Source organism: Danio aesculapii, chromosome 7 (assembly GCF_903798145.1).
Source record: "Danio aesculapii chromosome 7, fDanAes4.1, whole genome shotgun sequence".
In the NCBI taxonomy this organism is placed as follows: domain Eukaryota; kingdom Metazoa; phylum Chordata; class Actinopteri; order Cypriniformes; family Danionidae; genus Danio; species Danio aesculapii.
Window position 1 is genome coordinate 28,383,673 of NC_079441.1, and position 72,089 is coordinate 28,455,761.

General features: G+C 35.0%; 3 protein-coding genes across 3 annotated transcripts in view; all 3 read left to right on the plus strand.

The window, feature by feature from the left end:
• Positions 1 to 8,562, plus strand: part of tpma (alpha-tropomyosin) — a 9,476-nt gene extending 914 nt beyond the window's left edge. Inside the window, exons 3-10 of the mRNA XM_056461535.1 lie at positions 2,937 to 3,070; positions 4,168 to 4,285; positions 4,394 to 4,464; positions 4,556 to 4,631; positions 4,713 to 4,775; positions 4,855 to 4,924; positions 6,562 to 6,640; positions 8,356 to 8,562. Of these exons, the coding sequence (XP_056317510.1) occupies positions 2,937 to 3,070; positions 4,168 to 4,285; positions 4,394 to 4,464; positions 4,556 to 4,631; positions 4,713 to 4,775; positions 4,855 to 4,924; positions 6,562 to 6,640; positions 8,356 to 8,359 (615 nt within the window). The 3' untranslated portion in view covers positions 8,360 to 8,562. The remainder of the gene's footprint in view (positions 1 to 2,936; positions 3,071 to 4,167; positions 4,286 to 4,393; positions 4,465 to 4,555; positions 4,632 to 4,712; positions 4,776 to 4,854; positions 4,925 to 6,561; positions 6,641 to 8,355) is intronic.
• A 1,839-nt stretch (positions 8,563 to 10,401) lies between these two features.
• Positions 10,402 to 18,143, plus strand: fbxo22 (F-box protein 22). Its single transcript, XM_056461536.1, has 7 exons — positions 10,402 to 10,559; positions 12,691 to 12,823; positions 13,255 to 13,333; positions 13,409 to 13,510; positions 13,621 to 13,773; positions 14,361 to 14,526; positions 16,023 to 18,143. The coding sequence occupies exons 1-7, from the start codon at positions 10,429 to 10,431 to the stop codon at positions 16,414 to 16,416; spliced, it is 1,158 nt and encodes a 385-aa protein (XP_056317511.1). The 5' UTR covers positions 10,402 to 10,428; the 3' UTR covers positions 16,417 to 18,143.
• A 23,985-nt stretch (positions 18,144 to 42,128) lies between these two features.
• On the plus strand, positions 42,129 to 46,117 carry isl2b (ISL LIM homeobox 2b). The gene is made up of 6 exons (XM_056462832.1): positions 42,129 to 42,287; positions 42,533 to 42,722; positions 43,212 to 43,471; positions 44,208 to 44,491; positions 44,767 to 44,934; positions 45,573 to 46,117. Exons 1-6 carry the CDS (start codon positions 42,230 to 42,232, stop codon positions 45,687 to 45,689), a joined length of 1,077 nt encoding a protein of 358 aa, XP_056318807.1. The 5' UTR covers positions 42,129 to 42,229; the 3' UTR covers positions 45,690 to 46,117.
• The last annotated feature ends 25,972 nt before the right edge of the window (positions 46,118 to 72,089 follow it).

Sequence of the window (72,089 nt, forward strand, 5' to 3'; positions counted from 1 at the left end):
TCTTGCCCACCTTCAAGCGTCTTAATAGGGGTCCGTGTAGAGTTTCACCTCTCCCTCGCTGCACACTCAAGACCATCCGCGATCATCAATCAAGCTAGTTTGATAAATGACAGGCTTCCAAATAGGCTAATTATACTATGAATCTCTTATATTTATTATTTTATAGGTTATAGGATTTTTTTTCACAATGAAACTAATTTTATTTCAATAATACAGATTTTATTTATTTATTATTGTTTGTTATTATTATTTATTAAATATTAATTTTTTATATTTAGGGGATTTATAACACATTATATTTAGGCAGCACCTACAATGCATTATTAACCTGATAACCACCTTTAGAGCATAGACCTGAAAATGAAATGTCCAATTTAAGGTGTCATTGTTTGGTCTGTTTTCAAAGACGAAACTAATTTGCAGATTACTGATATAAAAAGTGGACAAATGTTATAAATGAATAGTAGAAACAAACCACCGAATAAATAATAATAATGACAATAATAATAATAATAATGAAAATATTTTATTGCAATTAACTAATATTTTCTAATTTCATATGAAATACAATATTTTCCAAAACGTTTTATTTGAAACTTGTGAGAAAATGTCCAAAATGTGTCCATGTTTTTGTGTGTTCACATAGTATATGCCAAACTTTTACTATTTTTCTTACAATTAAAATAAAAAGCACTTAAAAAGGACACAACTTTTTGGGTGGTCAAAAATTACAAAAACAATTACTTTTTCAAACTAAATATTATATATTAGACGCACTATTTTTTATTGCAAGTTTGAGTTTACTGTTATGAAAAATACACTTAAAATAATATTTTAATTATATATAAAATATAAACTCTAAGAAATGCTGGGTAATTTAAATCCAAATTGAGAAAAATATAGACTAACCCAAACATTGGCTGAAATATTTTCTATTAATTTAATAAAAAAAATAACCCAGCAGTTGGTTTAGCCCCTGTTACACCCACACCCATGGGTTGAAATAACCCATCGTTTTTAGAGTGTAGCCTAGCATATTAAAAATATATACAGTTGAGGTCAGAACTACTAGCCTCCTTTGATTTTTTTTCTTTTTAAAATATTTCCAAAATGATGTTTAACAGAGCAAGGAAATTTCCTCAGTATATCTGATAATATTTTTTTCTTCTGGGGAAAGTCTTATTTGTTTTATTTTGGCTAGAATAAAATCAGTTTTTGATTTTTTTATGAACCATTTTAAGGTAAAAATTATTAGCTCCTTTAAGCTATTTTTTTGATAGTCTACAGAACAAACCATCATTATACAATAACTTGCCTAATTACCCTATCCTGCCTAGTTAACCTAATTAACCTAGTAAAGACTTTAAATGTCACTTTAAGCTGTATAGAAGTGACTTGAAAAATATCAAGTCAAATATTATTTACTGTCATCATGGCAAAGATACAATAAATCAGTTATTAGAAATGAGTTATTAAAACTATTATGTTTAGAAATGTGTTGGAAAAGTCTAAAGAAATTGGGGAAAAAATAAACAGGGGGGGGCTAATAATTCAAGGGGCTAATAATTCTGACTTCAACTGTATATTTAAAGTCTTGAGAATTGTCCAAAGTGTGTCCATATTTTTGAGTGTTCACATACAAGTGCCAAAACTTTTAGAATGTTTCTTCCCATTCAGATAAAAAGCACATAAAAAGAAAAACTCTTTGGGGGGTCAAAATGAAAAAAAAAAAAAACATATATATATATATATATATATATATATATATATATATATATATATATATATATATATATATATATATATATATATATATATATAAAATAATTAACTTTTTCAAACAAAACAGATGCACTAAACATTGGTTAACTTGCAATATAACTTGAGGCTTTATAATCTTACAGTTGCGTAATTATTACTATAGAACCAAGCTTCATATGTAGTGTGCGAGGGGTCATTAGAAATACAGGCCAGATTCTGCATTGCAGCAACATGTCACACGATGGCGCTGTACGTTCAGGAAAAAAGCACAGTTAACAGGTTGCACAGAATTCAGCGTAAAAGAATGCACATCTATAGGGGCTTAAAAGTGAAAAGAATATACTAAATGATTAGCAAATATTAACACGAATTTAACAACATTAAATTTTATTTTTAATGAGCTTTTAAAATAGATCCATATTAATGCAAGTAGTCCATTATTTGTCCAATAATCATTCTTTCGGTAACGCAAGGAGCGCAACGATATTTCCTTATGTAATTTACAAAATCATGTTAGGTAGGTGGTGTAAAACAATAACACGGCGTGAATCTATTGACTTCCGGTGTTTAGTAAAGCGTTACCAGTCACTGGTTGAGATTCACCGTGAACGATACCAGAGCGTCGCTACGCCCCGCTGTAACCATTTAAATAGACGGTTTAATTCGTGATGGCTAGTACGGCGTATCTAGATGCTGTGAAAAAGAAAATCAGATCCCTGCAAGAACAAGCAGAAGATGCTGAAAGCAGAATACTGAGACTACAGGAGCAGCTCGAGTCCGAGCGCGCGGCCAGGCGATCTGTGAGCTCACCATAATCATTTAAGTGCATTAGCAGCAATAGATCACAGCAAACAGACAGAATGTGCCAGAAAACCATGTATACATTATGTTTAAAAACATTCTCACTGTAAGTAACGCGTAACGGGCGCGTAATACATGGATAACGTGGTGATTTTTTTTTACAGTAGCTCATCATTATTTAATGTTTCCCCTATAATGAAAAGCTGGTATTAGTCAACACATCACATATCACTCGTTTAAGACAATACAAGTTTAATATTATAGTATGAATAGACGAGACAGTCATAAATCTCTCACGAAAGCACCATTTGAGCGTGCATTGCTATGAACACTGGAGGTGTGTTGAGAGCTCATTGCTGGTTGTCTGCGCGCAGGCTGAGGGCGACGTCGCTTCCCTGAACAGACGCATCCAGCTGGTTGAGGAGGAGTTGGATCGCGCTCAGGAGCGTCTGGCCACTGCTCTGCAGAAGCTGGAGGAGGCCGAGAAGGCTGCTGATGAGAGTGAGAGGTGGGTATGGAAACTCACAGGGCATTTCGTATGGCAAGGGCATGCTTTAACCTCCTTCTTCCCCATTAAAGGAGTAGTTCACCCTCAAAAATGAATTTTGACTCACTATTTTATCAGCATCACATGATCTAGTGTTAAGCAAAAAAAGAAGGTATTCTGAAGAATGTTGGAAATGAGTAATTATTAACATCCATAATAGGAAAAAAAACATACAATGGAAGTCAATGTCTTGGTTTCATACATTCTTCAAAGTATCTTTTTTTGTGTGGGTTTAGCAGAATAATTATTTTTAAAAGGATTATGTAGTTGAGGGTGAGTCAACAGTGTCAGAATTATTGTTTTTGGGTAAACTACCCCTTTTATAGAAATATGAGGATGTGAAACAATTCATTGTGTATTTTCTTAAATATATTCCTAGTAGGCTATTATTTTTAACCAAAATGTTTAAACCAAAAATGTCTAAATTTATTTTAAAACCAAGATGGGTAATTTTGTAGCTATAAACTTGACTTAAATATAAAAATTTAGTTTTGTAAGATTAAAAATGTAGTGAAAAATACGTCTTTAGCTAGCTACATCAAAAATATTACAATGTAAATGTTAGAAACAGGATTAGTGGGGTGGCTTAAGGGAAGTTTAGGATCAACAGTATAATTATAAATGTAATTACTTGAATTAGTTACATAAATTAATTTCACACAGGTATTTTTAAGGGATACTTCACCCAAAAAATGAAAATTCTGTCATCATTTACCCCTCCTCCACTTGTTACAAACCTGTTTAAGTTTGTTTCTGCTGTGGAACACAAATGAAGATAGTCTGAAAAATGTAGGAAAAAACAGCCATCGACTTCCATAGTATTTTTTGCTTCTACAATAGATGTCAAAGGCTGTTTTTTCCAACATTCTTCAGACTATCTTCTTTTGTGTTCAACTCTCTAAAAACTCTAGAAGCTATCCCTTTATGTAAAATGAACACAGTTAAGAGCACTGTATCAAATTATAAAAGTGTTAGTATAGTCATTATTTACACTTAGTAAGCCTCATGATATTCCAGAAGCATTTCTAACATCCAAACCCATCTGTTGTGTCTCTCAGAGGCATGAAGGTCATTGAGAACAGGGCCCTGAAGGATGAGGAGAAGATGGAGCTGCAGGAGATCCAGTTGAAGGAGGCCAAGCACATTGCTGAGGAGGCTGATCGCAAGTATGAGGAGGTCAGTTTTCTCTCTCTCTCTTATAAACCATTATACTCTAAATGGATATTTCCAACAAATAACAGTGTCGTAAACAAGTACACTTAAACTCCTTGTGATGGTGTACAGGTGGCCCGTAAGCTGGTGATTGTTGAGGGTGAGCTGGAGCGTACTGAGGAGCGCGCTGAGCTCAATGAGGGGTAAAAACGAACTATTTAACAATATGTTAATCACCTAAAAACCCTGTCCATTATAGTTTTGGCATTCATTTTCTATCTCTCCCTCTTCCAGTAAGTGCTCTGAGCTGGAGGAGGAGTTGAAAACTGTGACCAACAACATGAAGTCTCTGGAGGCCCAGGCTGAGAAGGTGTGAAGGGTCATCTGCGTGTGTTGGTTGTGTGTTTATGGACAGCCTTTTAATCCTGTCTTCTGTCTTTCACCTATACAGTACTCAGCTAAGGAGGACAAATATGAGGAGGAGATCAAGGTCTTGACTGACAAGCTGAAGGAGGTGAGTTCACTGTTATTTGTGTGTGTGTTTGTGGATAGATATACTGTATGAGATGGCCTAACATCTCTCTGTGTTTCAGGCTGAGACTCGTGCTGAGTTCGCTGAGAGATCAGTCGCCAAGCTTGAGAAGACCATTGATGATCTGGAGGGTACGTCAACTCACACCTCATTGGTTTTTATGGTGCTTTTAGACACGGGTTAAAGCAAGCTAATTAGAATCAATGCAACAGTATTCCTATGAAAACGCCACCTTGCAATTGTAGGGCTGCATTTGCGATCTGAGCAGTTTTGAGGGTTTGCATTCCATTTAGAAGAAGTGGTTTGGGGAGAAGTGTCTTTCACACATATAAATGACAGAGAGCCAAATATATATATTTCGAATGCACAATATCGAAATCCTCTAAAATGTTGTAATGATCATTTACAGATCCTTGTAATTAAAAAAAAACCTAGCCTCTGCTTATAATTAATGTTCTATCATGCAAAACATTAACTGAAGTCATATTTGTTTCTGTTTATATTAGAATCAATATTTCACTTATGTTATTAATTGCTGCAATTAGTGTGTTGGCAATATGTTGACATGTATTAGAATTTTCAATTTAATGCTGATTTATTTATTTATTATAAGCTCGGGTTAAGCTAAATATTTTGTCCAGTGCAGATTTTCATTTCAGCTAGCATTCATTTGGAAATTCATGCCATTATAACTTGGCATGAATTTAAAGATGTACTCAATGTCATCCTTGCCTGGTGATCCTGATTTGTCCTCCTGTGTCTATTCGAAGTGCTAATTGGTTTACAAATAGAACCTTATAGAAGCAAGTTCAAGTTCGACTTGGCAGATAGACTCTTTTTATTTTCCCCAAATGCCATAACTCGATTTCAGTGTAAAGAAACAAACTACAAATACTCCAATTACTGTAATTGAGTAGTTTTTCTCAGGAATTGTCATTTACTAAGTCGTTTTAAAAATGTTAAAAATCCTTTTACTTTATTTAGTACATTTTTATTGATGTATTGGTACTTTTACTCCACTATTTTCCTTCAACCTGCAGTCACTACTTTAGTTTTCTTGTCTTTGGGAATTGGCTGAGTAAAAAAATGATTCCTGTCTGATCAAATTGCACAATAAAAAAATGGCTCTATGCTAAACAACCTTAAGACATGGTTGTTTCATAAATGGTGCAAACCGTTTGGAAACATTAAAAGTGTCCAAGATGTCCAAAATCTTTACATAAGATGACCGAGAGACTGTTTAGGCGGCATGTCATTTATAAAAAGATGATGGATGTTTACTGTATGATGATTGACATCGCAAAATGGCCTTAAACAATAACGAAATGCTCTACAGAATGTTACGTTTTCACACACATGCACAAATTGCATGTAAATGCATCAACCTTTCACAGCATAATACTCACTACTCTTGAGTACTACTTACTAAGAGGTCTACTTTTTACTCATACTTTGAGTAATATTTATAACAGATACCTTTACTCGCACTTGTAATGATACGTTTACTTGAGTATAATTTTTCAGTACTCTTTTCACCACTGCTCAATTTTGACCAAAATGTCTGATTGATGCTTATAATTACAAGTTGACAGAAAAGCTCATATCACCAGCTAATTTCATTTCATTTTCTCAGTCCTTTATCTGTCTCTTTTCGCTTACTTGTTGCTGTTCATTCCACCACTGCACTGCTTCCTCTCCCTCATTATCTTGTTTTCTCCATTCTTTTCCATTCCTCTCCACTTGAACACCCTTTAATTGGCTACTTTAGATGAATTGTATGCCCAGAAACTCAAGTACAAAGCCATCAGCGAGGAGCTGGACCACGCTCTCAACGACATGACCTCCATGTAACTATCACCACCTGTTTTTTGTGTGCACGCATTCTTTTGCTTTAATGGCATTCATTTATAGTTTCTCAGTGTGCATATACAAGCACATCTTCAGGTTTGCTGAAGGATTTTAGACTAGATGTAGGATTCTTTTTAAAGCCTGCAACACATACAGCTGAAGTCAGAATTATTAGCCCCCCCTGTTTATTTTTTTCCCCAGTTTCTGTTTAACGGAGAGATTTATTCAACACATTTCTAAACATAATAGTTTTAATAACTCATTTCTAATAACTGATTTATTGTATCTTTGCCATGATGACAGTAAATAATATTTGACTAGATATTTTTCAAGACACTTCTATACAGCTTAAAGTGACATTTAAAGGCTTAACTAGGTTAATTAGGTTAACTACGCAGGATAGGGTAATTAGGCAAGTTATTGTATAACGATGATTTGTTCTGTAGACTATCGAAAAATATAGCTTAAAGGGGCTAATAATTTTAACCTTTAAATGTTTATTAAAAATTAAAAACTGCTTTTTTTCTAGCCAAAATAATAAACTTTTTCAAACAAAGCAGATGCACTAAACATTGGCTAACTTGCAATATAACTTGAGGCTATATAATCTTACAGTTGCGGAGTAATTACTATAGAACCAAGCTTCATATGTAGTGTGCGAGGGGTCATTAGAAATACAGGCCAGATTCTGCATTGCAGCAACATGTCACACGATGGCGCTGTACGTTCAGGAAAAAAGCACAGTTAACAGGTTGCACAGAATTCAGCGTAAAAGAATGCACATCTATAGGGGCTTAAAAGTGAAAAGAATATACTAAATGATTAGCAAATATTAACACGAATTTAACAACATTAAATTTTATTTTTAATGAGCTTTTAAAATAGCTCCCTATTAATGCAAGTAGTCCATTATTTGTCCAATAATCATTCTTTCAGTAACGCAAGGAGCGCAACGATATTTCCTTATGTAATTTACAAAATCATGTTAGGTAGGTGGTGTAAAACAATAACACGGCGTGAATCGATTGACTTCCGGTGTTTAGTAAAGCGTTACCAGTCACTGGTTGAGATTCACCGTGAACGATACCAGAGCGCCGCTACGCCCCGCTGTAACCATTGAGATAGACGGTTTAATTTGTGACATCATTTGCCATGATGACAGTAAATAATATTTGACTAGATATTAATCAAGACACTTCTATACAGCTTAAAGTGACATTTAAAGGCTTAACTAGGTTAATTAGGTTAACTACGCAGGTTAGGGTAATTAGGCAAGTTATTGTATGACAATGATTTGTTCTGTAGACTATCGAAAAATATAGCTTAAAGGGGCTAATAATTTTAACCTTTAAATGTTTATTAAAAATTAAAAACTGCTTTTTTTCTAGCCAAAATAAAACAAATAAGACTTTCTCGAGAAGAAAAAATATTATCAGACATACTGTGAAAATTTTCTTGCTCTGTTGAACATCATTTGGGAAATATTTAAAAAAGAAAAAAATTCAAAGGGGGGCTAATCATTCTGACCTCAACTGTATGAGTTGTTTAGTTAAAGTGAATGCATGAATAATGAGATTAGACACAAACAAACACACACTGTCTATTATTTGCAATGCATGATTACTCCTTTTTTAACTCTTGCATGCACTTTGTTGTTTAATATCAGCATCACTCATTTGTTTCAACTCTTTTTTTTCCTTTCCCCCCCGCACAGTTAAATTTTTTACATCTCATCTTTGGCTCCGGGCACCATCTGAGCGGCATCTCCTTCATTTCCTCCATGTTTCTCTTCTTTTCTTTGTTGCCGCTTTTCTCCATCGCACTATTCTCAGTGGGAATGGAGGACTCAGCTCTTTAGTCCCATCATTTGTACAGAAATTTTTTGCTTTCTGTGAAATAAAATTTCCTCCCATCTCTGTAAGCTCCCCACTCCTTTCTCTCTTTAGTATGTCTTAACCCTTTTGATTTCTTATGTCCTTAATTTATTGTCGAGAAGCTTGAATAAAATCCAAAAAAAAAAAGCTCCATCTCATCACCTCATGTTGCTTCTCTCTTTGACAGTTCACATTCACCTATAATGCTCATAGTCATACCATCAGAATCCACAGTGCGGGTTCTGCTGTAAAACTGAATTCAAAGAAAGATCTCAGCATAACATTTATTAAATAATTTAGGGTAAATGTTTGTGGAACTAACATCTCTCCTATCATCTCTCTTTTCATTTTCACTCTTCTCTTCACTCTTCTTTTCTTTTCTTTATCTTTCTTCTCCAGAACCTCTCTATCAACAGCTCCAGAAAAACCGGGTCCTTTCACATGAGCTCAGTTTAGCGCTGAATGAATTCTAACCTGACTGTAGTAAAAGAGAAACCCAGTACACTAAATATTATGTTATCTCAGTTGTTTGTGGTGCAAATCAGTGATCAGTGAATAATCAATGATGACAGATCGAAAGAATTTAATTCTATTACTGTTTTATTACTGTTAATTATGGAGATCTTGAGCTTTTTTGTGTGTGATGGCTAAAAATATCTGATTAAACGTATGAATTTACAGTTTCACAAAAGTGAGAGGTATTTAAAGCATACATTTGAGATTAAAATATAAACTGACAGTATAATGTTTTCCTTTTAATGGTAAAAGGCCTCAACTTTACAAAATATTTTATAAAGGGGAAAATCTTAACGTAGAAAGTGCCTTCGGCATTACATAAATCATGTTGGATCATTACCAAAGGTAATGTGTTGTAGATAATTGCTATATTTTCAGTAGTAGAACTTCTATAATCAGAAAAAGTTATTAGAACAAGTGGCTTTATCAATAATTATCAACCCAAGCTTATTAAAAATTTCTTCAATTAGTAATATTCAGATACAACAAGCACATCTCAGGTAAATTAAATGTTTACATTCTCTGGAACTGGCCAAATTATGAATATACCTGAATAAAATGTAGTTTATTTCAAAATGTCTTTTGTCTTTTTCACACACACACACACACACAGGGTATATAGGGCTGTACAGTTTACAGTATACTTATAAAAATCAAGTTTACTATAAATAATAATAATAATAATAAAACAGCTATTTTTTTACAAACCTCCTAAAAATGGTAACTGAAATTTACAGGGTTCATACACCTTTTTTTATTTTACCAAAAATCCATGAGTTTTCCAGCATATTCAAGTAAATTTTCATGACCTTATGTTTCATGTAAAGTATACGTATACTTGGTAAGTAATACGTAAAACAATGCATGTTCAAATTTATTACAGTATATCATTAAACACACATCAATTATTTTAAATACATTTTTATATCTATGTAAAATTGATTTAGATAATGCTTTCACAGCACTAATAATGTGAGAGCATATTTTGACCAAAGACAGAAAAGAAGTAAAGACAACTAACGTATATTCTAGCATACAGATATTTGTTCAACTAATTTCCATGACTTTCACAAAACTTTTCCAGGCCTGGAAAATGCCATGTCAAAATTTCATGCCTTTTCCAGGTTTTCCATGACCGTATGAACCCTGAATTTAACCACGATACACTTTTGCTATAATAAGTGTACATTTTGTATCGGAAATAAATGCTGACAATATCGTTAAGCTTCGTTTTGTGTCTATATTTATAGCGCTTTACTGAAAACAAGCATTAAATAATTCAGTAAACCTGTTTCAGTTTTTAGATGTTTTGGCGTTCACTGTGAGACTTTTAAACAACTTCCGGTTCCGCCTCTTCCGAGCGTTGGGTCAAATGTGAGAAGAGAGTACGTGCGAAAATGGAAGGGGATGCGGTCCCTCCAAGCATCTTGGGGGAAAGTAAAGCAGGGTATGTCCTGGGTAACGTTGCAGAGGTCGTGGAGAGGATTTTGACATTTGTGCCCACTAAAAATCTCTTCCGGGTAGCAAGGTAATGCTATTTTGCTAACTGTATATATTTTATCCTGTTAGCTCTGTGCTAATTTGAACACCATTCACTCCATCACTGCCTGAGCGTTATTAGATAAGCACAATTTACAACTCTGGTTTACTATTACATCTTAAACTGTGACTGGACTGTTCCGGTCTTTCTGGTTTCTTGTTTTCCTTCCCAAACAAGATCAGCAGGAACACATCAGCTGTTGCTAAAAAGAAAGTTACTCAAAATGGGTTGATGTGGATTTTCTCTTTCTAAAGCGCAGTCAGATGATCTGTTAATGTTTCTTTTAACAGTTACACATGCAAGCACTCAGAGCTCCAGAATCAACAAATAAGTTTAAAACCTCTGCCTTCATCATTGAATGACTTTAATAATACTTTTATTTATACGTTTAATCTCAAGTTACTTACAAACGAGGAGAACAGTAACTTGGAGGCAAATCACACAAACAAAAGAGCATCGTTTTAAAAACAAATGTACATTTTAACTTTTTTGTAAATGTATTAATCTGCTCCGGTTGAGTCATATATATATATATATATAATATCTAACAACAGGGATGCAATATTTAATAATGAATTCGGTATTCGGTAAAACATAAATACAGTTAAAAAAAAATAATTTCATCCCAAATATTTCTACAATGGACTGATGGTTGATTCAATGATTTGTTCTGTAAACGACTATTCATTTGGTTCCGAAATTTTTGTTCTTTATTAAAAACACTTCACAAATGTACATACCCTGTCATTGTCCTTGTCCTCAGCCCAATTGAACCTACAGCTTTAATAGGTTTGTTATGCTAAAAACTGTTATTTAGAAAAAATTAAGAAATAACAGGTTTAAGTTGTTATCATTTACATCAATTGATTAAAAACATTAAATAATAAATTCTTCAAATAAATGTACAATTGTCCCCATGTTTCAGTCTGTCCTGTCACATTTGCAATAAATTTCACATAAAATGCCTGCAATAGCCTACCGTTTAAGGCTATGACTCAGAAGTGACATCATTTGATGGAGGAGAAGCTGAGAGTGATCAAGGATTTTTTTTGTATAGTTTTTGAGGACGACAAGCTTAAAGGTCAGGTCCTGTCACATTTTTTTTATAAGTGAAAATGTACGTTTCTGGTAGAATGTCCCATTGTTTTTTTTATAAATGAAAATGGATTTATCACAGCAAAGAACTGAATTTATATAAAATGAGTGCTGGAAATACTTGAAAATGCTTGAATTTTGATTTAGTGTTTTCAAGGTTTGAAAATTGCTTAAGTTTAGAATAAAGTGTTTGAAATTTTATAATTGGTACTAAATAGGTAATGGTAATTGACTATTTATACAAAATAAAAGAAATATGTTTTTTCATAAAATGAAAACTCTGGAGTATTTGTTTACTTTTAAGATGTGAGTAAATGACATTTGAGAGTAATGTTGGGCTTGGGGCAAACATGCCATCAAAATTGTTCCTTTGAATACTTTGCTATACTACAGAGGAGGGATGGGACGATATCTGTTTTCAAGGTATACCACGGGTTGAAAAACTCAGGCTTTCAAAACCACCAAAATTGACGGCTATATTATTCCTAACGTTATCTGTACATTTTAAGTTTTTTAGGACAACAGTACCCTCAGCAGAAAAGATATCCAGAGATTTTGTTTTAAATTGCAATGAAATCTGTGTTTTGGAACCTAAAGAAGACAGCAGAAGTGAATGATTCATTTGAATTATTTATCCTGACATGTTCACTGCTTCAAAATATTTGAAAGGTTTCTCAAAATAAAATGTATTGTGTTCAAAGGGGGAAAAGGTTGTTGTTTTTTACCCAGACATTTAAAGAGAACATATTTTAGAGCAGTAATCACAATACCAAGAAACTGATATTTTTGTTGAAGGTTTTCATACTGGTGGAATCTTATACTGGCCCATGTACACTACAGAATACTAAAACAATTGGCATCTGAACTAATATAGCATGTACATGTGTAAGTATGTAATTTGCCACATTTGTAAAGTGCTGGACAAGTTTTAATATGCATGGAAAGTGTATAAATGTGCAAGAATCCTGTATCTCAGTATCAGTTCATATGTAAATATCTGTTTTGTTTTCTTTTCTTTCTGCAGTGTGTGCAGACTATGGAGGAATTGTGCACGCAGAGTGCTGAGGACACAGCAGAGACTGACCTGGCTCTCTGCCTCAGGCTCATCCATATGCAGGGAACATGTTTTGTTTACGACCATGGAAGAAGACTTGGAGGTCTGATCGCTATTGATGCATATTTGTAACGAAAAGAAATTCAAGATATTATAAGTGAAATTTTACAAACTAATTTCGAAAGGAGCTTCTGTAATCATTAGTAAGCCAATCGGATCATTCCAAACTCGCCATTAATAGCCAGACCAGCATTACTACTTCATCTTCATTTTTTGAAGAATCCCCCATCCACCCTATCTCCTTTTTTCACTTTTACCAGGGGGAGCTCTCGAGAACTTCCTGATCTCGTACCCCCACACATGCTTATTGACCAGGCGGGAGCCCTGGGCTCAATTATCTCTGAGCTCAGGGTTCTCTCCCGGGACAGCATGCCAAACCTGCTATTATTATCAAGCAATATCTAAGTGTGAACTCTTGAAACTCTTGTCAATCCAAATCTCATGTTGTTTAAATGTTTGTCTGACTACCGACAGAAAATCTACCTTCTGCCCCAGACTGCTCTCTTAATGGTAGATGGGGACTTCATCTGGCCTTGTACCTACTTAACCGATAGTAAGTTACTTGCTTACATGTATTAAAAAAAAATCACTCATGATAAGGAAAATAACCTTTTTTTAACCAATTCAGCCAGGAGTTGTGATGAAGTGGTGCCAGATCCTGTTGAGAAGCTCAGACGTATACTGCCCAAAAGCTGTGACATATTAGGCATTGTTGCAGCAGGAATTGTTGGTAAGACTCATTGTCTTTCTTTCCATGTTTTTCCGTTACTTATTTGACTTTAGTTTATGGCGATATCTTTGCAAGAGTGTAATTGTTATTTCTTGGGCTGCGCACTATAGTGACCCCCAGTGGTTCCCCCAGCAGCCCCCCACAAGAGCACGAGGCGGGTGAGGCTGGTTTTAGTCTGCTTTTTCCTGCCATGGACGGGGTCACCATCCAGTCATTTCACTTCTGCAAAAAGAGCCTCAGTGACACAGCAATGGAGGAGGCAGGTGAGGGCTTTACATTGGTGGTTTACGGTATAATTGTAAAATGTAGTAAGTGGTGTATTTTTCTGGTCCAAGAGATTTACAGAACAACAATACTGAAGGTTTTTGAAAATCTCATACTTCCCAAAAATGATTAAAACCAATATTATTATGAAACGTTACAGATTTAAAACGTTGTTTTTATTAGAGAATAAATTCTTCTGTTTATAAATGTTTATTCCTGTGATACAAAGCTTAATTTTTAGCAACTATTACTCCAGTCTTTAAAGACCACACGTTCTTTCAAAAACATTTTGTTTGTTTTTTTGCTCTTGAAACATTTAATTTTTATTATTATTTGTGTTGAAAACTGTTGTTGCTTAAGGTTGTAGAAACTGACATTAAAATAAAATAAAATATAAATAATAATGTATTATTTAATTATTTATAAATGTCTTTTTCTTCTGATGAATTTAATGCATTTTAAAGAATTAAAATGCATTTTAAGTGATCATTAATTTCTAAGCTTGTGTTTTTGAATGGTAGTGTAAATAAGCATTAAATTTACTGTATGGTAAGTCATGTAAAAATGCTTTTAATTTGATTTTCAGGGTTGATTAATAATCCTGATCTAAAGGTGGTGCTGATGTTCAACTACAACACCTATAAACCTGGAGGTGGACGCTTTCTTAACAAGCTACTGGAACCTCTTTCCCAAAGTAACATTCTTATAGTCGGAGGACAGGTCGAGAGAGAGTTTACCAATGAGCCAACCTGGTAGGTGAAGAAAGTTAACTGATTTAGATCAGTTATGTTAGTTTCTGTTTATTGTGTGTAAAGGTTTTGATAGTCAAGGTTTTATACTTCCTCTCTTCTTTTCCTCAACTGCACACTATTTGATCTACTGAGCTAAGTTTCATAGTGTGGGTCAAATTTACCTAAAAGGGCAAGTTAGGGTTAGTCTTTAGCTTCATAAAAGCCCAAAAAGGATGAAAAATTATGACTCTACCAACCAAATGCTGCAGCAGAAATTGGGACTTATCAGACCAGACAATATATTTGGTGAACGTGTGTGAATGGGGTATATGCACGCGGACGTTTAATTTTGAATAAGTCAGCCTAGGCACATCTCGTGAACTGTTATACCATTATAAACTCCCCGCTTTTTAAGATCTGGTTTGTGTAAAACCACCGAACTTCACTTTCATTTAAATGGCTTTTTATCTTGTTTTAAGCTTGAACAACTAACTTACTGCACAGGCCTATTTAACCAATTTCTTTATTCAATTACATTATCGATGCCATATCAACCTTTCACTGGTGGCTGAAAAACACTTGCTGTGCATATAGCCTCAGTTTACTGTTCTTAGGTCACAGTAAAGACACTTAAAATCCTCTACTTCTGCTGCTGTAGCTCATCTGCTTCAAGTTTAATGTTTTGTCTGTTTTTCTGCAGACCACAGTTGTAACTTGTTGTTGTTTGAGTTGCATTAGTCTATCAGCTTGAACTACTCTGGCCATTCTCCTCTGACCATTCCACCCACAGATCGGCTGGAAATGATAATTGCTGAAAACACCAGTAAATCGTTAATTTCTGAAATACTCAGAACAGCCTGTTTGGCACCAACAAGCATACCACATTCAAAGTAACTTTCTTCCCTTTTCTGAGCCCAAGTCTGAACTCGGTCATTTCTACATGCTTAAATCCACTGAGTTACTGCCACATGATTGGCATTAAGTGTAAAATCTTCATGGCTGTATCTGTAATCACCCCCTATACCCCCAATTAGTGCACCGTTTGAGGGAGCAGCCATTTGCAGTGGTGTCCAAAACCGTAGGGGACATTCTGAAGTGCACTTAATCGATTCCACTATGCAACGCAATAACAAGTGTACAACCACTGTACAATTTAACAGCTAGAGAATGTCCATAATGTACAGAGAGGGTTTAGGGACCAAATTAATTTTTGTGCCTGACAACAAGATGGCATCCACAGGGGAATCCTATCGTTGTAAGTTTCTAAGTAATGTATTATTTAATCATTTTATTTAATGTATACACAAATAAAAAAGATTGATTTGATATGATTTTATTTTTAATAAACAGCAAAGCACAAACAAAACTGCATCCCTTCTGGTGCACTTGAATTCACACACTCGTTGTCATTCACTTCTGTAACTGGACAATATTTGTAGACGAATGCAGGGTATATGGGGTGATTTCAGATACAGGCCATCAGTGACGTTAACACGCATTCTGCTGTCTGTTTGCAGCTGTTCTGAAGACTCCTTTGGCGCAGTAGGTCTGAGCATCAGCGGCTCCAAGGTCCAGGGTGCGTCAGTTCTAGTGGAGCAGGACGTTAGCACCGCCAAAGGAGCCGAGGCTACTATCCAGCGGCTGAAGGCTGCTAATATCCCCGAGAGAAACACTATGGGCTTTATGTTTGCCTGTGTGGGCCGCGGCCACAACAGCTACAACGAACAGCTGAACGTGGAGGCCGACGCCTTCCGGAAGATCTTCTCTAACGTCCCACTTCTGGGATTCTTCGGCAACGGGGAGATCGGCTGCGACCGCATTGTCAAAGAGAACTACACACTGAGCGAGACCGATGCTGATGGACTACAACACTCTTTTACAACAGTCATGAGTCTAGTGCATTTTGGATAGTAAACTAAGCTGTTTTGAAAGCCCCTAGCCCCTTGGTGTTTCAGGACAGACACTGAATGCTTGTTGAAGGTCAGATCAGGTAAAAATCTCTTAGGTTCTTCTTTGTTTTATTTCTAAAATCAGAATGTCAAATTTTTAGCAGGTCTGTTTAAACGCTTGCCATGACCTTAATGTAGTGGATACAACAGCACTGGCATCAGAAATCAACTGGAGATTAAAAGCTTGTTTACTAGCATGCTAATTTTGATGTTGCTAAAGTGTTCACTTGCGTTTAGTTGGGAAATGCTAAACGGTTAGGAATTAGTTTGAATGGCACGGTGCTAAACCTCGACCTTTGACTTGAGATTTATGTGTAACTCTGTGTAGAGCAGAGCCCAAATCTTTCAACTAATCAGTTTTCTCGTGGGCCGAACAGCTCACTAAAGCCTTATGTATGAGTAGTTTTTATACATTTACAACGCACTTTGAAAAACGAGAAGCTAACTGTGGTAAAATTGGTGAACAGTGCAGCCGTTTATCAGTTTTGGTTTATAACAATGGGCTCAACTCAATTCCTGGAGGGCCGCAGCTCTGCACAGTTTTGCTTCAACCCTATCAAACACAGCTGATCCAATTAATTGAGGTGTTGAAAAGAGTCTTAAACACCTTGATTAGTTGGATCAGCTGTGTTTGATCAGGGTCGGAGCAAAACTGTGCAGAGCTACGGCCCTCCAAGAATTGAGTTTGAGACCTATGCTTTATATTATAAGACTTTGGTATGACTAGGCTACCTTCACTTCTGGTTTTATGTTTAAAAGTGTTCAGGTCAATGTGCTGACCTTTTTTGTTGTATTTTAAGTTTAATCAGTTACATAGTGAGCCACATTCTAAAACCAGTGCTATGAATCTACAGGAAAAGCATTAGCAATGAAAGACTGTAGAGCATAGGTCTCAAACTCGATTCCTGGAAGGCCACAACTCTGCACAGTTTTGCTCCAACCCTAATCAAACACAGCTGATCCAACTGATGAAGGTGTTCATGACTCTTTTGAACACCTCGATTATTTGGATCAGCTCTGTTTGATAGGGTTGGAGCTAATCTGTGCAGAGCTGCGGCCCTCTAGGAATTGAGTTTGAGACCATTGAGGATTAGTTTCTGTTGCTTGGTAAGTAAAGCTTTATCAGCTCATATAAATACAATAAGTAACAAATAAAGACAATTTCTAAGTGCTCAGAGTAATAAAGGACAGACGTCACTGTGTTTTCCCTCCTCTCTCTGTCCCAAAACCTTCTATAAAATCCAGTTCACTTCTTGCAGGCTAGATTTCCATTCCTGTGTTCATCAGTTCAGTCAAGTCAATGGTTAATCAGTCATTCTGTGCTGTAGCTTAAATAAGTGTTGTTCACAGACAAGTGTACTGTTAAAGGGCCGTCTGTCTGCATTGTGGAGATGTTTCTAATGCAATATTTAGAAGTTTGATTCAGCGTTGTTACCAAGTCCTCCTCTGTTTGTTCCTCTCATCATTTGTTCTGATAATACATAATCCTTGGCTTTTATATTGCTTTAGCTAACAGGAAAGTAACTTTTACTACTGTCATGAATGTTTCATGGCTGTGTGTTGTTGTTTTTTTCTTTACTGTTTACATGTGCTAACTGGAAAAAATCAGTCATTCAGTTTGCTCATGTTTCCATTTATGCGACCTGACATGTAAATAATTATGTATATAATAAAACCCAGATAAAGGTTTTGTGTTCCCATTTATTTCAATGGCGAAAAAGAGAACTTTATGTGTCAATATTAAAAAAATATGAATCACCAAAGCTGGAAGAGAAAAATTTGCCACGTTTTGTCTTCTTCAGCAGCTCCAGGTTTCTTCAGATTCGTTTTTGTAATTTAAAGTAATCAGGCATGTTTGGTTGATCATTGAAACTGTTGCTGGCGTCATGGTGGTGCAGTGGGTAGTACGATCGTCTCACAGCAAAAAGGTTGCTAGTTCTCCGGTGCTCTGGTTTCCCCCACTAAAAACATTCGGTATAGGTAATTGAATAAGCTAAATTGGGCGTAGAGTATGTGAATGCAAGAGTGTATGGGTGTTTCACAGTGTTGGGTTGCAGCTGGAAGGGCATCCGCTGCGTAAAACATGTGCTGGATAAGTTGGCTGTTCATTCCGCTGTGGCGACCCTGGATTAATAAAGGGACCAAGCGAAAAGAAAATGAATGAATGAATGAAACTGTAGCTTGATTAGATACTACATTTGAGTTACTGTATGTAAAGTATGAACTGATGATGGTAAAGAGCAGAGGGTGAACACAATTTTATGTATGAATGAATTATGTATAAAAATTCATATATTTTCCATGTATACATTTCATTAGTATTATTATGTTGGAATAACTAATCCTCGTTTTATTGTATTTTTCTGTTTCACTTGTAAAAAACTTGTATGTTTGACTTATTTCTCCAATTACTATAGTTGCTTTATAAAAACAAGTTTGAAAATACTGTTTATTCAATGAGAGAAATGCTTTTTATAATTATTTTTTTTGGGGGTTTTTTCACCTTTATTCGATAGGACAGGACAGCATGGTTGACAGGAATGCATAGGGAGCAGAGAGAGGGAAAGGATTGGCATAGGACCGCGAGGTGGCTGTGAGCACCAGAGTGCATGTGTCATCGCACTAACCATTACTCCACTGGCACCAAGGAGAGAAATATATATATATACATTTTTTTTTTAATGATCAAATGAAAACAAATGACAGTTAGAGAAGTTTTTTCATTAGTTATTTCAGTAACTGACGAAAAAGCACTGAATTAAGCGTTTGGAGTTTATAATAATATTTTTTAAGTATTGCACTGAGGTTTGCAGAGAAATTTCTGTCATCATATACTGATTCTCCACTTTTCTTCTGATGAACTTTTCTTCATTCATTTTCATTTGGCTTAGTCTCTATTTCAGAGGTCGCCACAGCTGAATGAACATATGCTAACTATTTTAGCATATGTTTTGCACAGGAGATGTCCTTCTAGCTGCTACGCAGTAACTGAGAAACACCCATAAACACTCATTCACACATACACTAACCATCTTGTGAGCCATTGTGCCTCTCCCTGTAAGCAGATATTTAAAAATCCTTTTTTTTACTCACATTTTAGTCACTCACATTTTAGTCTAAAGTGCTTCAAAACTTGACACAAGTATAAAAATGGTATCGAGCTCAATGGCCACATGTTTCCAACATTCTCCAGTATAGCCTATGTTTGTTAATCAACAGAAATTCAAACAGGTTTGAAACAAGTGAAGACGAGTAGCGTAAAAGATGACCGTCGCAAATTAACTGATAGTCGACAAAATGTCTAAAGGAGACCTTCAAAATAAAGTAACCGAAAATAGCCACTTTGTTAGATTGGCGCTATTAATAAATGGAGTCTTTGAAAATGTTCATATCTTATTTCTACAGTAGAGGGCGCTCTGCAACAGCGATCAGTGATAGACAAGCAGTTTGAATATTCAGGTCACAATTTTCTTACGAAAAATAAATATGGATTTATTACAGTAAAAGTGTAGTAACCATGTTATTTTCCTTTTAGATTGATTACCGTTTATATAATGACACTTATTACAGTACTGTGTTTAAACTCTTAGCAAAACTATGATTAATTGTTTTAAAAAGACATTTGGAACACACATGGCAAGAAACAATGAAAATGAGTGGACCAACAAAACAATACTTTAATACTACTTTGTATAAACTTTTGTTTGCTCGAACTCACCAGCTTTAAAATAAGTCATGCAAATTGCCACCATGGTCACATGTCCAAAATCAAGTTACCACACTGTTTATTCTTTTTAATTATAGTAAAAATATAATACTGAATGTTTTTTTTTCTGTAGATTTGATGTGTAATAAAACCATGGTGAATTTTTTAAGGGCCCATCGCTAGGTTACTGGACTTGTGTAAAGGGGCCTTCTTAAATGAGTCAGGTGCTCATTTCTGTGTGGAACGTTCCCAGTGATATTTCTCCTTAAATAACAGTAAACAGAATGTTCTTGCATGGACCCCTTTTCAGGTTTTTGGGGAACTAAATAAGAGTGAACACTGTACAAAAAAAAAAAAAAAGGTGTCAATTTTACTGAATCATCAAATTCAACTTCATTCGTTTTCTTTTCGCTTAATCCCTTTATTAGTCAGGGGTCACCACAGTGGAATAAATTGCCAACTTATCCAGCATATGTTTTACGCAGCGGATGCCCTTCCAGCTGTAACCCATCACGGGGAAACACCCATACATTCTCATTCATGCACATACACTATGGACAATTTGGCTTACCCAATTCACCTGTACCACTTCTTTAGTCTTGTGGGGGAAACCAGAGCACCTGGAGGAACCCACGTGAACACAGGGAGAACATGCAAACTCCACACAGAACTGCCAACTGACTCAGCCGACCTTCTTGCTGTGAATTTCAATTTAAGTAACTTTATTAATCTGATCTAAAAACAGCTAATATGCCTTAAAAATAATTTGAAACCTGGTTCACTTATTTTGTGATGTTTAATCAAGAAAACATGTTCATTTGCAAAACAGATCCAGTTCTGAAACATCACATTTGGCATTTTATTAAAAGTAGCAAAGGCCACATAAGTTTCCCTTAAGCATTAAGTTTAATACAATATGACAAAAACCTATAAGCATTGTGTTCACTGTTATGAATACAGCAAAAACTTCACTGAAGTCTGATACACCAATAAAAGTGTTATTTTCGCTTGGGTTAATTTGGTCCTGTGTACTTAATAGGAGTGTATTTAGGATTTTCTATTACTTCCACACTGACGTATTGCTGCAAAACCAGGAACCTGAAGCTTCCCTTTCTTGGTTTGGTATGGCTTCCTTGGTTTGATATCAATGGATTTTCTCTTCAGTGTTTGGACTTTCAGCAGTGAAAATTAAACTGAACTGAACTAAACTGAACTTCAACTCTGAAAACTGAACTGACAATTTACAATAATCTTCTATGTGAAGTTGCTTTGACACAATCTACATTGTAAAAGTGCTATAGAAGTAAATATGAATTGAATTGAATTCAGTTTCATTTTAATAAGCCTTTGCACTTTAACTCTTCAAATCTTGTCATGACTCACTGGCCATGTCATGTTTTACAGTGTAGTTGTTTTTTGTGACACCAAGTTTTTTGTGACACTGTAAAAAAAGAAGAAGATAATTAACAGGCTGTTAACTTGATCATTCATGATTTCATGTATTTTTCAGTTTATTAAAGCTTAAGTATTGCATTTTAGAATCTCTTCTGTCAACTTTTGATGTTCAAAATTCAACTCTGCAGTGAAACAAGGTGACTTTTATTGACATTTTAGTAGTCTGAAGCAATATATTGTATAAGAACTAAGATATAGAGAGTTACATTTGTAAAATAACAGAAAAATTACTGGCAGTTTACTCTAGATTTAGTTGACTAAAATACATTTGGTTTAATTTAAGTGTAATTTAATTAAATACTGTAAACATTTATATTATATAAAACAGTCTCATAAAATATGGAATATAGATATCCATTGAAGATAAAAAATTCGACATGCATGGTTTATTTATATCGTAAGTAATATGTAAAATTGTGTCTGCTATCAATCCACAAAATAATTGCACGCGTCTACCAGTGGACCAGTTACTTTTTTAAATGTGTGTCATGAATCACACACCAAGATTAGTTCAGATTGGCTATCCCTCAATCACAATCACTTGTTTTTAGTCAGCTAAAATGTCAGTATATTTTTATTATAGTTGTTGTCATCATCACTTCATTTTTATTTAGTTTTCGTCTCGTTTTCATCGGTAGAAACATGTGTCACAAAAATTATGATGAAAATTTTTTGTCAATGAAATTAACACTGTTTGAATTAACACTACAACACTGACCCAGACAATATATCACTTTTATTAAACTGATAAACTATTATTAACAGCAACAAAGTCACGTTTTCAAACTTTTCAAAGTTAAAATCTGTTGGAGAAAAGATCTTGGATCCATAGTGCAAATTAAAGGCATAAATAAATGGGGAAGGGAAAAAAATAACATGAATCACAAAATATGTAGCAGGGAGTTTTTGTTTTGTGTATTTTTTTAACAACTTTACCTACAAGAGAACATTTCAAGAACATTCTCCTAACGTTTTTTTTTTTAAGTAAAGAAAACTTCCCTGGCTAACCTATGAAGATTGTTCTGGAAACCATAAATAAGCAGTAAAAACAGCATTCAGTGTCCGCTATAGATGTCAATGCAGAACACACAACAGACAACTGACAGTCTTTTTGCTGTTCCTGCGGTTAGGACGTCAGGTCGCCTGCAGCAGGCTTATTCGGGACAGTGGTCAGAAAGTGGATTGCCCCAGGACTAATGCACAGCCGAGCCACTTAGGGTTGCCATACAAATCCCTCAGTTCCACACTAAACCCCACAGCTACCACTACAGCAGGTGAAAGCCTCTTTACAGGTGAACAGAGGAGTATTTGCACATCCCTTCAACCACAAAAAGAGTGAAAACATCTGTTTACCTCTTTACAATCTCTTCGGTCGCATTCCATATGCACTGCCACTCAACAAGGCCCCAGTGGAATTGTGGTAAATCTGGCTTTCAGGAGCAAACGTGGCGTTTTGGAGAAACACGGGATCTCCATGCGCACTGAATGTGTTGGTGTGCTGGTGTTTTCAGAGTCTGTACATCATGGCCTCAGGGCTCCAGGAGAGAAGACGCTCAGCCTCGCTTTAAGACTCTTTCCCTGTTGAGAGCAGACTCAGAAGCAAGACAGACAGACCTGAGCTTTGGGACCTTTGTCATAAAGAGCAATGTTTTGTAGGTCACACACAGGAGGTGGGCCACTTTGCTCAGACGTCCCGCGTGTGCAAGATTTTGTAAGGCATTTATAGAAAAAACACACACGAAAATGTGGGGAATGGGGTTTTGAAAGCAGACTATATATGGACGATATAATCTGCATTGTAGATAAATACTGAAGTACTACAAAGCTTTGGTGGAAAAAAATCAGTCAACACAAATTAATGTTTGATTAATTACACTATAAAAAATGCAATGACAAAAAAAAAAATCAAGGTAACACTTTGTTTTGATGGTCCATTTGGGTATTAATAGACTGTCTGCTTAATATCTGTTGATACTGCTCCTTCAAGTGACAATAAGTGACTATAAGAAACTTTACAAGTACATGTCAACTTACACTAACCCTAACCCCAACCTAACAGTCTACTTATAATCCTAATGAGAATTAGTTACAATGTACCTTAAATTCAACAAACGAACCATCAAAATAAAGTGTGACCAAAATCAAGACAGCAAATATTTGTATTTTGGTTTAACTTATTTTAATAAGTTATTCAGGTTTCAACAACAAAAAAGTTATATAAAGTTTAACTTAATATTTTTAGTTTTTAATATTTTATGTAAGTTGAGATAACTAGAAAAGATAATTTGATTCAGCTAAAAAAATTAAGTCAGCAACAATTTTTTACAGTGTACATTTATTATAGATGTTTTTTTAATCCCTTCGTGGAAATAGGTTTCTAAAAAATGTAAAAGTATGCTTTCACAGTTCTTGAGGCTTCTAGGAATTAGACTAAAGTATAATAGTAAAAATTCAACACCCTTTAAGTATATGTATATTTTGTCCATTTCAATGGACTTCGGGTCAGAACAGTTGTTCTTCCCGATCATTACTCCAACATAAAATACAAAAACATACATGATTTCTGGTATAATCTTAAAGTTTATCTTCAAAATCACAAACATTAAGTTTGTAACCTTTTTACTTTACTTTTGAGGTTTTTGTTGTATAGATTGCAGCTTGGGGGCGATGCGGTGGCGCAGTAGGTAGTGCTGTCGCATCACAGCAAGAAGGTAGCTGGTTCTAGCCTCAGCTGGGTAAGTTGCCATTTCTGTGTGGAGTTTGTTCTCCCTGCCTTCACATGGGTTTTCTCCGGGAGCTCCGGTTTCCCCCACAGTCCAAAGACAAGCGGTATAGGTAACTTGGGAAGGCTAAATTGTCCGTAGTGTATGGATGTTTCTGGAGTGATAGAGTGAAGTGATGCCATGCTGCATTTCAGAGTACAGTGGATTCTTTTCAAATTACAACATGCCGAGTCTTCCTGCCATTTAATTGGGTGACAATTGTCCATTCTTGTGGACTGCAGGCTTTGAATTAGATCAAATGCTCAGGAACCACAAAAAACATGTGCTGACATGTGATGTCTATTGTAATGGACACAGGGTCCAAAGGAGTTAATGTAATGTAAATGACTATTTATAAAGTAATATTTAATAAATGTTAGATGGATGGATGGCATGCTGGTTGTCCAGCATCCTCTATTAACAAACTTCAGCTAGCGCAAAATGCAGCTGCCAGAGTTCTTACCAGGTCTAGAAAATTTGATCACATCACACCAATTTTATTCTCCTTACACTGGCTGCCTGTTAAGTTTCGTATTGAATTTAAAATATTGTTTCTTACATATAAAGCTTTAAATAATCTAGCTCCTGTTTATCTAACCAATCTTCTGTCTCGCTACAATCCAACTCGCTCTTTAAGGTCTCAAAACTTTGGGCTTCTGGTAGTACCTAGAATAGCAAAGTAAAGTAAAGGAGGTCGAGCCTTTTCATTTATAGCTCCTAAACTCTGGAATAGCCTTCCTGATAACGTCCGAGGCTCAGACACACTCTCCCAATTCAAAACTAGATTAAAGACCTATCTGTTCAGTAAAGCATACACTCAGTGCATGACTTAGTGGTATGATTCATGAATGTGCTCCACACCGTTTTTGCATCTCGTTTATATACACTATGAACAGCAGCTAATTATTCTCTTTATTCTCTATTTCCACCTGGGGATACTCATCCTGAGGCCTTCAGACTACGCAGCGCCACTGATACGATCCAAGACCATCGATGAGATCATCCCAAGGTTTCCATATCCTGGACCAGGCTGTATCTTGAGCAGCTGCTGTGGTGGTCATGGAGAAGTGGAGAGCATAAGACTGATTCCTGTGACGCTCCAGGGACATATGAGTCTTCGCTGAGGTCCAGCTTCCTAGACTGCAGCTCTGCACAAGACGTTTGGCCAGAGGAGAAATGGTCGTGCCCAACTGAGCCAGGTTTCTCTCGAGGTTTTTTAATTCTTCACTTTTGCCAATTGGTGAAGTTTTTTCCTCGCCGCTGTCGCCACTGTCTTGCATGGTTCGAGATCTGTAGAGCTGTGCATCGATGGATTACTCTTCAGTGTTTGGACTCTCAGTAGTAAATATTAAACCACACTGAACTGAGCTAAACTGAACTACAGTTTCAATTTACTATGATCTTCTATGTGAAACTGCTTTGACACAATCTACATTGCAAAAGCGTTATACAAATAAAGGTGAATTGAATTGGATTGGGGGATGAATGAATCAAATTAACCTTATAAGTCCATTGAACTTATATCATGTTAAACTGACTTAAAACAGTTTGTGCAACTTATAAAATTAAGTTAGAAGGCGATTAACTTGGTTACAAGTTACAATGAATTAAAAACATATGTTGTCATGACTACTGTGATTGTCCATTTAATTTTTTACAGTGTATATAGTTAGACAATACGTATTCTTTACATTTTAAAATGCAGTTTTAATGTGAAAGGTGTCTGTTCAATAACATGAAAATATTTTTCACTGAAAATAATAATTAAATGACAACAAATAATAATAATAAATAAAAAACAAACACATTAAATATCAAAACCTTTGAAATGGAACATTTGAAATTACATTTTCATGTATGCATTTCTCTATATTTTTATATTTTATAAACATGCTAAAGAATGTGTGTGTTTCTAAACAATGTTAATGTTGAATATTTTCAGTGACACATCAGTTACAACCATACATGGTTAATTAATATTTGTAAATAGAATATAAATGCTAATGTTTGTTCTGTAGTTGTCGCGCCTCAGAGATGATGCAGAGAAGCTCTGCTCTTTTATGATTCAGGGATCTGTCACAACATAAGCCTGACACCCTGCTTCATCTGAACTTCCTTTAATGAGAATCAGGTTAATTAGCTATTATTAATTCATCACAATTTTGTTGTGAATTAAATGTATTCAAATATTTACGCAAGGTTGTTCATTTAATGCAAGTCAGACATTCAGCGACAAGCTAAAAGCATGACATGCTAATGTGACAGCCTGTTGTTAATTGTGCAAAGAGCCGGTAAATGAGAAGGGATACTATTTGTTCCCTAGTGAAACCAAGTCAGTCAAAATAAATCATCATGATGTATAATCTACCTAATAACATAAGAGGAATTTACTTTCCTAAGTGTTTTTATGTATTGCATGTTTTCATCAGTCGGCCATATTGGTGGCACAGAATGTAAACAATGCCACTAAACTAAGTGTAAATCAAATATTTTGCTGGTTTATGCTGCCGAAACCAATTGGTCACACTGAAACAAAAAACATTTAGAGTGCTATAGACTGAAGGTATGACAAAACAAGCAGAAGGGAAAAAAACAAACTCTCACAGGAACCAAAGGTGTTTGTGGTTGGCTAAACTCAACCTGGGTTTCCAGGGCGAGAATCTTGACAACTTTCATGTTTTTTTCTTTTGGTTTCACATCAAGTCTTTCTCTATGTGGTTTAAGAGCTTCTACATGTTTTATTCATGATTTAGACAGCATAAATAGGCAGAACAATGTACTCAGATGTACATTAATCATGCAATCCATGCTGTTATTTACATCTAGATATCACCAGCATGGCTAACCAAGGCCCAATCCCAATTCATACCTTAGCCCTTCACGTCAAGGGGTAGGGGTGTGCCAATTCTCTTTAGCTTGAAGACGTAGGGCTAAGGAGAAGGGGTGAATACCCCTTCGAAAGAAGATTTTTCAGGACCACACTCGAAACCAAGGAGCAAGAAAATTTCCCAGAATACACCAGCCCCAACGGCAGTATTGCTGAACCCGGAAGTAAGGACATCCACAAAATAATATTTTTTTGTCATTATTACTAATTTTTGCAACAAATAAGCACCTGTTTTAATATAACCATAACCGCGTTCGTCTTTTACCATCATGCTTTAAAAAAAAAACACAAAAATAAAAACCGCTAAATTTCGCTATCTATAATCCCTAATAATAACTCCTGTATAGCAGTTCCACAACATTTTGACACTCGATGACACTGGAATACCCAGTCAGAAAAGTCTAGTTGCTGAGAATGAGCTTTTTACGGTGTCTGCTATAATGTTAATGTTGTTTTCTTGTGTGTTTACATAGATGAATACGGCCACTGTGTAAATGCACAGTATAGCTACGATATTATTGCCACATTAGATCATTATGAAAACATAAAATATGCTTTCAGTGATTTCTAGAAGGTAAATACCAAAAAATAAAGCAGCTGGAATAACTACAGCAGTCACCATCGTCTGATCTCATATGAAGCAAGAGATCGCGATGACATATGATGACGTGTGCAGGTGTTGTAGTGCTGTCCCAATTCTTAGGAGTAAATTTTTAAGCCCTTCCCCTTAACCCTCGGTTTTAAGGGCCAAGGGGAAAGGGAAGGGGTAGGGGTACAAAAACAGAATTAGGATTGGGCCCAAGTCTTGACATAAGTGCAAAACCTCTATTGCTGTACTCTGTTCTGTTCCATTTTCCTTTACATTTCTGAATTTGTCTTAGTTTGTTTGAGTTTGTTATGGTAACTCATTACTTGATATATGCACACCTGTGCCTTGTTTGAGCTAGCCAGCATAAAGCTGCGATCACAGTGCACTTTTCTCCCCATAGACTTCCATTCATACGCATGCAAATGCGTCAGACCGAAAACACAAGTTCATGCATCAAGTTTCGCAGTTCACTGCGGTGCAAAGTTCAAGCTTAGTGAACTCTGACCTGCAAAATCGCATCACTTGACTGCGTGAGACCAATCGAGAATCTAAATTTTGCATGCACAAACTCTAGTGTGACCGCAGCTTAAGGCAGTTAATTAGTCAATGAGTGTTATGGTCATTATGTTATAGTGTATTCATCAATTTCAGCATTTTGATCTCTCATTATTCACATTGCTTTTTCGCACAAGTTCAAAACCACTTCAAGTGAGCGTCAACATCTTTACAATTTAAGGGATTTTTGTGTGTGATTTTCATAACTTGGTTCTCATGCAAAATTTCAAAATGCACATTAACACAGGCTGATGGAGTCTTCTTCAGTTTTCAGTCCAGTATTGCATTGTCTTGATGATAATATGTTATGGTTTTTCCAATTATAATTCCAATTAATACAATTTTAAATTAATGTATTATTTCAAGTATTCTTTAAATAACAAAAAAACTTTATATGCTTTTTCGAAGAGCTTTAAAAATATCAAAACTAAATAAATTTGCAATACTTAAAAAAATAATAATAATAATGAACCATGTGAAAATCCTCCAGAGTTAGGATTTATAGTTATGTAAATGAAATAAATATTTTTCTCTGTAAACCACTGACGACATTTCTTCAGAATTGAAAATAAAAATGTAATTTAGAGCATAATATAACATTTTCACAATATAACACAAAGGGGCCAGATTTTACACACATTTCTATTATTTAAGGCAACACACTACCAATGTTATTCTTCTCAACTTCAGAAGACATAAGAAATCTATAATTGGTGGAATAACTGTCATTTTTTATTACATGAAATGAAAACTTCAGATATTTTTTAGCATTTTTCAGAAATATTCTTCATTATACTCTTCTTGCATTATTCAGAAATACTCAATGTAAAAACATCATCTGTTATTCTGACCAAATTTCATTTTCTGAATAATAAAAAAGGCTTTTTATATGAAATGTGGAAGAAATGTTATCAAACCTTTGTAGTACAAACCAAGTGTTAACATTTCACTAAAAAGCATGTTTAATAACTTCAGTAAATCTGTAATCCGATCCACATAATGTTTTCCATATCTGTGCATTTAAAGGTTTTCAGAAAGGCATGAAAGCACGAACACAAACTTACACCCCGATTCAGTTCTCAAATGAACACGGCGGCTCAATAATTCAGCGGAGCTACATTACCATTGGGTGGAATAAATGGACAGTTGAGAATTCACAAGGGAGACACAATCTACATGTTTCGTCTGAAGCCTCCAGACCATACACGTGCTTGTGGTTTCCGACCAAACTTTTCTTAGCTGACCTCCAGCTTTTGTAACTCCAGCACTAAGAGCAAAAACCAAACAAACAAACAAACCTCTCAATACATTGTCTCAATCAAAAGTCGAAGACATCCTGCTACAGAACAATCTGCGCCTATAAAAACCCAACAACTTCCTTCATTAGTATAATGCAGGAAGCTGGCGATCCTCAGTGGAGGCTTTTATGAATCCTCATATCATATCCAGTGTGGTTTCTGTTTGATGGATTGTTTTAAGTGAAGAAAAGCTGGCCTGAATCTACCTCGGTTGACACTGATGGAGAGAGACAGTGCTTGTGCTGAGAGAGAAAGGCTTGAGTGCAGAAATGCGGCATCACAGAGAGTCTTGCTGCTCTGACCATTAGACACTCAACTCAATAATTCACATCTTTCATAGCTGCGCGCTTGAACTGTGACTTTAACAGGATTAACATTGCATGACCACAATCAAACGTCTTAGATGTTATTCTGCACTGTAAAGAAAATAACATGGTTGTCTTCCATTTTTAAGTTGAATCAAATGAATCTTAAACATAAACTTAAAAAAATAAGTTGAATAAAAACATGATGATTAAAGGGAAAGTTCTGCTGTAAAACCTAAACCAGTATTTTTTGCTGTAAAACCCATTTTTTTTACAGATTTGCAACTCTTTGAAATATATTCTATTGTGTTCAGGTAAGTAAAAAAAAAACTCTGTTGAATCAAATTAATCTTGCAACTTACAAAAAATAAGTTGGAACTTGATGATTAAAGGGAAACCTCGCCTAAAAATGAAAATTCTGCAATCATTTACTCACCATTGACTTGACTGAAAACAATTTGAGTTTTTCTTTTGGTTTTGTTTTGTTGAACACAAAGGTATCCTGAAGAAAGCTTTATTTTTTTGCTGTAATACTTAAACCTGTATGTTTTAAACAGGTTTTCAACTCTTTGAAATATCTTTTTTTGTTAACAGAATAAAAAAACCCTGAAACTGGTATACTTTGTAACAATTCAAGGGATGAGTAAATGATGATTTTTTTTTATCCCCTTTTTTAAGCTTGTTTTTGCATATTGTGTACCAAATTTAGATAAAAATATAAAATAAAACAAAGAGAACATGCATGTATGAGAATATCATTTAAACATTTAAATTATTATTTTGATTTTAAATGTTTTGAACAAAAGAACCCAGTGGCTTAACATTAAATTCATGATGTTGCAGAAATTATTTCTTCATTTTCTTTTAGATTTCTTTAGGACTCATAAACTTTAAAAAATTACCCTGGATCTTTGTTATGAATTATTATCCATATAGAAATGTGCATTTTATGAACGTGTTAACGACTATGAATATATTATAAAGCTAGGTGCTGAAATTCAGTAATATATTATGATAATGAACATACATGTTAATGTTATCATGGGCACTTCAAAATACAGTTATTTATTATTTAAAGTTTTACAGTGCATTTTAAGAATATTCAGCTTGTCATTTGTAAAGTGGTGTTCATCAAGGCACCAAACGCATGCAGACTTAATCTGCTTTTTTCCCCTAAACACAAATATTTTACATGATCTGGTTTATGTTTGAGATATGGTTGAGATATTGACTGAAAATGTTATGATTTCCTATTGCTCATTATCTCTTTACAATGAGAGTCCATTAAATAACATTAGTTCATTAAACTATATTGACATTCGTTCATTCTTTAAAGGGGTATTTCACTCAAAAGTGAAAATATTCTGTCATCATTTACTCATCCTTCATTTCATAAAACCCGTCTGACTTTCTTCTGTTGAACACAAAAAAAGATATTTTGAAAAATGTTTAAAACGCTTAACCATTGACTGCAGAAGCATTTGTTTTTCCTACTATGGATATCAATGGTTGCAGGTATCCAACATTCTTCAAAATATCTTTTGTGTTCAATGGAAAGAAGAAATTCAAAAAAATTTGGAACCACTTGAGGATAAGTAAAGAAATGGCCAGTAAATGTAAATGTTCATTTCCTTTTAAGAGTCTTTATAACACACTTGCCACTTTGACACAAGCCGGGGTCTGATCAGCCTCGGTCGGGTTGCCTGGAGGAGGGTGTCTGTTGCAAGACCCGAAACACCCCATAAGTCCAGGAAACAACACTGATGATGTGTCCAAGTTTGTGCATCAGAAGATGTTTCTGTAACAAAATTAAAAGAATCAATAATATGGTTGTATTTTTAAAGCTTACATTAACATATATCTGTAACCAATGTAGCTGTTTCTTACTGTTGATGTTAATGCATTAACTAACCTATATGGAGGAGGTTTTTTTTGTAAATTGTTACCTTTTGTACTTCATAATCGTTTTGCAATTGAACTAGTTTAAAATATTTGTTTACTCTAAACATAAAACTATAAATAATATGTATGCCTGGTGAAAATAAAATAATTATTGTAGATTCTTAAAGGGTTTAAAGGGTTAGTTCACCCAAAAATTAAAAAAAAGTTTCTTCTGTTAAACACAAAGTAAAATGATACATTGAATGTTGGTGAAAAAATAGCCATTGACTTTCATAGTATTTTTTGTTTCAACTATGGATGTCAATGGCTGCTTTTTATTCAACATTTTTCAGAATATCTTGTTTTGGGTTCAACAGAAAAAATAAACTTGAGCGTTAGTAAATGATCTTCATATTTTTGGAGAACTATCCCTTTAAATCATGATCAAATGGATTTTTTTTTATCTAAAAAGCGTTTATGTTTGCAAATAATAAACAAATGATACAGAAAAAGGCTGACATTGCTGCTGCAACATTTATTCTTCTGCGGTCAATGAATCTAGTACTGAACGTCTGGATCCATCGCAAAATCAATACACAAGTTCGCCAAACAAGAACACTGCAGAAGTGCAAGCAGAAGTCAAATGGCCACCACATCTAAACCCAAACCATCTTTCAAAGAGATATGAGCCAGGAGGAAAAAAGAGAGATGCAAATAAATTATACATCATATTTTAAAAAGCTTCTCGGGTTTCTTTTGGAGAACATTTTTCTTAAGTGCATGGCACCCCAGCGAAGTGAAAGAAGACGTCACTCCAGAGACTGAAGCCATCATTTCTACACTTCACATTTACATAAAAGTTTTCCGCTGGATGGAGCAGGACTTGACTTTCTGCGGGAGAACTGGGTCAGTCAGACATGCCATTCAAACACACGACTAAATCAAAGTCCTTTATGTAATCTGCACTTTGTGTCCTGCAATAACTTGTTCTTTTTATTAACTATATTTTGTGTAACTGTATATACAAAACATTTAGTAATTATGTTTAATATTATACATGCATAATATCTTTGTATATATTGTGTATATCTGTGTGGTTGTGTATATGGAAATACATCAATAAATAAATCACAGAAAGTTAAATTATAATAACATTATAAATATAAAAATAGCTATATGTTTCATTTAAAAAGATAAACATGCATTTACAAGTTATTGAAACAAGCAAATATTTAAACTGTATAGCTCTTTGTATCTTCTATTCACAATGAAGAAAATAATATCTTTATATTATTATTACAATAATATATGTGATACATCATCAAATATATATATATATATATATATATATATATATATATATATATATATATATTTATATATATATAGTGTATATCTAAACTAATATCTAAATGTAATATTTAACAACTAAAATTAATGATTTTAATTTAATAAATACATATTAAATAATATTTTTTTCAATGTTAAACCTATGAAATAAATATAAAAATTAATTATCATTATGTTTTAATTTGTATTGACCAAAATTTAACATAATGAACACATAAATTAAGGAATAAATAAATAAATGATTTTATTTTTAAATAAATGGACATAATTTTAAAACAATTTATACGAAAATAAATACTAAAAAAACAAGTTTTTTTTATATTAACCCCAACATTTATCTAACAAAAAAGAAAAATGAGCCTGCAAACAAGACCATACATGAAACTTCACATATAAAGCTCCGTATAAAACTTAATAACCTGTTGTTCTATAGAGAAATCTCTTTTACATGCCTAAATATTATTCGTATGGTTGTTCTTGGCAGAGTATTGTGAGACCCCTCAATAAACTATTAGAACAGAATGCACACAAACTGTGTCCCAATTAAATCCATGCAATAAAAGAGCTGAACTTGACTGACTGACTGACTGACAGTGAATGGATTCTTAGAGAGCGAGATCCAGAATCAGCTCAGGGGCTCCAGACAGACCCCTCACCCATACCGGCCATGTGGGTCTACGGGTGTCTTGGAGCCCAGCAGCAGCACTTCCTTGTGGCCCCTGAGGGAGCCACCATCAGCTGCGCTCAGCTAAATGCACTCACATATGAATATTTCAGTGCCATTTAATGCTCCTGCTGCAGCCCCCGAGGAGCCCGGCATCAATTTGTGAACATGCCGTTAAAAGCCAGAACGTATAATCCAGAGTGAGAGCCGCTCTCCTGCCCACCGGCCCTCGGGTCCCCAGCGAACAACTTTCTCTTCCTGAAAAACTCTCCTGCTGGATCCCACAACCCCATTCAAAATATACACAAACGCTGCCCTCCATTAATATTGGCACCCTTGGTAAATGTAAATAAAAGTTGTCTTTATTATTACACCTTTTGCTCAAAATATTAACAAGAATACTGAAGATACTTGAGTCTGTTTTTGGATGAGAGTAGAGGCTTTTTTCTCAAAGGGTTTCTGACTTTCTGACTTCATGACTCACTTCTGCAATTCTTTTCAGTTTTAGGCCACCAAAACAATCCTCCTAACAGTGCATTTGGACAAACAAACACACATCCTCTTCCTGGTTCATAAAACTTCTTAATTATTGCTGCAATGGTGGAAATTTATCTGCATTTCTGTGTTATTTTTCACTAAATAATAGCTGTCACTTGGGAATTACCTTTCAATGGGTACATTTGCTGTACCTTTTAGGTATGTATAATGTGTACTATTAAGTTACTAAATGGACCATCTAGATGCACTCTAAATAGCACCTCAACTACCACAAAGAACCAATGCAGAACCAAGTTTCTTTTGTGTGTAGCTTTCAACATAGGCTCATTCTGAAAACGTAGCCCTATATACATTTCTGGAGATCGCGTATCATGTAACCAGAATTAAGTATGGCTGCATTTAGTCTTTAAAACAAACGCTATGGGGCGGTGTGATGCATACCTTTTCTTACTTATACCAGCTGATTGCTTAGCTCCGTATGAATGGCTTTCCCACTGTTACCAGTTTGTCCAGTTAGTTCGCCATGCGCATCAGTGGACTTGAGACACAAAGAGGAGTTGAACGAGGTTCGAGTCTGGTGAAGAACTGTTCCAGAAAGCGTGTTAGACAAAAACAGAAGCCAAAAATAAAATAAACAAGTAAATAACAGGGTGAGAATGTGGTCAAATCTGAAAATGTGGTAATCAGACGAGGGCTTTTCTTTTTCTTTAAAACAGTCGACTGGGTTTAGGGAAGGCGGTGGGTGGGTCAAATAGTGCTTTTGAAAACACTACTGGTTGAGTTTAGGGAAGGAGGAGGCTGGGTCAGTCGATCAGTCAGTCAGTTGGTCATTTATTCAGTCAGTTGACAGCGGCCTCTGGTGGATTTACATGAGAACAGCAGTCGTGAATGGCACTCGCGAGAACAATTAGAGATCTCAAAAATTGTACACAGCACCCTCTGGTGGATTTTTGATAACAAAAACTGCAAAAAAAAAAACAAAAAACGTAGCTCCTGGGACGCATTTGGTGCTCTCCAGAAATGTATATAACGGTATGTTTTCAGAATGATCCTGGGTTGGTATCTTTAAAGTAAATTTAAATGAAAAACTTAACCCAATGTTAGGTTTTGTCTTTATTTGACCCAACATTGGGTTAATACATCCAAGCATATTTTAGAGTGTTCTGATGCTTACTTTAAAGATACACGCAAAAGAAATTTGGTATTGCATTGGTTCCTTGTGGTAGTTTAGGTGCTATTTAGCACTGTCATTTTTTGGCTTTTAAATATCATCATCATCATCACTACTACAAATCAAAGAACCCATTCAGTGTTTTTCATCAAAATCTTTAGAAAGCACCAATATGGATCCTTTAGGTACTTATATGTTACCTTAACATACTAAAATGTACCTTTTGAAAGGGTACAGCTCCAGTGACAGCATTTGCACCTTTATTTCTGACAGTGTAGCAACTTCCCATTTTGTGAAGGTCAACATTTTCTTAAATCATAGTGAATAAATAAGTGAATGACTTTTGTGTTTACACATATATTACAGCCCTGGCAAACTTGATTAAACAAATTTCCAAATTTTACTAAATACCAAACAAAAAACTCTTCTTTCACTGAGAACAAACAACTGCAAGCACAGCTCAGTTTTCATATGACAATATTTGCATTAATATGGGCAAAATAATTGAAATATATATTCCCATTTATATTTTACATGTTTTGGTACACCTGACTATCAAATATCTTGTCAAATTGTTCAATCATGAGCTCCAAACTTTTCCATTCATTCACTCATTACAATATGACCAAAAAACAACAAAGAGCTGTGCTTTGAGGTAAAATGTTGCCACAATTCATTAAAACTTTAAAAGCCTTTTCTTCAAACTCCAAACTTCAAGCATCTTCAATTGTTTGAGCAAATAATCAAAAGATCAAACAATTAAGATATTTTTTCCACAGCCTTTTTTGATCAATTTACCACGTATGCCAGTATTAGTAGAGGGCAATGTATGTGAGTGAAGCAGAATACAAATGGGCTTGTGATTTGTGTCCGGTTGGTCAGTTTTCCCTGAGCTCTTGTTTCTGTGCAGTGTATTGGCAGAGCAGAAGGCACTGATAGTCTGTTCATCTTCTGGCCCTGTGGTGCTACTAAAACCATCACATGGGGTAGAACAGCCGGGTAAAATGGGCACGTTTACATCGCCTGCCTGCCCAACTGTCCCATGGGCATCTGAGGCAGAAATGGCCACATTTAGATACATACACACCCCACTGTTCAGCCGTCAGGTGTGAAAACATGAACACACTTCAGCTCATTAAACAGCTGCAATCCTCATCAGTCCTAGAATCTGACCACCAGGAGGAAGCCATGCAAATAAGGTTGCTATAGAACTTTGTACCAAAATGGGACATCTCATCTTTGTTTTTTAAAATGCCATTAGGAATTCAAATCTTTAAACCATCTATAGAAAAAATAAAGAGATACACATTGATTTGCAGTTGAAGTCAGAATTATTAGCCTCCCTGAATTATTAACCCCCTGTTTATTTTTTTTACCCCAATTTCTGTTCAAGGGAGAGAAGATTTTTTTCAACACATTTCTAAATATTCTTAATAACTCATCTCTAATAACTGATTTATTTTATCTTTGCCATGATGACAGTAAATAATATTTCACTAGATATTGATCAAGACACTTGTATACAGCTTAAAGTGACAAATAAAGGCTTAACTAGGTTAATTAGTTTAACTAGGCAGGTTAGGGTAATTAGGAAAGTTATTGTATAAGGATGGTTTGTTTTGTAGACTACCAAAAAAATATAGCTTAAAGGGGCTAATAATTTTGACCTTAAAATGGCTTAAAAAAATCTAAAACTGCTTTTATTCTAGCTGAAATGAAACAAATAAGACTTTTTCCAGAAGAAAACGTATTATCAGACATACTGTGAAAATTTCCTTGCTCTGATCAACATAATTTGGGAAATATTTAAAAAAGAAGAAAAAAAATTAAAAGGGGGGCTAATAATTCTGACCTCAACTGTATCTGTATTTTTGTCTCAAAATCATAAAAAAAAAAACTATACAAATGATAATATTTTTATTATATATTTATGCATATATGCAGTTGATTACTCTTTTGTTTTATTTGTATTATATAATTTTATCTCTTGGAAACCACAACAATTCCATGTGGGTTGCTGTACACGTATATAAATGAAGTACTTTCTTATAATGTTTCATAAGGCTTTCTCTTGGAAATGAAAAGATACTACAATTAAATTCATGCAAAAATATTGCAAAAAAAATACAAACTACAACATTTCAACAAAATTGTATATTTTTTGTTTCTCTTGATTTTTGCTATTTTTGAAAATGTTCTTTAATATTTTTCTATAGCATACATTTGAGCTACTAATTTTTGAATACCATTTAATTTACCATTATTGTGAGGTATTTTGTTAGATTAGCTCCAGGCTTCAGTACTCACTAATTTATATGCACAAAAATAATACTGTAAAGCATCCTATAGAAAAATCAACGCAGTGGTGCAGTGGGTAGCGATGTTGCCTCACAGCAAGAAGGTCGCTGGTTCAAGTCTCAGTTGGGTCCGTCGGCATTTCTGTGTGGAGTTTGTATGTTCTTCCCGTGTTTGTGTGGGTTTCCTCCGGGTGCTCCGGTTTCCCCCACAAGTCCAAAGACATGTGGTATAAGTGAATTGGGTAAGCTAAAAAATTGTCCGTAATGTATGTGTGTGTTTATGAGTGTGTATGGATGTTTTCCAGTGATGGTTTGCAGCTGGAAGGGCAATAATAAAGGGACTAAGAAAGAAAATGAATGAATGAATCCTAAAGAAAATATCAATTTAAATGAGAGATTTTGAGGGGTGTGTATATATATATATATATATATATATATATATATATATATATATATATATATATTTTTTTATTTTTTTTTTTTTTTTATTTTTTTTTTTTTTTTTTACAGGTGTATTCTTATTTTTTATATTTAATTTTAGGACAAAATATGGAAAATTGCAACCAATCAATCAATAAATCAGGCAATCAATCACTACTAACTAAGTGCATTAATTGGTCATAACATATTATTGGATATTTATCAAATGTATTTACATACCTGATGCTCAAGAGGTTAAGAATATAATAGCTTCAAAAACATCAAATTACTTTAGCGTGAGGGAAATGATTTGCAATCAGACATCTAAAAAATAAATAAATAAATAAAAAGCTAAAACCGATTAGTAAACATGAATTATGCAAAAGTCGGTGACACTTTACAATAAGGTTGTATTAGTTAAAGCATTTACTAACACAAACAAACAATGAACAACACATTTATTACAGTATTTGTCCATATTAGTTAAAATTAATTAACATGAGTAAATGATGTTTGTTTGTTGACTCACAGTGCAATAACTAATGTTGACAAACATGAATTTGGATTTTAAAAAGGCATTAGTAAATGAACAATGATTAATAAATGCTGTACAAGGGTTGTTCATATAGTTCATGTTAGTCAATCCATTAACTAATGAAAAATTAGTGACCCAAAACTCCTAAAAAGCTAAAAAAACTGCCAAAAGAGGGTTAAACAGTTATTAAAGAGACAGTTCGCCCAAAAGGGAAATTTATTTCACCCTTTTCATTCCCTCCAGTAGTCAAACCTTGCTGAACAATGAAGAAATCAGGTACACAAGGTAGCCACTGACTTCCGTATAAAATGGAAGTATGCAGTCAATGGATAGTGGTTTCCAACATTTAAAAAAATATATATTCTGTTGTGTTCAACAGAAGAAAGAAACTAAAACAAATCTAAAATAAGTGGAGGGCAGGTAAATGTCCTGAAATGTACTGTTCATAATTAGGTGAACTATCCCTTTATAGTAAGGGTTTGCATTCCTCTCCAACTGTAAATTTTCATATTTTGCATGTACATGACTGTAAAGTGATTTGAGTGTCTTTTTTTCTTTATGCAGAAATCAACACTGAATCTAAAAGGAAGCAACCCTTGGGAAGAACTGAAAACAACTCAACAACTATGCAGGCGTGAATGGAGAGTTTACCAGGGCAGTCCACAGAGGAGCTGTTCTCTTCATTAGAGTGACAGACATATTTGTAGCAGCTCTTAATGAACGTGGAGAGCGCTTCAGTGTTGACACGGACACAGATACAAGCTCTGCATTTGTAAAATAAAAGGTCAGACTGACAGCAACACCGTTATAATAATAAGGGCACTGCTTCCTCTGCCAACAATGCAGAAATGCCCTGAGGCCGCAATCAAAAATTAATACTAATTATTATGTGAATGCTACATTAAATCAGACATATGTTGAATTATATATAAGCAACATGATTCTACTTTCAGAGGAGCGTGCAGGAGGACCTGATTTTTTTTTCTTGCTTTTTCTGAGCTGGTGCAAAAAATGTGCATATGTGAAAAAAATCTTATTGTATCAAAAGAGAAAAACATAAAAAATAAAATAAAAAAAAAAGATTTTATATATATATATATATATATATATATATATATATATATATATATATATATATATATATATATAATTATTATAAATATATATGAATCAAATTAAACCAAAATGTCTGTTAATAGTAATAATAATCACTATACATGTCCATTGCGTGATTTATTTATTTTCCTTTGAAATTGTGTGCACTGAGTTCTGCCTGTGGTTTTGGCACTTGTAGCTGTTCTGGGGCTGGCTGGACACACAGCACTTTAAGCCTCATTTCTGATGAGAGCAGTAAATAATTTAAGGCTTAAAGCTGCCATTAGCCACACTTAAACTCTGCTAATGCAGACCCCTGACAGCTGGCCTATCCCCCGTTGGAGGGGAACACGGATCAAGCGGTTCTGAATGAAATAATGGGCCATGGTGAAGCACAAAATCTGTCAATAGCCATGTGATGTTTTTGATTTTTTGCATGTTTGCTGGTTGCGCCGCATGTCTTATTCCCATTGCACAGGAGGCTACATGGCTTATGACTTTAAATGCATTTAATGTTTACATGCATGTTCAGCGCTCATTAAACATTAAGTAGAGGGTTATACTCTTAAAAATTAGCTGCTTTTATTGGCAGTGATGGTTTCAAGAAGAACCATTGATATCCAAATAGCATTCACAATAATATTCTTTCCTTTCACAATATATATATTTATTTATATATTCATTCATTTTCTTTATTAGATTTAGTCGAACCAGCAACCTTCTTGCTGCTTCTTGTAGTTCACTTAATATTTTAATAGCTGTAATTATTATTATTCATTCATTATTATTTATTCATTTATTTTCTTTTTGGCTTAGTCAGGGGTCGCCACAGTGGAATGAACCGCCAACTTATCCAGCATATGTTTTATGCAGCGGGTGTCCTTCCAGCTGCAACCCATTACTGGGAAAAACCCATGCACTCTCATTCTCACACATACACTTGACAATTTAGCTTACCCAATTCACCTATACTACATGTTTTTAGACTTGAGGGTAAAACCAGAGCATCCGGAGGAAACCCACGCCAACACGGGGAGAACATGCAAACTCCATACAGAAATGCTAACTGAAAAATCTGAGGCTCGAACCAGTGACCTTCTTGCTGTGAGGCGACATCGCTACCCACTGCACCACCGTGACGCCATATATATATTATATTAAATATTTCCCAACTGATGTTTAAGATAGCAAGGAAATTTTCACAGTATGTCTGATAATATTTTTTCTTCTGGAGAAAGTCTTAATTGCTTTTATTCTAGCCAAAATAAAACAGTTTTTAATTTTTAAACACCATCTTAAGGTCATAATTATTAGCTCCTTTAAGCTATATTTTTTCTATAGTCTACAGAACAAATCATCGTTATACAATAACTTGCCTAATTACCCTAACCTGCCTAGTTAACCTAATTAACCTAGTTAAGCCTTTAAATGTGTCTCGAACAATATCTAGTCAAATATTATTTACTGTCATCATGGCAAAGATAAAAAATAAATCATCAAGACATCAGCAAACGAATCAAGGCAAAGTGTATTTTTTAGTGTTATAAATGGAATTGTTTATTTTTTTATTTTAAGACATTCATTCATCATAAAATGTACAAAAATGTATAATTATTAATACAATTAAAGTATTTTGAATTTAATAAATTCTAGTATTAATTAAATTATATGATGAAATATAATAATAAATTAGGAAATTACATTGAAAACTTTACAGTTTGGTTTATTTTCTCTGGCCCATTCTTTTTTCCACCCTCAATCAAGTTTAGTTTTTAGCCCTTCATAGGAAAAAGTTTGGGCACCCCTGCTTTAATCACTGCGATAGTATTCAGGTTTGTGGTTTAGCTTATCAACCGGTAGATGTCACTCTGATTGTAGGCTGCTTGGACCCTAATGAGCCACTTCAAAATGAATCTCACTTCAAATGACAGTTTTGAACCCGTAAAATTAAATCTTTATCACTTTTCCACGTCTATCCATCCTCCAACCAACCTCACAGATAAAAAACGAATCGAGATGTTTTCATATTGTTCTGAAACAACAAGCACAGATATCTGATCATGTCTGGGGAGTGGGCTGAATCAATAGCGGGTGCACTGTGACTTGTTGCCCCCTACCGACGCGTCTTAGTTCGGGTTTACGCCTGACGTCACGTCTCGCGCGGCAGACACAGCTCTGTCAGCCCCTGCTCCAGCGTTCACCCCTCTCCATCTCTCCTCACTCTAGACTGAAGTTGCGGGACAGCTGGGAGCGGGACACTACCTTTTCTGTCTTTCTCTTTCTTCAAGCAATCTTCAGGCAACCTGTATGGTGGATATAATATTCAGCTCTTCTTTTTTGGATGATATGGGGGATCATTCCAAAAGTAGGTGTTTACACAAATCCTGAAGTAGTCTACGTTCTTTATAGAAATATGCGTATAAATTTGATTTTACAGAAATTATTAGGTTTATTCGCGGCTGATTTTGCAGTATTCATTTTGCACTATCCCAGAGTTAGTAGTTTAGTTACAAACTCAAATATATGGTTTGGATATTTAACGAGTAAACACGTAATTTTTTTTATCGAGCTCAGTTAACTCTGTATATGTATTTTTTTGTATATGTCCAGAGAAGTCTGGACTTGCGATGTGTGTTGGCTGCGGCAGTCAGATCCACGACCAGTACATCCTGCGCGTCTCCCCCGACCTGGAGTGGCACGCAGCCTGTTTAAAATGTGTGGAGTGCAACCAATACCTGGACGAGACATGCACTTGCTTCGTACGGGACGGGAAAACGTATTGCAAGAGAGATTATGTAAGGTAGGTTTTTTCGTTTGGTCTGTTTCGAGAAAAGCATGCATTTTTTCTGTAATAAGTCGATAAACGGATGTGTGAAACGCTATACTTAGATATAGCTAAACACATCTGGGAATAGACTGCACACTTTTAAAAACAAATCTTTTTCATTGGGAATTGTAAAGAAGCTTTAAGATCCAGAAAACCATTCCATCCCACAAAACCTCTTTCTAACATGTAATTTATTTCTAATGAGATAACTAAAATTTTCTTTAGCCTACACCAAGAAATAAAATGCTTGTTTTTAAGATTATTGGACGGCTCTTCAGAGAAACTGAGAAATGTATTCTTCTGTGGCAATGCTGCAAAAAAACTAAATAAATAAGCTTATTTTGGAACCTTTATTTTATAGAGAGTATAGAGTTCATTAAAAAGCATGCTCCGAGTATAGACATAACGGTGGATTGATGTAGTCTACAAACAAAACAATTTTTTCTTTCCAACATCCAACAGATTGTTCGGTATAAAATGCGCAAAATGCACTTTGGGCTTCAGCAGCAGTGATTTGGTCATGCGAGCTCGGGACAGTGTGTATCACATCGAATGCTTCCGCTGCTCGGTGTGTAGCCGGCAGCTTTTGCCCGGGGATGAGTTCTCTGTCCGGGACGAGGAACTGTTATGTCGGGCAGATCATGGTCTAGCACTGGAGCGCGGACCAGGCGGCAGCCCACTTAGTCCGGGAAACATCCACACTAGAGGACTACACATGGCAGGTCAGTATAGCATAATTACGTTCAGCTTACTTTAGTAATATAATCCAATGCAATATTTAAATGAAAATAAAAAAAACAATCCAAATATTGCTTGGGACGGTTAGAGCTTATTTAAGGTCATTTTTAGAAAGTGATGGCTCTCAACACATAGTCAGAGGCTAAAGTGAATTGTAATTATAGGCTACTGTGGGAGGAATCGTGTAGTGTTGTTACATAATAGCTAATTACAGGCTGATCCGCTTGATAACTTTGTTTAGTCAACCACTGATAAGCCTGCGCGGCAGGGCATTTAAATACTGCAGAGGTCTACAAAGAGTCTTTAATTTCCTTTTTCACAAATACATATGCATAATTACATTTAAATAATCTTCAAAGCAAAATAACATCAGTTGAAATAAACGCAATCAGCATTTAATAACCCATTATTTACCATCTCAGTTTAATGCGTTATAATATTTTCCATAAATGTAGAATTCAGTTGCAGATTTCAGATCTATCGGTATATATATTTTATTTGTATTTTAGCATAATATTCATTACATTGATTCAAACAACAACAATATTCATAACAATTTTCATAGCATTTTATTTTAATGATGTTAAACAGCATAAGTCTATATTAAGAATTAGGCTATATGAGCTACTAGTAGGCTAGCATATATTTTACGCACGTCCCCGATAATTTTTCGACACATTCTCAAACTGTTCCTTTTTTCCATGATTGTTTTGTCTTCAGCTGATCCGGTGTCGGTCCGACAAACTCCTCATCGGAACCACGCGCACAAGCAATCGGAGAAGACCACTCGGGTGAGGACGGTGCTGAACGAAAAGCAGCTCCATACTTTACGGACGTGCTACAACGCAAACCCGCGACCAGATGCGCTCATGAAGGAGCAGCTGGTGGAGATGACAGGCCTGAGCCCGCGGGTCATTCGAGTCTGGTTCCAAAACAAGCGCTGCAAGGATAAGAAGAGATCCATACTAATGAAACAGTTACAGCAGCAGCATGGCGATAAGACGGTGAGTGTCTCACTAATGCACTTTCGATGTGAGAAATTCACCAAGTGCGAAAAAACAGACTTTGAATAGTGCGGGTCTGAGTGATCCCTGACATTTGATATCAACCGAGATGGTATGAAATGAGCCTGTTGTTCGACTGCAGGCTTGGATAAAAGCAGTCCATTTAGTTTTTAACTCAGTTTCAAAAAAGTTAGCAAAACTGTTTTATGATGAAGGCTATTGTCTGTCTAGAAAATGGCATTGTAAAAGATAGATGTGTGCCTTTTTTGGTTCAGAATCTGCAGGGTATGACGGGCACTGCGCTGGTTGCAGGCAGCCCAATAAGACACAACCCTTCAGTGCCAGGACACCCGGTGGATGTGCAGGCTTACCAACCACCATGGAAAGCGCTCAGCGAATTTGCACTTCAGAGTGACTTAGATCAACCTGCCTTTCAACAGCTGGTGAGAACACAAAAATAAATAAATAAAATGTATAATATGAAATAAAATTAAAAAGCCTAATAATAATAATAATAATAATAATAATAATAGTAATAACAATAGTAATAACAATAGTAACAGAAATAAGAATCTAATATTGCTATTGTCACTGATGAAAAATTAGCCTATTTGTTAATGATGATTATTATTAACATTATTATTAATGATTATAAATAGGCATATGTTAATAATAATAACGATTGCATAATTATTCATAAATATAACTAACATAGGTTAGAAGGATAAAAAGCCTAATAGTAATAATAATAAATCTTATAACAATAATAATTTTGTTATTATACAAAAATATTTTTATTATAATGTATGAACAATTAGCCTACATGTTAATAATAATGATTAATTATTATTATTGTTGTTATTATTTATTAATGATTATAAGCATTTGTTTATAATGATTACACAATTATTATATCATTATTACAATACTATTATTGCCTTCTATTATTGGTTATTATTACTAATAATATTATTATTTATGAATAATGTTAATAATAATGTTAATCATAATAATAATAATATGATAATTACTATGATTAGAATATAGTTTATTTATTGTTAAAATTGTCTTTCACTTTCAGGTCTCTTTCTCGGAATCCGGTTCTTTGGGAAACTCATCGGGCAGCGACGTGACCTCTCTCTCTTCACAGCTACCGGACACACCGAACAGTATGGTACCGAGCCCGGTGGAGACGTGAGAGCGACTGCTCGTCTGTTCCCTGGTAAATCCCGAGAGCAGCTCGTATCACGGACGCGGGAAATTCCCTCCGCATCACCGGACAGCGCTTTATAAAACAACATGCACTATAGGAACAGAGGATCCCGTTCTTCCTAAAAAAATACGTCACCAAATCCGCGCTGGTCCCGGGAGTCAAATGATGGAAAGTGAAGCTTACACTAAATGCGGGGCAATGTTCACACGAAATGGATATTCGTTATTCGTTATGATTGTATCTGTGGTTTTTGGACTTTCTGTTTTTCTGGAAACATATCTTTTCTAAAGACTCGATTTCAGAAGATGGGATTTTTTTTTGTTGTTGTGAAATTTAATGGCAGACAATTGTCATTGAACAAAGTTAAGTTATTGTTATTTATTGTCACATGAATTCGCAAAAAATAAACAAATCAGCACAGTCAGTTTTTTATACTGGTAAATATTGAATGCGTTTAATTTATAGGCCTACAGAAATATTATAAATAGTCTATGCAATTTGATGATATTATTATTATTATTATTATTTAAAATAATAATAATGCAATCATAATTTTTTTAAAAATCGACCATTATTTTATATTACAATAGGCTAATTTGTAAATGAAACCTTTGGCTTCGCGCATTTGTTTTTCGGCTAATCAAGCAATTTAAAAAGTGTGATTAATAAAATAGCTAATTTGCACGACTCGAAAAACCCTGAAGATATATTCTTCAATCTTAAAAGCAACCCGGATTAATCAGAATCTGATTTAGTGATAGAAGTAGCCTATATATTTTTTTATTTTGTGGTCTGATATTTAAAACAATCAAGGCTCGTTTCAATGTCAATTTGACGCATCTTGTCAAATAAGGACCGCTTGAGCTTTTGCATGCTGTGCTATCAAACCAAGCAACACATTGAAACCCGCAGATGCGGAACATGATTAAAAAAATTCTTCATACCTTGAAGAACTCAACACTTAAAATTTTCATTTATACAGAAAATTGCTTGTCGCTTTGCTCTATTAAATTAACTGGCCTAATTTTTTTATTCGTTAAAATCAATTAAAGTTCAAGCCATGTGAATAAAAAATAAATAAATTCGAGCAAAACTAAAGATATGCAAATATTAATTCACTAAACTCTAGAGCTTATAGCAGGCCTATAGTAGCCTACACATTTTCAAGCCTAAGACTTTTTTCTATAAAATTAATAAGGGCTTAATGAAACCACAAATGTCTCTGAGAAGATGGACAAAAATGTGTAAGTTTGACATTTGGGCCTACATTTCAGCTATCCACTTTCATGTAGTTTAAATCTGTCTTAATAGATGAAATATTGCACTCAAATCCAAAAGACAGCAAAGCAAAAATCTTTTTTTACTAAATGCTAACAGCAGTAACAGGGTTATTTTGGTAGGCTTCAGGTGCCATTAATGCAGCTGCAAACAGACAAGACTGATGAATATAAACAAATCTCCCTAACACTTGTTTTAGTGAGATAATCAATCAGCGAAAGATAGAAAGGAAGGAAATGGAAGGAATGCATTCAAAGATGAACATCCAGGATTTAAAGTTACTTTAAATACGCTGTAAGCTCTCAAAATATTTTGAAAGCCATGCGCAGCTCCATTCACCAAGATCCAAGGCAGAAATGAGCAGCTGCAAAGCGATTCTAACCGTGTTGCACGGATTCGGTTTACCCACAGAAATACTTTTCTGGCATTTCTTTAAATAACATTTTGAGAGTGCGTTAATGTTCACACAGACGTTTTTTAACCTATTTCTTGTGATATAATGATAAATCAAGGAAACACACCCATCCGAAGACATACTAAAAAAATCATGAATTCCCATTAGGAGAATAAACACACACACACACAGACACACAGACACACAGACACACAGACACACACACACACACACACACACACACACACACACACACACACACACACACACACACACACACACACACACACACACACACCATTAAAGGCATGGAGGGAGGTCAAAGCCACCCACTCTACAATAACAGACTATAAAACAGAGTTCAGCACGGCTTCAGCATTCACTCTTCAGTCTTCAAGACACACACAAGCGTCTGGCATGTGAGGAAAACAGACATCTAGAATTGGACCATGCAGAATAATATGATGCCGCTGCATCAATCCAAGAAGCAGAACTTTAGCAGAAGTTTGGATGCATCCGTCATACAGTATGTGGGACGAGACAGTGCTGGGATTTTGGTTTCACACAGGTACAGGCGCAGAGCTCAGGCTAAATTGAAGTAGATGGTGGGGGTGAAGCGATGTGGCCATGCGTCCATAAATAACCAGGATTTATTAGATCTTAAAAACACTTTTAACAATACCGACTCTAATGCATTCTATGTTTGATAATGCACTCAGGGCCTTAAGAGCGGGATAAACAGACCTATAACTCATGTTTTTTATCATTCCAGCATGGGGAGAACACAGACAGTGTTCTACAGCAGCGTTCAAAGGGTCATCGCAATATTGCTTTCACAGTAATGGCTACCGGCACTGAAAACAAACTGTCCTCAATCTGAAGCCTTCTCTCAAACTGACACTAGTTCAACATTTTATGCAGGTGTTTGGGATTGATGGAGTAATACGTCAAGTTCTATAATCTAAAAACGGACAAATATTTCCATGAAAACAAATTATGTTCAACAATAAACTATATTGTGGCAAACTTGATCTGCAGCATAAACAAAGGGACTGCTCCATGAAGTTGTTCAAACCAATTACAACTATTTTATTTTCAGCATTGGTTCCAGGGCACAGATAAATTAGCTCATGCATGCTATTGAAATTAAATAATTAAATTGATAATGGAAAATATTACTTTTCACTAGCATTAGCACAGCTATTTTTCTTATTGTCAATGTTCATGTATAGCCATCAACAAGCATGGTGATGAAATTAACAGAAACTCTATTGTCAAGCATAAAAGCTAACAAAAATTGGTCCTTTCATTTATTAAAAAGCATATAAAAAACACTTAATTTCAAAATCTTATCCAGTAAGGCTGTCAAAACATTATAGATTTTTCACTGCAAATAAAAAAAAACCCCCAAAGTGAGTCAAATTCACTGCTTTTCTTGCCAATGAATTACACTGCTGCATACAAAGGAACAACTACAGTACATTTAAAATAGTCTAAATAATAATGAACGATAAAAATGCAGTTGATTATTTTATAAATATTTTCTATTGAATTAAATAGGAACAGTTACACTTAACAGAGGCGACCAAACACGTTTTTAGCACTGCAGAGCCTTAAAGTATTATTTTTTAAAGAGAATAACAACATATATTTCCTAAACTCATATAATAGAAATTTAACCTCTTTTTTTTCCTTCTGCCAGCTGATTTGCCTTCTTATCACAACCAGGTCAAAAATTCGATTAATTTGTGCAGTCATAAACATTGTCGATTAGCACTACATTACAAATGTTCATTATCTTTAGTCAATTCCTGCCTGAAGGACACAGAAAAATAATATAAAAGTTTTTCTTTGTTTCAGTCAAAACATTTATATCTGCACTGGTTTTAGCCAATATCTACCACTAATTATGCATTTGTTCATGCAAGGGATTTCATAATGTCATATTTGCTAAATATTTAAAGTAGCCATAAATTATTAATAAAGTTTTATTTTTGTTTTTGTTAGTCTTATCAATATCTACAGGATAAGATCTTCTGCCAATCAAATTCTCTCTAGTATCTGGCATGTCTCACCCCCTTTAAGAAAGTATTGCTATATGTACTCAACCACTCTCACTGGAAGAGTAATACTAACAAAACGCTACTAGCTGTTTTTTAAAAAAGGGAGAAGCTAATCTATGTTCCACCCTGTCTTCATGTTTCAGCTCAAATTACGTCACACATTACACAAAATACACGTTAAAAAGGACTACATGGGACCTCTAAAAACATACAGTACTTAATCAATTCCTAAAACATGGAACACCCCTATAATTCAGTTCTAAATAAAACACGCAGAAAGCTAGAAATCCACCTTTGCATCAACAATTTTGAAAATGATCAAAAGAATTTCATTAATGCACAACAACCTTTCAGAAATAAACATCACATGCTCATCTGGAAGATATGTGCTGGTGTAGACCAAGAAATATGTCCTCGCGGGTAAAAATGGCTGTATTTTATGTAAACGATTGTTGCAAGGCAGTGGTATTGAATGCTAACCTCTGTATGGATGGCCTTTCTGGCATTAGTGGTTTGCGTGGTGGCTCACCACGAACAAAGTCAGACATGGGAGGCAGAGCGGAGCGAACAGGTTTTAGAAACCCAGTAAAACTAAACTCCAAAAAAGCACTAGAAGTTGCAATAGAAGTAAGGATCTGCGATGGCTTTTCTCTTATAGTTAGCTCTTGAAAACACTATCGGTTGGGTTTAGGCAAGTGGGTTGGTTAGTTGATATCAAGCTGATATATTATGCATGATGACAAGCTGACCAGATTTTCTCACGGACATGAATAAGAAGGACACTGAGATGGCCAGAAATGTACACAGCGGTGTATTTTCGAGAAATAACACGTAAGAGAAATGTGCCACAGTAACATATTTGAGATCGTCAAAAATGTACACAGCGCCCTCTAGTGGATTTGTAAAAACAAAAACTGCAAGACAACATAGTCCAGGGTACATATTTGTCGGTTCTCAAAAATGTAGTCCTGGGCACATATGTCCAGTGAGGCTGGGTTGGTCATCACTGGGGTGGTACCTTTTTTTAAAGGTACAGTTTTGTACCTATCAGCACAACATTTCTTAAAGGTTATAGATTAAAACCTGAACATTTAAAAAAATGTACCACTAAGGTACCAATATGAATCTGTTAGGTACAGAAGTACATTTTGAAAAGGTACTGTAACAGTAACAGGTTTTGTACCGTTTGAGAGTGTATTTATGAATTAAATAAAACTACACAGTTTTAAAGTTGATATCACAATCAACATTATTGTCAGACCCTTCTACTTCCACAATGGTTTATTTTATTCATTACATTCCGTTTTTAAACTTACGTTCATCCATTCGTTTTGCTTGTTGTGTTATATCCCCCAAAATACTTTTTAGAGTGATGTACAGTGAAATTTTTTGCCAGAGTTTTCACCTCACGTACAAAACCTAAACTTAAAGGAAATTAAATATGTCATTTTTATTTGGATCAACAATATTCCTTTGACTAATCACTCTTTAGAAGTACAGTTTATCAAACAACGTGTATCAGATTTTTTAAACAGCCTAATAACGTAGCGCAGTATATTATTTTACAGCTGTCACTGGGTGTTAAAAGAGCAGTGTCTGTTAGTGAATCATCTCAATCTGATGACGTTTTTGGCAATGTTTAATTCTTATATTTTTTTGGGAATAGATCAAGGGTTCTTTTCAGTGCCAAAGCGCTCTCAAAGGATAATGTGAGGAAGAATAAATCATAAATAGAGCATGAAAATCAGGAAATTAATGTCTTTTCAGAATATTAAAAACTAACATAGATGATGTACAAGGTAATGATTCTCCTTAGAGTATTTTGAGGACTTTATAATTATAGGGATAGCATATGTTAGATTAATGTCACATCAAAGAGAGAGTAAAATGTCTTCTGTGGAACACAAAAGATATTCTGAAGAACTGCTTGTGGTGTACAAAACAACATCGGACCTGACTGGCATTCATGTAGAGGTTATAATTATCAGTGCTTTACTGACAGTAAGTTGATTACTGAAATTTTTTAGTTTTTTTTGACTTACAGATTACTTGATAAAAATTGTAGTCTGTATCAATCTGATAGGTTACTTATTTTATCTGTAAATTACTTTATTAGATCACTGGATTAGTTCATTTGCTAATAACAGATTTAAATAGCATTAACTTACAGTTACAATTGTCAACATGCACTTTACTGTAAATTAACTTTATATTTTTATCACAAAAGTTTGGGAATCGCTGCATCACAGACATAAGAAATGCAGGGCTCCACACAATTCATTCATGATGTCCCAACACAAACTGATTAGGTTAATGTAGCAAATTTAAGTGGATTAAACATAATAACCATTAAGCTGTTCCAAAATAAACTTAAGAATTGTGTTATTTCAGCTCATTTTAAATAAGGAGTCTGATCAAGCAGTTGTATATTTTATATTTTGCAGTTTCATAAAAATCTATATATGTTTGAGTGCATAAACAAAAAACAATAAACATAACAGCAATGACACTGTCCAGTCTTTTAGGTTTTACATATTTTTCATGGGCTGTGTTTAGTAATTTGCATGGTATAACTGGAAATATTTATGAATGATTCAATGAACTAAATCACCACATGACAAAGATTCTTCAAAAATTATCCATAATTTGGATGATTTGCAATAAGGTTCATGTAATAAGTAAATGAAAGTAGCCTGCTAAATAATCAAAATCTGATGATGTAATCCATATTGTAATCAGTTACTACACAAAACAATACACTCGTTTTCTCAGTGGATCAATTATTAAATGTTGCTCATAGGCCCTTGTATCAAACTGAAAATTATTGAATCATTCGTAGTTCAATATAACATGATTTGGTTTAAAACAGTGGCTCCCAAAGTGGGGGTCAAGAGACATTGGGGAGGGGGGTGGCTGGATGTTGCTTGGTGATTTCCAAAAATCTAATTCATTACACTAAACTATTACAATTACCGTACTTTTTGCATAACCTACAAAAAAAAATAGTAGTTAATAGTTATATTAACAAAACAACATGAAAATAAAAAGTCATCAGCCTTTTGATTGTTTTGCACCCTCTGTGGTGATTACGTTATATAGGTCATCACGCACATTGATTTTATGGCACCAGGTTAAACTTTCAGACACCTTTATGGCACTCACGTAGATCCAAAATAAATACAGGCAACAACTAAACAGAGGATAGTTTTCTGAGTGCCGTTCTTTAAAATTAAATGATGAATAGACTTGGGCCTATTGGTATGTGTGCGCCATTGTGTGCAAGGTTTATATATTTATAACCACCTCAGAGGATATTCGGGGTCAAGAGTCATTGGCAATGTCATTTTGGGGGTTGCGGGCTGAAAAGTTTCAGAACCCCTACTTTCTCAGGAATAAAGGTATAGGAGATGTCACTGGGGCAGTACCTTTTCAAAAGACATATTTGTAGGGTCCATAATGGTACCTTCAAAGGTACTTCTTGGGTACATATGGGCACTAATATGCCCCTTTGAGGTACCATTGTGGACTCTTTGGGTACAATTATGTATCTTTTAAAAAGGTACAACCCGAGTGACAGCTCCTGTATCTTTATTTCTGAGAGTGTGGTTTAAAAAAAAAAAGACATGATGAAGTGCACATAAGACTGCTGTCATTTTATGTTCCATCCATAAATCCCAACACATTTTCAGATAATACTATGCTTAAAAATATTTAAAACAGATGAACTGATTTGAAAATCTGAATTCAATCAATTGTTTCTTTAGTCAAACTAAAACTCTATTATTCGTTGTCTAGCCTGATTTCTTTCATTGCATGGCCAACAAATTAAAAACATGTATATATTTCCATTATTTTTTTACCCATGTTCCTTGCTACAGATCACTTGGTGCATCATCTTGTCCTCTGATGAGTGTGGTCTTTCAACACACACACACGCACACACACACACACACACACACACACACACACACACACACACACACACACAGAGAATGAATGGGTTGTGTCACAGACTGGCCTAGGGGTCAACGTTGCTTTCTTATGCCAAAACTGTTTATGCTATCCTGGGGGAGAAGAAAGAGGCCGAACATGTTCCCAGCCCAACATTTATCCTGTCTCAAACCTGCACCCAGCACATACCAGAAGCTGCCCTCAACATCAACCATCAGACAAGAGAACTTGTAAAAGCCATACTGCACCCAAAAAACGAAAACAGTACTAGTGAGTCGATGCTCTGAAATGAAAATGGCGCAATCTAGTATTCTTGTTTAAAAGTTATTTGTTAAAGCAAATTCTCTTATAACACGTGAGCTGATGTTGTTAATAGCAAAAAGAAGACCTGTGTTGTCTTCTGTGCTGTATAAGGGTAAAGGGTATGGGCCCTTTTTTGAAGCTTTTTTGAAGTACTGTAAATCCAAGACATGTCTATTTCTGGAACTTTCACTACAAATGCATCTTACGTCTAACATCATGCATCATACGTCAGCCACACTGAAAAAATTATTCAAAGATGATTCCTTGGATTTACAATTTTTTTTTAAGTTAAGGTGTAGTAAACAATTTATTTGGGCTGAATTTAAAACAAACGAATTAAGTTGAACATTACTCAATTTATTTTGTTTGTTTAAATTCAACCCAATTAAATTGTTTGCAACAGTTTTGCAGACATCTTTTTTTTCACTGCAAGAAGTTGTCAAGCACCAAGATTTAAGTAGAAGGTGCAAGTAATTAATTTAGGTTTAGGATTTAAAAAAATCTTAAATATTTTTGTTTTGTAAACACATTAGTCCACACAAAAAAAATGCTGGATTCCACACAAATCTTTCATGTTGTCGCAACATAAATAGATTAAGTTAATCGTTTTTATAAATTTAAGTCGATTGAACATAAAACAATAAAGTTGTCCACAAAAAACTTTAAGAACTGTGTTGTTTCAACTCATTTTAAATAAGTATTTTGAACAAGCAGCAAAAGTAATTTTTACTTCATAAGGCATGCCTGGTGGCGTATGAGTTAGTTTTATGATAGATTTATGTGCTTTTGGAAGCTTAAAAAAGGGCCACTATAACCAGCACCATTATACAGCATGGAAAAGTTAGGATAAAATTGAAAACTACTCCGACTTTGTTCATCTGAAAGAAGAAAATCATATATGCCGATGATGTTATTTTCATTTTTGGGTGAACTATTCCTTGAAAAGTGACAAAAAAGTTGTGACAGCCCTAAAACAGTCCAGACTGATGTAATCAGTCTCAGGACAGTTTGAAGTTTCATTAGCTATGTTTCCATCCACCTATTTTTATGCGCATTTTGAATATGCGCATTAAAAACTGGTTGATGGAAACACCAAGATGCACATAAAAAACAAATGCACATGACTGAGTAGGATAAACTTAATTCGATAAGAAAAAATTCACATAAACTATGATGGAAACACAAATTCCAGTAGGCGCATTAAAAAAGGTCATGTGATTTTGTTGTAAGAGATCATGTGATGATAAAAATATGTACGAATGGACAAACCAGCAGGCTGAGCAGATTGTAAAACATCGAAAATGTTGTTTTGGTCATTCTAAAACGCCTTAACCATTTCAGTAGTAGTGTTATTAAATTCTTAATGACCAATAAAGAGCGTCTGTGCTCCGTGTCGTGTCTCATGCCTTCAAAAACCACCGCTCATTCATTGCGTGTCGGCATTGCCTTCTGAGGCGAAAGTAATTTTTTAAATGAAGAAAATATTCACACAGCTTCTCCTACCGCAGCAAATTCCGTTTTTACTGTTGATATTTGGAGCCAGATAATCAGGAAGTGGCAATTTTGTTTGCTTTGACTCACTGGATGGAAACACTGCTTTATTTACATGTCTTTTATGCAATAATCCAGTTTTGCGTATAAAGTTAATTCACATTTTTGGATGGAAACAGATCTATTGTTGACTGTTTTATTGTAGGACTTTTCTTTAAAAATTAACAGATGTATAATAAAAAATAACAGATTTTAAATATATAGCTTTTAATATATATATATTAATATATATAATTTTAAGTAATGTTGACCTCATTATAAAGTTTGTTCCTCACCACTGTCGCCACTTGCTTGTTTGGTTTGGGAATTGTGGAGTTGCGCATCGATGGATTTGCTCTTCAGTGTTTGGACTTTAAGCAGTGAAATTAAACCACACTGAACTGAACTAAACTGAACTTCAACTCTGAAAACTGTACGGACACAGTTTCAATTTACTAGAACTTCTATGTTAAGCTGCTCTGACACAATCTACATTGTAAAAGCGTTATAGAGATAAAGATGAATCAAGTGTTACCATTTAACTAATAAATAATAATAATTATTATTATACTTTCGGTAGTATGAATACAAAGATCATCAAACCTGACAGAGCTTGAACAGAAGAATCATTCAGCACTCATGTAATTATGTCTATAATTATTTGTGTAGTACTGCAATAAACATGCAAATCAGTCAGAATGGTTTAAATACAATAATATTATACTGTAAAATGGCCAGAAAAGAAAGAGATGAAGAATGTTCAAATGGTTTTCCCATACAAGTCCAACATTGTAAAAAATGCAGGTTTACACACAATTCAATCATGTTGTCCCAACACAAATCGATTAAGTTAACTAAACACTTTTAACAAATTTATGTGGATTGAACATAAAAAGATTAAGTTGTTCCAATGAAATCTCAAGAACTGTGTCGATTCAGCTCAATTTAAATAAGTAGTTTGAACGAGCAAAAAATTATTTTTGAGTGAATGAAACATTTTTCTAAAAAATGCCAGATTTTCAGGATACAGAAGTTTAATTCTCACCATATACAGTGCTCAGCATATATAAGTACACCCCTCACAAATCTATCTTATTAATATTTTTAGGAAGCTATACGATATTATATTTGTGCATATACATTAAATTAGTCAGTACTGAAGCCAAATCTGCAGCTTATCTAACAAAATAACTTATGATAATGGTTCAAAAAATAGTACACCCAAATTTATGTTATAGAAAAATATTAAATACAAATTTAAAGAGGAAAAATCAAGAGAAACAAAAAATATGTTAAATTTAGTTGAAATTTTGTGGGTTGTCATTTGTTTAGAATATTTTGCTTATATTTAATTGTATTATCTTTTAATTTCTGAATATGTTTGGTGACTAAAATATTATTTTAATAAATATATCTGTTTAATACATCTGTTTTGTTTAAATGCATCAAAGTACATTGCCTATATTAGCTGAGATATGGATACAAATGTTTCTCAGTGCTGAGCACTGTATTTCAAGATGATTCAGACTAGAATAAGCTTTAAAAAACTAATTTCATCATGTTCCATTATATCACTCATTTCGACTTGAATATGTAATACATCTACATATAATAAAATTCTATGTAAGATTTAATGTTTACATTTTTGAGAAAACAGCTTGAATGCCATAAAACATCCTGATAAGCCTGGCTCTTCACACCCTGAACAGAAACTGTCATAATCTCAGTCTGAGCCTGAACCAGAGCTTTTTTTTTTTTCACCAGACGTCTCTTTTCTGCAGACTGTGGAAGTGCATTAGATAAGAGACCTTCTTGTTCTCAGATGAAAGCTAAACTCACTTCCCAGAGCACAGAAAATGAGCTCTAATAAACTCATTAAGCAATTAGCCTCCGCCGTTAAAACCCTTAAACCGCCAATGCAGTTTGAGTCAGACACTCAGCGTACGCAAACACAGATGTGCTTATTCAGAGTTTAGAGGAGCCAGTCAAGATCATGGCCAATATTTTAATACACGGCTTTGATTTGAGCTCAGCTAATACTCACTTCCTCTTCTAAATGCCATAGGTATGTGTTACCTGGCCTGAGGAAAGACCCATGTGTTGATACTGTGAGCGAACGGGATGCTGGGAGAGCTTGCTGGTCACACTTCACGCTTTGCTGGACTCGCGGAGACTGGTATTAGATAACGTGTCACTGCCAAGTACCTGTCGGTGCTGCATGGCTAACGGAGGACAGACTGCTCTTTATGTAAAGATTAAGACCGTCGAGTTCGCCTCCTGAAACAGAAACAGAAAGATCTGACTTTTAGCGAGGAGCTCAGCTCAGAGTAAAATGAAAGATTACTGTAGTGTTTAAAAGTTTAGGGTTGGTAAAAAACGAATGGCTTATTTCCAAAATAATGCATTCAGTTGTGTATAAAAAGTGATTGTATGAGGTGACAGTAAAGACTGTTATTATAATACAAATGTAATTACAAATATATTATGTTTTTTTTAATTATTCATTCACTTCAATCAATCAATTCAAAGATTAAGCAGGACAAATTCTTCAGCATATTAGAATAATTTCTAAAAGATCAAGTGACACTAAAGACTCTAATAATGAGAATTCAGCTTTGTCATCACATGATTCCTCAAAAATGAAAATTTACCCACTATTTACACAACCTCAAGCGGTTCCAAACTTTTATCAGTTTCATTTTTTTTGTTGAACACAAAAGAAGATATTTTTAAGAATTCTGGAAACCTGTAACCATTGACTTCTATAGTAGGAAAAACAAGTACTATGGAAGTAGTATTGCATTTTGTGTTCAACGGAAAAAGAAACTCAAACAGGTTTGTGATTGATGAGTGACAATGACAGAATTTTCCGTTATGGGTAAATGATTTCATTTTTAAACAGAAAACAGTTACTTTAAAGAGAAAAGTTTCAGAATATTGCCATTTTTACTGCATATTTTCTAATAAAATGCAGCCTTATAAGAGAGATATATAACACAAATTATTGTAACACTCTGAAAAATAAAGGTTCTTGATTGACATCAATGGATTCTTGAACAAATTTTAGTGTCCATAAAACCTTTCTATTGCGCAAAATGTACTCTATTAAAAAAAGATTAAATACTGTGAAAAAAAAACATCAAAAGGTCGTCATCTTGTAATACGAATAAAAAGAATAAATATTATATGAATAATGCTCAACTTAGACTATTGGTCAAACGTTTGGGGTCTGTAAATCTTTTTCTTCTTTTCAAGTCCATTTTGGAGTTGCTTTAATTGTATATTATTAAATACTCATAAGTGACTAAATACATAAAACTTTATTCATCTCCAAACATTTTCAAAGGGCTAGTTCACCCAAAAATGACAATCCTCCACTTGTTTAACATCTGTTTGAGCTTCTTTCTTTTGAGCACAAAATAATTTACTTTGAATGATGTAGAAAAATAATAGCTAGGACTGGGTGATTTGGCCTAAAATCAAATTCTCGATTAATTGAACATTTTAACTCGTAGTTTACAGACAAGTTTAGTAAATCTGCTCACATATTACGAAAGCTTTTTGAATGAAGGCTGCATTTCTTGATTTTAAGTTAAGTGGAGGAAACCCACACTATCTACAATCTATGATTAATTATTGAACATTAGTGTTGAACAGCTGAAATTAAAACACGCGTTGCCTAAAACCAATAGTCACCTTTTTCTTCTAAAAAAGTGAAAATAAATCAGGAGCGTATATTTGAGAGCGCGCAATAAGTTTTGTGCACAAACAGAGGAAATCGGCGCGGGAGCAAAGAGATTTGCACACTCGTATTACATAAATGCGCTCTCAGAACATTTGTCATTAAAATAACAGCATAGAGATCAGATATGGATGCAAAGTGCTGAACATTTTTCCATTCGGAGGGGTCACGTGACTTGGTAGGGAAAGAAATCAAATAAATTAACCTGGAAAATTTTGATCGGTTATAGGTTCTGAATGTCGATTTCGATTTCTTTTTGATTAATTGCTTAGCCAGAATAAAAGCTGTTGACTTCCTTTGTTTTTTTACCTTGCTATGGATGTAAGTAGCTATCAACTTCCAACATTGTTCAAAATATCTTCTTTTGAGTTTAACAGATACAAAAAAAAAACTTTTAACTTACTGTGGGTGAGAAAGTGGTGGGAAAATAATCAATATATATATATATATATATATATATATATATATATATATATATATATATATATATATATATATATATATATATATATGTATATTTGAGGGTAAACTATCTTTTTAATATATGCAAATATACAATGCTGTTTCAAATTTTGGGGTGCATACAATATATTAAAAAATCTCTTATTAACTGAAATGCAGTAGATGCACTGTGCTTAGTGGCTAAAATAAGCTGCCTATGGGTTAAGGTTAGGGTTAGATGTACATTCAGTTAGTAACTTGTTATTACCAAGTTATAATAATTATTGTAATATGTACAGTAAAGTGCTTTAAGTCATATGTACAGGGGGAATCATCACTTCAAGCAGAAGGATAAATCCATAAAAAAACAAACTAACAAACAAACAAACAAACACATAAATCTGGACAACTCTAAAAGACAAAGAGATTTAACAAATAAGTGTCAACAACCAATTGAGTTTACCTCTCGCTGGCAGCCAATGACACGCAGCTGGACTACATGACATCATCACTACAACACACAGCAGCTGTGCTCAGTAAACACTCCACGCACTCATACAGCACATCACACACTTGGACGGAGGAAACCATTGACATAAAAGCATCCTTCGAAGCGTTCGCACACTTTTCATTACAGAGGAGGCAACTTGTGTACAACAAAACTTTTCTGATCGCCAACACTCTATAAATTCATACTGCACTTGAGAGCTTAGATTGTCAGGGCAAGAGTCGACCTCTGAAACCTTCACAGAGGAATCCATGGGAATCGTCGCCACAATAGAGGAGTGGACATTTGATAGCTTCCTTTTCAGCAGAAGCCAACTGCACTAGTGCATCATGGGAGCAACGGTTCATTTGTCTCTGAGTGACAGGTCAAGAGAGCTCATTCTCCCTCCGCCCACGTGGAGACAAATCATGGCTAATTGGGTTATTAGTACGTCTCCGACTCTCCCAGGCTTTACAACTGGGAGGAAACGTAACATCCAAATCTCAGAACATTCATTCGAACTATCTGTAGAAAAAAGCGAATGCTGAAACTATAGAAGAGAATATAAGAAAATATCGATGTGTTGCTAAAGCTATTATGACCATTTCTTTGGTAAACACACTTTGCAATAAGGTCAGGAAGTTTGTTTTTTTAAATTTGTTAACTAATATTAAATAGCAATACTTTTATTGCATTACAGTACAACTGATTACAGAGTTAAAATTAGCTCAGGTCTATTAAATAATATTATTAGATTCCATTTTTTATTTAATAATGTATTGGTAAGTGCTGAAATTAGCAATTAATTAAGATTAATAAATGTTTTATAAATATAACAATATATTGAATGCACCAATTTAAGCTTTGATAAACATTAAATCTCGAAAATCACATAGTAACTTTACAAAAACAAATATTTTGATCACCCCATTCATTCAATCATTCATTTTCTTTCGGCCTAGTCCCTTCATTCACCAGAGGTTGCCACAGCGGAATGAACCACCAACTTATCTACACACAGGGCAATTTAGTTTATTCAATTTACCTATAGTGCATGTCTTTGTGATAACCCCATTTTATAGTCAATTTATAGTTATTGCTCATACAAACGTTTAGGTTTAAAATTCTTTACCTTGCACATTTACTGCCCAACAACAAATATTTTAGATTATTGGGCTGCATGATATTAAAAAAAATCTGATATTGCGATATTTTGTTTTGCTGTGGTATATATGGCGATATGTATATATTATCACTGGATGATTTGAAGAAATCTATTTGGAAAGATTCCATGAATTTAGATTGACTGGGATAATCAAATATTTTTCTATGTAGTGTATCTGCATAAAATATAATAAATGACAAGCATATATAAATGCCAATCTGATTTCACCAATTAGGACATGTTCCTGGATGCACATCTATGTTAATCCTGGAACAACATTCCAATCAGAATTAAGCAATATGTTTACAGTAAAGTTTAGGTTTATGCACTTCTACATGTTTGTTATTTAACTATTATTCCCCTCTGATTTTGGGAGTAATTCACAGTAATGGTTGGGTTCAGGTTAGCGTAAGCAATATGGTATTATATTTAAACACGACAGTGCAAAGATATATAAACAGTGCTTTATGGTTTTCTGGGGAGGCTAACAGTATTCAAATGCAAAAAAAATAAACAATCACGCAATAAAACAACATGGTCATCATTGTATTAATAATTTTATACAATAATATAAAATAATCTTTATCTTTTCATCTTTAATAAATAATCTAATCCTGTTATGTGACTTTTGCAGATACACACACTGTGATATCGATGCTCAAGCAATATATTGTTCAGCCTTAGTATTTAGCAAAATTTTAAATGCTGTTTTGCACAAATTTACCAAAGTTTATGAAGACTCACCATGCAGATCATCTGACCACTGCTTTTTCATTCATGTTTTCACTCATATCAAAATACATACCAACATAAAAAACACACCTCATACCTCATACAATATAGAAAATACACCCATGTACTGTACAATCTCCATATTCAACTTATGAATCGGAATGAATCGGCGGAATGAATCGGCAACTATTCCAGCATATGTTTTACTCAGCAGATGCCCTTCTAGCTGCAACCCAGTATTGGGAAACACCCATGCACACACACCCACACACACACACACACACTACAGACAATTTAGTTTATTCAATTCACTTATAGCACATGTCTTTGGATTGTGGAAGAAACAAGAGCATGGAACTCCACGCTAACACAAGAAGAACATATAAACTCCGCACAGAAATGCCAACTGGTCCAGCCGCGACTCGAACCAGCGACCTTCTTGCTGTGAGGCAACAGTGCTAACCACTGAGCCACCGTGCCACCAATGTTACATTTCAACTTGCACACAAAAAAAACACATGTAAGTTTACTATATTCCACATTGTAGCACTGTATATAATGCATGAAAATAAGACGCAAAGATTCACACCTCCTACATTTAGTTCGATTTATGCAACTTCAAGTTGTGTCAGTACTATTCAGAGTTTCTAGTTACATGTTTGCCATCAGTTTACTTTTTTTTTCTCCCTCACTTTGGCACAAAACAACTGAAGTCTGGCATTCGCCGCAGGTCTGAGGGCAGAAACTCTGTCAACACGACTACAGTGTAGACAGATCTGAACGGCAGCACAGCCTGATGACTGTAATGTGGCCAAACCCATCAAACCACAGCCTGTACCTCAACACCGTTTCTGACCTGACATGTCAGAGCTTTTGAGCAGCAATTTGGGAAAGTGACAGGCCTCCGCTTCTCCAATTACAGGTCAACTATGCGCAGTTGACTTGGTGCAGCTCCAAGACACACGTGTACAGACACACACATACATATATATGCACAAACTCTCTCTCTCACACACACACACATTCCTTCAAGCTTGCTGTCAGAGTTCACATCCGATAGTGTTAGATTCAGTCAAGCGGACTCTACCTTGGACTCTCTCCTCAGTGGGTGTAGCTCTGATGGCTGGCAGCCACTTCACAACGGCCATATTGTTCATCTTCCAGTAATTCTGCCTTATCTTGTAGTGCTGAGATTCAGTTTCACAGTGGCTTCTCACTGAGAGCCTGAGCCTGTGTGTGTGTGTGTGTGTGTGTGTGTGTGTGTGTGTGTGTGTGCGTGTGTGTGTGTGTGTGTGTGTGTAAGACAGACGGAAAGACATAAGAGGAAGCCGGTGTACATATGTATGTTAATTGTTGAGATTAATGAGTAAAGTTACTGTTACTGTAAATTTTATTGTCCCTTTTGTAATAGATTTACAACATGTATACCACACCTAAGCATGGGCTAGTATAAGATTCTGACGGTATAATAAAAACAAAAACTTTTGTCCCATTTTGAACATAATATATTTTATTTTGAGAAAAATTTAAAATATTTTAAAGCTGTAAACACCCCAGCAGGCGCAGGATGTCAACATGATGTCAGACTGACGTTGTATTCCAACGTCATGGCACATTGCATATTGTTTAGAATTGAAAATCGAGTTGACATCAGAACCCATGGTCAGGCCGATGTCAGTGTCCAACATCCAACCTAAAATCAACCAAATATCAACGTCTAATGATGTTACAGCTTGACGTTGTGTGGACGTTACCACTATGACGTCTATTAAATGTTGGATTTTGGTTGCCACACCAATTCTGAAAAAATGTCAGTAATTGACGTCAATAAGACGTTGGTTTAAGATGTTGGCTCGATGTTGGATTTTGGTCACTTTCAAACACAACCTAAAATCAACCAAATATCAACGTTATTTGACGTCAAATTAACGTTGTCCTTAGACGCTGGCTAGACATTGAATTTTGGTCACATGATGTCAGGACCTACATCTAACCTAATATTAACGTCTTATGATGTTGTGTGCCTGTGTAACCATGTCGGTCCTACACCACGCAACCCACTCTGAGCTGGCATCAAACCGGTGACTTTCCGCATGGGAGTTGGTTGCTTTACCAAGGAGGCTAAAGACCATGGCCTCTAGCGTCTGTCGCTAGAAGGCCTTTTAGAGGTCAGAGGAGTGAGGTTTTACCTGCACAGCACTTCACTAGCTGGCCTCTGCTACACCTGCTGGGATGTCAGGCTAAATACATAAATAAATCATTAAATCAATCATTCTGCTGTCTTCATTTGCTTCGAAAACACAGATTTCAGTACAATTTATTCAATTCAATTAAAACAAAATATTTGGATATCTTTTCCGCTGGTTATACTGCTGTCTTAAAAAGGTAAATAAAAAAGTCTTACACATACCTTAGGAATGGTATAGCAGAAAATGTTGGCGGTTTTAAAACCTTGACTTTTCCAAACGCCGGTATACCTTGAACACGGTTATCGTCGAACCACACCACACATTTAAGACAAACATTAAACAACATTAATAGTACTAAAACAGCGGCTACCTCTTCTTATTAAAAATCAGCAAATCAAAAGCACAAGGAACAAATGAAAAAGTGTGGATTGGAGGCCATCAGCAAACAAGTTGCAGCAGCAGCCAATTAGAAAATAAATCATCATTATTTATTAACATTTACAAGGAGGAAGACTCTTGGAGCTTGATTTACCAAGTGAATACCATCAATAAAAGACACAACAATAGCTAATTGAGGAAACATTAATGAATGCAAGTTTGAATTCTTCTTAAAAAAAATGTTTACAAAAAGTTGTTATTAAAGGGGCGACGCAGAGGTGCAGTAGGTAGTGCTGTCGCCTCATAGGTCGCTGGTTCGAGCCTCGGCTGGGTCAGTTGGCATTTCTGTGTGGAGTTTGCATGTTCTCCCTGCATTCACGTGGGTTTCCTCCGGGTGCTTGGGTTTCCCCCACAGTCCAAAGACAAGTGGTTCAAGTGAATTAGGAAGGATAAATTGTCCGTAGTGTATGAGTGTGAGTGAGTGTATATGGATGTTTCCCAGAGATGGGTTGCGGCTGGAAGGGCATCTGCTGCGTAAAACATGTGCTGGATAAGTTGGCGGTTCATTCCGCTGTGGGAACCCCGGATTAATAAAGGGACTAAGCCGAAAAATAAAACGAATGAACGATGAATGAATGTTATTAAAGGGCTACAATTTTGGCCCTTTTAAAAGATAGAATCATCTTTTGTGTCTCCAGAATGTGTCCGTGAAGTTTCAGGTCAAAATACCCATCAGATGATTTATTATACCTGTTGAAAATGTCAAATCTTGGATTTTTTTTAACCTTAGAAAAATGTTAAAAAGAGACTTGTGTTTATATCACTCCACTATGACTGTGGACACACTGTAACTACACACTGTTCTGTCCAAACAGCTTCCAAAAGTACTCTTTAATTTCTGTAACTGCTGATAGTAATTAAATTTCCTAAGGTTTGGTACACCACTGAGTTTGAGGTATCAAACTATACTTACTATGAATTAAGAGCAACCTTGTATATTTAATTTGAGTATCTTTCTGATTTTATGTGTCATTCCAGTGTAATTAGCACTGAGAAGGCTTTCAGCATGAATGTCGCTAAATATCTGAGTGTATGAGTCTCATCAAGAGCGTGTATTTGTGTTTGTTCAGAGTGTGCTGAGTAAAAACCTCTGCTTCCTCTCTACAGATCTGCTTTACTCACTGCTGCTTCACGCTGGTGTGTACACAGAAATACACAAGTATAAGACATAATTCACACACAAACGCTCACATGTTGAGTTTTCATGTTTTTCGGGGACTATATATTCCCATATATCAATATCCTACAGTTTTACATTCTTAAAAACTTCATTTATGAGCCGTTTTCCTCTTGGGACCACAACAATGTAGCCTATCCAAAAGTTAAAAACTGATCAGTATTATTATAATTGTGTGGGTACATCTGATTTCCAAAACATGATGAATGTCAGATGCACATGTGCACGCTCACAGTCACAATTAATAATTATGTTTTTAAACATTTGATTACGCATCTATGATCTCAAATGAGCTCAAACAATAAAATAAAGTACGTATATCCTCAAGCAAAGAGGAAGCAAGTGAGTCTGTATCTGTCTGTATATAACTGTCCAGCGTAAAGCAGATATATTAGTACATACTGGCACCAAACCTCAGGTAAACCCTAGTGCGCGTGTGTGAGTGTGTGTGTATAAGGGTCTACCTGTAGACGATGAGTGCCCCCCTCAGCTGAAAGTCAAGCTGACCTGCATTGTTCTGGGAGGGAAGAACAGGAGTTCCAGTCAAACGCAGCCAAGCGGAGCAGGGGATCACATTGCCCCAACAGAGAGAAGAGATTTACCCTTGCCATCTCTCTTTCATTCCATCACTGGCTTTCTCTGTCTCCTTCTTAACATCTTTCAGTCTCTCATTTCTCCTTTTACAAGTCTTTGCTATTCCCTGTTTTCAGGGTTAAAGGAAACCAAGGGAGTTAAAAAGACAAGTCAAGCATTGAAATTTACTTTAAGCAGTCAATAATTTAGCAAACATGCATTCTAATATATATATGCACATAAATATGCACATAACAAGCGACAGATGTATGCTGGCCAAGAGAGCTTAACATGCTGCAATTTAAGCAAATTAAGTAAAGATCTTCATCCGTTTGAAAGCAAACGTGCTGCAAATTCTCACAACGCATATAGGCATGGGCCGGTATAAGATTTGACGGTATCAAAACCTTGGATAAAAATATCACGGTTTCACAGTATTGTGATTACTGCTCTAAAATATTTTCTTTTAAAATGTCTGGGGTAAACCCCCCCCCCCCCCCCCCCTTTGACCACAATATATTTTATTTTTTGAAAGATTTAAAATATTTTGGAGCAGTAAACATGTCAGGCTAAATAATTCAAATGAATCATTGACTTCTGCTGTCTTCATTAGTTTCAAAAACAAAGATTTATTTACAATTTAAAACATCTTTGGATATTTTTTCTGCTAAAGATATTGTTGTCCTAAAAAAATTAACAAAAAAGGGAAATAAAAAATCTTACACATATCTTAAGAATGGTAAAACAGAAAATTTTGGCGGTTTTAAAACTTTGACTTTTCCAAACCGCAGTATACCCTGAAAACAGTTATCGTCCCATGCTTAAAATCATACACATTAAAAAACACTCTGCATTTTCCCACAACACAAACAAATTAATAAAACACGCAGCGTTTTCTCACAACAAAAAAACATTAGAACACAACAGAAATGTTTTAAGGGAACCCATAAAAAAACATGACGGACACTACCGTGTTGTGACTGTTGCTCAGTAAAGTTGTAGGTGATCTCTGAAAGGTTTTTGTTTGTTTATTTTAATATCCCATTTCCCATGTCTTTAGTATTTATTAGCCTAAATAGCCATGACCTTAATAGCCGGGCCTGTCACATTTTAGGGTCCCTTTGAAACATATCCTTTGTGTGTCGAACTATTTAAAAAGTGTTGTGAGAAAATGCAGCGCGCTTTCATAAAATGTTTGCATTGCGTGAAAATGCAGCGCATTTTCATAAAATGTGTTTGTGTTGTGAGGATTTGCAGCACATATGCTGTCAAAGTGATGAAGATCTTTTCTTTATTTGCTGGCATTTTTTGTACTGTAATTGCACGTGATTTCTTAAATTGCTAAATAAAATTTCTAGTCTTAAATTTCTTAAGCTCTCTCGGCAACTGTAAGAATGTGATTCAATTATATGTGGTATATTCATGAAGTACTTTTAAAAAGTTTCACACTTAGATAATGCTTGACTATTTGAGTAGGTTTGCTATCCTGGGAGAGAACCCTGAGCTCGGAGATATGTGAGCCCAGGGCTCCCGCCTGGTCAGTAAGCATTAGGAGGGATATGGGATCAGGTAGTTCTCGATAACTTGCAAAGAATAGACCGCTAATTTTGCGTGTTAGGTGCTTGTGACTTTAACTTTTGTTGCATGTTTTTTGTGTTGGCGGAAACTGGTGTACCCAAAGAAAACCCACACGAACACGAGGAGAACATGCAAACTCTGCAGAGAGTGTTGATAGGCTCAGTAAGCGTTTGAACCAACGACCACCTTGCTGTGGGGCAACAGTGCTAGGCACTGAGCCACCGTGTCGCCCGAACTTAGAATTGAGGAGGGAGAAGGGATGGATGAGAACGAAGTTGAGAAATGAAGTTTTAGGCTGTATATTTATATTAATTTTGGAATGATCCGATTGGCTAGTTAGTGATTAGTGATAGTGATCAGCTGTAGTCAATCACATGCTCCTCTCGAAATTAGTTTGTGAAACTTCACAAAAGAAGATGTAAATACCTTTGGAGTTATAGTATGTGCCAATAACCAACATCCAGACACCGTCCATGCTGCAGAAAGTGACTTCTAAATGTGCCACAGCTTTTCTAAAAAACAAAGCAAACATCGTTAAAATGACAGCGAAGTGAGAAAATGGCAGTTTAGAAAGCATCTGATCATAGTAACGTTTACAGATGAAGTCATTAAAATTCTAGTTATTATAATTTGCTTTACAAAGAAATGCATTAGAGATATTTCACGCCCAAATTAAAATGTACTTTTTCAATTTAATTCATCTTTATTTATATGGCACTTTTACAATGTAGATTGTGTCAAAGCAGCTCAACATAGAAGTTCTAGTAAATTGAAACTGTTTGAGTCCAGTTTTCAGAGTTGAAGTTCAGTTTAGTTCCGTGTGGTTTAATTTTTGACTGCGTAAAGTCCAAACACTGAAGAGCAAATCCATTGATGTGCAGCTTCACAAGTCCCAAACCAAGCAAGCCAGTGGCGAGGAACAAAACTTCACCAATTGACGAACGTGAAGGCTCAGTTGGGCACAACAATTTCTCCTCTGGCCAAACTTCCTAGGCACCTGAGGCTGGAAACCATACTCATCCTGAAGTGGTTTGAGATATTTATGAGTTTCTTTCTTCTGTTGAACACAAAAGAAATTATTTTGAAGAAAACCTGTAACCATTGATTTCCATAGTAGGAAAGCAAATACCAGGACGTAGTCACTGGTTATAGGTTTCCAGCTTTCTTCAAAATATTTTCATTTGTGTTCAACAGAAGAAAGAGAGTTTGAAACAAGTAAAAGGTAAGTAATGTCATTTTTAGGCAAACTTTCACTTTGAGTACATTATTCATTCATTTCTTCATTTTCTTTTCGGCTTAGTCCCTTTATTAATCAGGGGTCGCCACAGCGGAATGAACCGCCAGTACATTATTAAAGTATATTATTCCACAAAAATATCCTTCATAAGAAAGAAAGAAAGAAAGAAAGAAAGAAAGAAAGAAAGAAAGAGGCAGGCAAAATAAGAATGATAAAGAAAGCAAAAAGGAAGAAAGAAAGGAAAAATGATGAAAGAAATGAAAGATGGACAGAATAGAAAAAAAGCAATGATAGCAGAAAGATGTAATGATTACAGTAAAAAAGGAAGGAAGAGCGAGAGTTGACTGTCAGCCTGAGTGAGGATGAACACACTCCAGTCACAGTTGAGTTGAACATAATATTTCGTGTGAGATTTCTGATGGTCCGCCTGTGAAGCACAAAAGAAGCCTGACACACGAGCAGATGAATGGTGCTGCCGAAATATTGAAAGCCACTGAATCAATAGGGAGATGCTCCTATCTCAAACGTGCCTTTTGTTTGGTGAAGAGCTCCCTGTCTGTGTGTTCATCTGCCGAGACGTCCTACAGAGGAAACATACTCTTTTACTCTGAGCGAGACCACAAAATCAGAGCTGCATCAGTTGTGTCGTGATGGAGTTTGTCTCCTCTTACTGTAATTCTACACAAAGCAGAAAGAATAAAGGCACAACATATCGCACACAACTAATCAATAACATAGGCTACCACAGATTACCATAATAAAAAAAGACTTGGCTTATGGGCTTGAGAGAACTGTTACAATCCCAAGTAACTTAAAACGAGTAGTATTGAATGGTCGTTTGAGTTAAACATCTAACATCAAACACACCTCCTAATAAACCACAAAATGTTCATCTGATGTTTGTGTACATGACTTTAAAAGTATTTTCAAAAGCGCCATTCATGTCTATGTATGAAACTTTTTGATGAGGGGGAAAAATGACTGAGTGTACATATGCGATGATTGGCTGTAAATATTTACTTTAATTTCCGAACTGAGTTTTCTGCTCTGGCAGCTTACCTTCTTGCAAATGTTGATTCTGTGAAAAGGCACATTCCTATAACAAACACTACACAAACAGTCTCTGAAGTTGTGAAACAGAGCGTCCTCAGCCACTTGAAGGAATAAACACAAGACTCACAGTGCCGCTGCCACCTAGCGGATGCCAGCTTTACGTCACTTTCTTGGCAAGTAACTCGTGCTGCATACTTATACGACGCCCTAAAAGTATGTACTTTTATGTGAAGGAAAGGTATATTTGAGTATGCTACGCAAGCTTTGGCACGTACTACTTCCTCGTTAACAGTTGCTTAGCTACATCCCGTCAGTCATCTCGACAAATCATCCACATTTTTTCATATTTAATTTCCCACCTTATTGGAGAAGTAGCAGCAGGTTAATCGGCCATTCACAAGTCTTTCATGCAGAGAAATCTCCTTAGGTCTTCCGATAATTCTACATTTAGATATGTCCAATATCTTGATATAAGTTCACAGTTTGTTGTTGCAGATTAAATATAACACAGAAAACGTGATTTAAATAGTGTCCTCTACTTGACTGCTGGTCTTGCGCATCCGCCATGTTTGCAGTTTGTTTACACTTTTTACCCGAGTTTGTAGTTTTAATTAAATTCATAACCAACGCACATGTTGTGTCTCATTTCAGAGGCTGCATCCTCTGAAGGATGCATTCGAAGTGCGCTGCGTCATCGAGGTGTGATGAAGGCTGTCTCAATTTCAAAGAATTCAAAGGCTCTTTCAAACGCAGCCTTTAAATGCACCCTTCATTTCCCAGGTAATGTAGTACACAACTGGTGGATCCTTCGAGGCCTCGAACGTCCCAAGATTCATTGCGCGCTGATAACGGCAGGACGTTTTAAAAGAAAACTCCAGATTAAATGTATGAATTTAGTTTATTTTGCTTGGTTATCTAAACACATTTATAAAAAAAGAAAAGAAAAAAAAAGAGTATGACATGTCTTACTATGGACAGTTTACATATTTATGTTTATGGATCAAAGGAAATATATTTCCAGCTTTTATAAACCTTGTTTTGCCTTCAGATCACTTACAATAAGTTTTAAAATCACTTTGAAAAAAAAGTCATTACAAACTTTATCAGCGCTTATTAACAGCATCTGTTACGGTTGCCTGGTGATGAGATCTGTCCTCTGTAGTCTACATCGTCTCATTTTAAAATGCTCGGTTCGGCCTGTGTGGACTTCGAAGGACTCACCTTTGAAGTCTGCATCCTTCTGAAAACGGTTCCACACTTCAAATTTTCACAGACAATGGTAAAACATTCGGGAACCTTTGACATACACTTTTCAACATAGGCTACTATGGTTTGGGACATACTAATTATATCCAATTCTACTGGAGTTACTCAACCAACAACTACATAACGTTACATATAGGGCCAGACAGAATCTGCAGACATTTTTTGCTATTTCTGCTGAGAATTTTGTAAAAAATCTGTGGATTTATGCAGAATCATTTTAGAAGTACCGTAACTAAATACTTAATATATGAAATAAAAAAATAATATGTTTAACCTTTATTTAATGTTTACAATGCAAATCCAATTAGATCAACATATTTGGTAAACAAAGCAAGTCTCTCATATCTACTAAAAGACAGAACAAATTACTTTACAAACTGTATTGTAAATAAATCATATGAAAATTTGAATAGTATTATTATTATAGCACAAAAAATTTGTGAAATGAATTTGAAAATTGAATAAATATAAATTTACGCAAGTAAATACAGACTCAATGATGGGCTAAAAATCTGCGGATTTCTGAGTGTGCAGATTCCATGTGGGCCTACATATTGTTAAATATTTAACTTCAAAATGTGAGGGGAGTCACCTGAAGTATATGAGCAAGTATATGTTCAGATTATAAATTGTGAGACGACGATTGTGATAAAGAGTCTAGTAAAATAAAATAAAAAATTGTAAGCCTAATTTTTAAATTAGGTAATTCATTCATTCATTGATTCATTCATTCTCTTTTCGGCTTAGTCCCTTTATTAAACTGAGGTCACTGCAACCCATCACTGGGA

What these genes read in the sequence shown, in the direction of transcription:
- isl2b (XM_056462832.1), top strand. Translation starts at nt 42,230, where the DNA reads ATGGTGGATATAATATTCAGCTCTTCTTTTTTGGATGATATGGGGGAT. An exon ending in TATGGGGGATCATTCCAAAA is followed by an intron (nt 42,288 to 42,532) that starts GTAGGTGTTTAC and finishes GTATATGTCCAG; the next exon opens with AGAAGTCTGGACTTGCGATG. An exon ending in AACCTGCCTTTCAACAGCTG is followed by an intron (nt 44,935 to 45,572) that starts GTGAGAACACAA and finishes TTTCACTTTCAG; the next exon opens with GTCTCTTTCTCGGAATCCGG.
- fbxo22 (XM_056461536.1), top strand. Translation starts at nt 10,429, where the DNA reads ATGGAAGGGGATGCGGTCCCTCCAAGCATCTTGGGGGAAAGTAAAGCA. An exon ending in AATCTCTTCCGGGTAGCAAG is followed by an intron (nt 10,560 to 12,690) that starts GTAATGCTATTT and finishes TTCTTTCTGCAG; the next exon opens with TGTGTGCAGACTATGGAGGA. An exon ending in TGTTGCAGCAGGAATTGTTG is followed by an intron (nt 13,511 to 13,620) that starts GTAAGACTCATT and finishes TGCGCACTATAG; the next exon opens with TGACCCCCAGTGGTTCCCCC.